Raw genomic sequence first — 72,089 nt, 5'->3', positions numbered from 1 at the left:
ATGATTTATGTTTTGGTTATGTCATCAAATAATTAATTAAAAGATTTAAGGCTGTTCTGGACAGCAAGAGAGTAATTTAACTTTTGCTTAATGATAACTTGGCTTTCTGGGAAACTTGTCTAAATCAAAGTTGTTGTCAATTTAGGAAACTGGCTGTGGTTTAAATTTGGAGTCATTTGGTCTAGTAATTTAAAAGTTATAGCTATTCCAAGTTGGGTTACAGAAATAGGTGCTCTCTGTTTTTCTGGGACAGAACCTGGAACTTTATTTAAATGACTTGTTTAATGTATGAATCTTGCTGTGATGTTTAAAGATGATTTGTAGATAATTTCATAAGCTTTCCAGAATGTCCTCACTTAAATTTGTTGGATCTTTGTGGTAATAGTTATGATCTGTTTACTGAGCTAACCCTGCTGTTTGATGCTTGCTGTTATAGGCTATCATGATAGGTTTTGGGCTAAGTTAACTTGTTAACTTGTATGAACTTATTATAACTATTGCTCCGTAAATGAGTGTCCAGTGGGTCACTTATGTTATCAAGCATTTATTCTTTTGTATGCACACCTTCTCATTCACCGAGCATGCAATAGGTGCATTGGACGTGGCAGCCTTCTTCGAACTGCAAGTGAACCCCGAAGGCCAGGAGGGCAACCCGGAGGTGGAGGTCCAGCAAGTCGGACCCGAGGAGCCCGAAGAAGAAGTCGAGTGCCCAAGTCACGAGCCAGCCTCGTTCGTGAAAGGCAAGCCCCGGAGCATTCTAAGCCTCCCTTTACTTTCGAAAGTTTATTTAATATGTTATATCTATTGATGCATTAAGTATAGGAGTTGTGATGAAACCTTTGCTGCATTTTATTCCATCCTTGTCCAGATAATTTACCACACCTTGGTTATAGAGTTAGGATCGAGTAGCAGCTTAGCCATGCTTTAAGCGGTACAAGTCGGGTGATATCCTGTCACCTGCGCGATATAGGGTTGTGTCGCATCACGATGGTCTATATGTGCTATCGTGGATGGAACCTGATTAATTTGACTTAAGCCGGGCGGAGTTTTGCAAGGTTGTAGTAACTCCGTCTGTGGCATCTAAGGACCGATCGTTGTACGTCCTCTTGTCATGTTGAACGCATGCCTAACACTTAGTTGGCCGGATAACTCGTTCCGACCGCGAAGCCGAGTAGTATGACTCAGGCCGGAAGACCGGCAAGTATAAAGTGCGCACTACCGGAGGAAGTGCGGTGTGCGGAGGACCATTGGCGTAAGCCCAAAGGCAGGTGAGTTAAAATTCCTGACCTCCCTGGCAGAGTGGTAGCCCTGGGAGTGCGGCGCTGATCGGAGCCGCGATTCCTGAGTTGTACCAAAGGTGACCCGTTGGCTCTCCGACGGGGGATGCTTGGGTGAGTGCTAGGAATAACCCTCCAGCTGGATAGGAATTCGATTCGAATCGCCATCTCTCCCGGTTAGTGAGAACTTGACAGAGCAGCGGCAAACGTAGCATTCACTAATGAACTTGGTTCATGATAATGATGATAGCAAGGAAGAACATATGATGAACTTGATATGGTTATTATTGTTTGTAATAATCAAGTGAAGTGCTTTAGTACAGGTGCTAATCTAGTGGTAGGCTGATGATGAATAAATATGATGCTCTCAAAATAATTTAGTTCTAATGTAAGCTTTTGGCAAACGATGAGTCAACCAGCTCCACTTGATATTAGCCTTGCATGATCCTTGGTGTCTTTTAGGTTTTACTAGACGGGTAAGTCTAGCTGAGTACATTCTCGTACTCAGGGTTTATTTCCCACCTGTTGCAGATGACATCTTTTATGACGGCTTCTGCAAGACCTGTCTCCATCCCGCTGGGGATGAGGACTAACCGTTGGGCACGGTTCTCTAACAACTTTGTATCTGTTGTTTTTGGAAGGATGATGTAGACTCTGGCAGTAACTCGAACTTGTGAACTGAACTTTGAAAAGTGTGTGTAACTATTTTGCTTCCGCTACTTCAAACAAGTGTTGTAATAACTTAATACTCCGATGTGGTGCCGCTTCGACGGCAATGAATGACTATGTAACATTCGCTGTGTTGTGCTGAATTATTACGATCTTGGTTTGTTGCAAGTTGGTTTGAAGTCCTTCGTGATTTCAATTGACTACCAGGATTATATGGGCTCAAGTTTGGAAACTTGATTGCTTGTCGATCGTTTCTACACTTGAACTCTTATAATTTTGTCGGTTCTGTGACAATTACTCACCACCTTTGAACAATTATCTGGGCTCAAAATAAATTTTCATAAAAGTGAAATCTTCTGTTTTGGCAAAGCCAAAGAGCATGAAGTGTTCTATTCGCAGCTATTTGGATGTGTGGTTGGTAAGTGTCCCTTCGGTTACCTTGGCTTACCCATGCATACTAGGAAACTAAACAACAAAGATTGGAAGACAATTGAGAACAGAATCGAAAAGAGGCTTAGCGGCCGGAAAGGCAAGCTTCTCTCGGTAGGGGGCCGTTTGGTTTTGATAAACTCGGTGTTGTCCAGTTTACCCATATTTATGATGTCTTTTTTTGAACTGCCGAAGGGCGTACTAGAAAAAATAGACTGCTTCAGATCACGATTCTACTGGCAAAATGACCAGCATAAGCGAAAATATAGACTAGCCAAATGGGAAATCTTATGTCAACCTAAAGATCAAGGAGGGTTAGGCATACAGAATCTAGATATACAAAACAAGTGCTTGTTAAGTAAATGGCTGTTCAAGTTACTGAATGAAGATGGCATGTGGCAAGAACTTTTAAGAAACAAATACATCAAAGATAAGACTCTAGGGAGCTGTAACAAAAAAACCAACAGATTCTTATTTTTGGAAAAGCTTAATGAACGTCAAAGACTCGTTTATGGGCTTTGGTTCATTTCAAGTGAAAGATGGGACACAAACCAGATTCTGGGAAGATAAGTGGTTGGGGAATAAAGCTCTTAAAGATAGATTTCCTGCATTGTTTAATATTGTAAGAAGAAAACAAGATTCGGTAGCACAAGTTCTTAGTTCAACTCCACTAAATATTTCTTTTCGTCGAAACTTAGTGGGTGCAAATCTAAGTAGCTGGCATAGAATTGTCGCTTCTTTACAAGATGTTAATTTAATGGAGAAAAGAGATGTTTTTATTTGGGGGCTCAATGCATCTGGAAACTTTATGGTTAAATCCATGTATGCGGTGTTAATTAGCAATGGGATTAGAGTGTCACAAGATATTTGGCAAATTAAAGTTCCTATGAAAATAAAAGTTTTTCTATGGTATCTAAAAAAAGGTGTGATTCTAACTAAGGATAACTTGGCCCGTCGTAACTGGAATGGTGACAAAAAATGTTGCTTTTGCCATTTTCCAGAGAATATTCAACGTCTTTTTATAGACTGTCTTTATGCCAAATTTTTGTGGCGCGTCCACATATACTATTCGGGATATCGCCTCCTTGAAATTTGGAGGACCTTTTCAATGGGTGGTCCAAAATAGGAAGCAAAAAGTATAATTCATTGTTATTAACAGCAGCCTCCGCGCTTTGTTGGACAGTTTGGTTAACAAGAAACGAGGTGATTTTTGACAAATGCAGACCAAAATCTTTTTTGCAGGTCCTTTTCAGGGGAACGCACTGGCTTGGGCAATGGGCAACATTACAGCGGCGTGGCGATATAAGGGACCTGCTGACCCTAGTTGGAAGTCAGCTAGAGATGGCGGCCTTGCAGTTCTTTAGTTCCAATAGCTGGTTGTCAACAAGGCGTATTGGTCCTATTTAGTCAAAATTTTATTCTCGTTTTGTTTTTCCAATTGCTCGGTTGTAAACAGTTTTTGCAGCCTGTGTGAGTGCCCTTAAGTGTGACTTGTAATAAGTGACCTGATTCTATCAGTCGATAGATGAAGCCGGATATAATCTATCCATTATCTAAAAAAAAGTCAACAATTAGCTTCAAAGATACAGATTCTTCTAGAAAATATTTGGTCAACCGGAAGACAATACGGAGTAGCTAGCAAAAACATTTAATAAGCTTAGTGAAGATAGACACTTACTGATTCTGCATAGATGATAGGGCCATAAAAAACGAAAATAGACACTTACTGATTCTGATTGTGAAGAGTGAACATTACCAAAAGAGCATAATGTGCAGAAAACTAATGGTTCTTGATGCCATCTGCGTATAGAAATTAGAGTTGGGGACAATGGCATCAATAGGTTATATATATAGTTATGTAATTTGGAAAAAATATAGACGGGCACAAGAATAAGAGGTTTACTTTCAAAGGCATAGACCTAGCATGACTTCAGGAAATATTAGGAGTTTTTTTTACTTCGACAATGAACCAAACAGCGGCGTCTTTGGAAGTCCAGTAAGCTGCCAAATTTAAAAAGCTTAGTAAGTGAAAGGGTCTGATCCGCCATCTCAAAAAACAGGCCTTGAGGTATCTCCTCTATGAAGTCAGCATTGAGATAACCGCCTGAATAGTGACAATAAAAATAAGAATATCCTGACACATAAGAACCTGTCAACTCACAATAGTACCCTTGAAAAGGGTATCTCACTTTTACATTTCAACAAAAAAAGGCAAACCATATGGTCAAAGTACAGCCAATCTCAGACAATTTCACTAGTATAGTCACTACAATTTTCAACATACTTGACACATCTCAAACAAATACAAGAGAACTGGCCCAAACTGAAAATATGAACCTCAAACAAACAGAGATATGCACCTATTAACAATTACTACCTCCGGTCCATTTTATCTGCCGCACACGTATGTAGTTCACTTCTCATACATTTTAACTAATAGTGACATGATGATTTTTTGTTTTTTTTATAAATGGCAAACGTTATTAGCAGCATAAAACTGCAATGGGAATTAAGGGGGGTTTTTGGTTTGAGGTGTTAAAATTTAACAGATAATGTAGTATTTTGTTTTATTTGACAATTAGTGTCCAATCATGGACTAATTAGACTCAAAAGATTTGTCTCGTAAATTATTCTCTAGTTGTGTTTTTACTTTCATAAATAGTCTATATTTAGTAATGCATATGTCCAAATATTCGATGTGATGGGTGATAAAAAAATAAGAAGAAACCAAACAGGCCCTAGGTTCCCATGTTACAGATTGCAGTGCCACTCTAGTGGGGCAACTGGAAGCGTGAGAACAATTGGAGCAGAGGATGTTTACATGTCTTCTTTCAGCAGGTGCTGATCTGAAAGCTTGATGAGCTAATGAGTGAGCTGTTGCATTAAGGTTTCTAGCTATTTTCGCCACCTTTGAGTTGGTACCAGCTGTTATAATTATGAACTTTTGGGTAAATGGCTTGATGTCCCATTGTGGTGGAGTCGAATGATCTGATCCAATGAAGAATCGCACCATTTGTTGGTTGTCGGTGAGGAAGAAAATTTCCTCGATCTGCAACGCCGAAGTGATTGTGCCTGTAAGAGAGAGTGTTGCAGCCTCAGTCATGAGGACTGAGGAGACAGCATTGGCAATTGCTTTGATGTGGATCATCAAGTTTATCCTGAGATCCAAGATGAAGATACCAAGACCTGCTTTCCTCATTTGCTGGTTATAAGCGCCAAAATTTGGCAGGACATGAACGGGCGCAATGCAGATGCAGACACGAACGTGCAGACCCAATGATGACGCGACCCAACAATCCAAGTAAAACAGCAGCCTACACAGGATTAAGTTAAGAAAAGCGAAAATCTCACAGACATGCTGCTTCGGGAGAAGATTGGACACAAAGCAGCGAAGGGCGGTCACCTCACCGCGATGCAAACTGGATCGAAGCAAAGTCCGTCAAGTGCGCTGCAGCTGGGTGTCCCACATTCCCCGTGCTAGCAACTGTGGTAGGCAGTGGTTGCCCATTCCCCGCGTGGCGGCGGAGGCACGTGGGGACGCCGCAGCCGGCGGCATCAGGGAGCGCGGAGAGTGTTTAAGCCGTGGTGGCAGCCAGCAGGACATGGCACGCTTGTGATGGGACGAGGATGGGCAACGTACATGGGATGCGGCGGCGAAGGGTTGGTTGGAGGGCGGGAGGATGCGCATGCCGTTGTGTTTGTTAGGGTTCCAGGGCGGCAGCGGCGGCGGCGGCGAGATGGACGGCGACGAACGACGGCCGATTTGGAATTTCGAAGGGGGAGGCCCGGGAGGGCGTAGCTTGGTCGTGGTGATGGGCTTCGTGCAGCTGTCATTTTGCGGGCCGTTGTGGGCTGTCATTGCGTTTCCTTTCATTTCCGTTCGGATTAGTTGGCCCACAGTAGCCCAAATGTGTACAAATCTGTATTCGTTGGAAATGACTTTTTTTAAAAAAAATCATGGAAGAACTTGACTGACATGGTGAGGGAATTTGGCTCCAAAGTACACAAAAGTTAGGATAGAAACCAATTGTTGAAATCTAAGTCTACATGTAATCGTAGAGTTTCTGCAAATAATGCTAGGATTCCATTCAGTGTGCAGAAAAATTAGGATAAGAATTAAGAAACCAATCATTGAAACCGTTGTACGTAAAGCATGAAAAGATCCTGCCAACAACACTGTTATATGATATATTGGCGCAAAGGCAGATGAGCTCAAAGCATGGAGAAATGGAAGCCGCGTAGCACCTCACGCAAGCTTCTGAAGAAGCCTCTCTTTCTTCCAGATGAATCAACAGCTTTCTTTCCTTTGCTCCTTTATTTTCCCTACTGGCTAGTGGCTACACTATAGGAGTATACTATATAGCATCAGTACTAATTGAGATCTTAGTATTAAGCGAGCGACTCATGAGTCGCTATCTGTCAACACGTTGAACGACTCAAAAAGGACGAACGTTGGACACGGGCGCAGGGCGTCGGCGAGCACTCAAATCTGAATGCAAAATGTGTCAAGCCGGCCGTCGGCCGTCCGGCGCCACTGTTCCAAGTACAAAAAACTGGTTCCTGAAGCTTCAGCATCGTACCAACCAACCAATTAACCAACAAATCTTCTTTTTGACATTGACTTATGGTTAGGGGAAAAGATGTGGTCAGTTTAACAACCATCACCATCTATCTCCTGATGTTACACTTTTTTTATGTTATTTGCAACCGCATATTTTTTTTTAGATAATGGATAAAATATCCGGCTTCATCTACCAAAAGGTAGAATCAGACCAATTATTACAAAGTCCAAATTTGAGCACACAACCGCTCACACGACTATGGAAACAAAAGAAACTTCTTGACTAAGCAAAACCGACAAATCTATATGACAGCTAACTATTGGAGCCAAAGAAATCTAAAGCCGACGTCTCTAGGTGTTGCGCTGCATAGATCATTTGATCTTTCAAATCATGCCGCTGCAAGTTCGCCCACTGACGCAGCCAGTGCGTGCCCCAAAACAGTACCTGCAAAAAAGATTTTGGTTTGCATTTGTCAAAAACTATTTCATTTCTTGTTATCCATATTGCCCAAAAGAGTGCTGCAGCTGCCATTAATAACAATGTATTATACTTCTTATTTCCCCGTTTTGACCAGTTAACAAATAAATCATCTATATTCAAAGGAGGTACAATCCCAAAAAGTATGTGTATAGAGCGCCACAAAAATTTAGCATAGACACAATCAAAAAAGAGGTGTTGTAACGTTTCCAAGGAATGGCAGACACAACAAGTTTTGTCTCCATGCCAATTCCTCCTTGCCAAGTTATCCTTGGTTAGAATCACTCCTCTTTTCAAATACCACATGAAAATCTTTATTTTCATTGGAAGTTTTGTTTGCCAAATATCTTGTGACACTCTCACCCCATTGTTAATTAAAGCAGCATACATAGATTCGACTGTAAAAACCCCAGATGCCTTTAGGCCCCAAAAGAACCCATCCTTTTCCTGCGATAAGCTAAGTTGTTGTAAAGAAGCCACAATTCTATTCCAGTTAGTTAAATTTGCCCCTACTAAATTTCTACGGAAAGAAATATTTAGTGTAGGGGTGTTCAACACTGTTGCAATCGAATCTTGCTTTCTCCTTACAATACTAAATAACGCAGGAAATTTATCCTTAAGGGGTTTATTACCTAGCCAAGTATCCACCCAAAATCTGGTTTGTGACCCATCCTTTACATTAAAATATCCATATCTAAGAAAAGTATCTTTAACATTCATAAGGCTTTTCCAGAAGTGTGAGTCCAGAGGTTTCTTTACACAGCTTCCTAAAGTCTTATTTTTAATATACTTGTTTCTTAGTAATTCCTGCCACAACCCATCCTCATTTAAAAGCTTGAACAACCACTTGCTAAGCAAGCATTTATTTTGAACTTCTAAGTTTTGAATCCCAAGACCACCCTGCTCCTTAGGTTGACACATAATTTCCCATTTAACCAATCTATATTTTCTTTTATGCTGATCGTTTTGCCAGTAAAACCGTGATCTAAAGCAGTCAATCTTTTCCAGAACACCTTTTGGTAGCTCAAAGAAAGACATCATAAACATAGGTAAACTAGATAGTACTGAGTTTATGAGGACCAAACGACCGCCAACTGTTAACATTTTACCTTTCCAACTACTAAGTCTCTTTTCAATTCTCTCTTCAATGTTCTTCCAATCTTTGTTAAAGAGTTTTTTGAAATGCATAGGCAACCCCAAGTAACGAAAGGGGAATTTCCCAATGACACATCCAAAAAGTTGCGAATAAAACTCTTCGTGATCTTTCGCTTTTCCAAAACAAAAGACCTCACTTTTATGAAAATTAATTTTTAGGCCAGATAGTTGCTCAAAAGTACTGAGCAATAACTTCATATTGACAGCCTTTTCAACATCATGGCTCATAAAAATCACTGTGTCATCTGCATACTGAAGGATGGAAAGTCCATCTTGAATAAGATGGGTGATAACCCCTTCTACCTGGCCATCTTCCTTTGCTCTAGCAATTAGTATGGCCAACATGTCAACTACTATGTTAAAAAGTATGGGTGACATGGGATCACCTTGCCTCAACCCCTTTTTTGTCTGAAAATATGGTCCTAATTGATCATTAACTTTAATATTTACATTACCTCCTTCTGTGAAGTGTTGTATCCATTGACACCACTTTTGTGAAAAACCTTTCATCCTTAAAGTTTGTTGTAGAAAGTTCCAGTTCACTTTATCATAAGCTTTTTCAAAGTCTATTTTAAAAATTACACCGTCTTGTTTTTTCGTGTGAAGTTCATGCAGTGTTTCGTGCAGAATCACAGCTCCCTCCATAATATTTCTACCTGGTAAGAAAGCTGTTTGAGTTGGTCTAATAAGTTTCTGGGCGATAGATGTTAATCTATTTGTTGCCACTTTTGTAAATATTTTGAAAGAGACATTCAGCAAACAAATAGGCCTGTATTGTTGAATAACTCTTGCATCATTTTTTTTGGGCAACAAAATAATGTTCCCAAAATTGAGACGATTAAGAGGTAATGTTCCTTGATAAAAATCCGAGAACAATGCCATGCAACCGCATATTAACTTATGCAAATCTCAGAATTATGCTAAATTTTGGATTCTAATGTAAGTCGCATCCTAGACTCTGTGTACATGGGTGGGTCCATTTTAAGCTGACAAAATTTCGCACGGGTAATGTTAGGTCTTATTTGGTAGTGTTCTTTGAGTTGCTTTCAGGTCCTGCTCCTTCAATGAAGTCCTACCAAATGCCACAGCGAAAAATATCTCCTCTTAACCTCATGAGAGAAGGAATCATTTTTGAACTATAGAACTAAGGCCTCCATTTCATGGGCTCCTCAGCCTCCTCTAGTAAAGCCCTAAATGGTTGCTAAATACTCCCTCCATCCCAAAATAAATAGATTTCTACCACAAAAAAACTTTTACAAATAAATCAATCTCTAAAAGGCTAAATGGTCCACCAACTCATTTATTTTTCTTAGATATTTATTACCGCTCTCAAATTCCCTAATCTAGACTTAGTTTGTGCAGTTGGATGGATATGGTAATGCTATATAATTACCGCACAAATAGAATAATCACCGATAAGGTGTAACTAGTCCATTTAATGAAGGATGGTAATGTTTTTTCCGTCACACTAATCTACACTCTAAACTTGCTAGAAATCTATTTATTCACGACAGAAGGAGCATGCCCCAACAATTGCCTTTGCAATGCCTGACCTAATATCCTAGGCTAATTCAACATTTTAGAGCTCCCTTTCTACATTGGAGGTTAAGATGTTGACTTTTCTCGAAGAGTTTCTTTTTGCTCAACCACAAATTTTCCAAGATATATAGTTGCATTTATGATTTATAGGTTTCCTAAGGGCTGGGTTGCATGTCCACAAAAACTTGGTGCAATTTCTCACGAGTGGTTACTTTACTTAAAACCATATCTGTAAGTTTTGGTCAAGTTACAAAATGATTGTACCATAATCATTCAGTAAAGCGTCGAGGTCATGGCTCATAGGAAGTAATAAATACTTAAAGACTTCATCGGGAATATAGCGAGCAACAAACCTAGCTATCTCCTTTTGTCCTTGATCAAACTTTATATAGTTAGAAGAAATATGCGCACAATGTAAAGGACCTCCATGTGGAGAGTACAAGTGCATATATATGTTATTTGCCTTTACAAATGAATGAATAATGTACACGTATTAGTGGTTGCATTGGTACTTGTCCGTTGCCTCGCAGTGATAAATTAAATTTGGCTGATTGTTAAGCAGCCCTGGCACTTTATTTGTAGGTACCTTGCTAGGTGAGTTGTTATAGAAATACTATTCTATTTTTCATTGCTAGTCTGTGCTTTTCAAACCACCGTTTTATGCCCTAACCACTTTTTTGCGTATAGTTGCTAACTAAATGTGATTTTATAGATTTTGGGGGGAGAGGGGACTTTTGTGTCTCTGGCATACTCTGATCGAAGTATATATATTTCTACTTCACGGAGCACTGCGGAATGTACTGAAGTGCACAATCACACACAATAAAAGTTAACTGCTCCTTAAAATCAGTTATTGCGTTGTGTACTTGTGATGTACTGTGTGAGCCAAATTGTATCTGAGGAGGCTCTAAAGACACTGAATGATATGATGGGTTGCATGCTTTTGTAAATTGTAATTAGGACTTGACACAGGTGTTCACTAACCTGAGGCGAGGAGCCAACCAGGCATCCAAAGTCTCCGGCCAGGGAATGAGACGCCAGGTACAACCACCGGCTAAACCCTCCAGCAGCGGCTGCTCTTCGGTTTAGGCCTGCTTGTTTAGTTCCAAAAAAAATATATAATTTTTCAAATTCTCTGTCACATCAAATCTTATGGCATGAAGCATTAAATATAGATAAAAAAATAACTAATTACACAATTTACCTATAATATGCGAGACAAATCTTTTAAACCTAGTTAGCGTATGATTGGACAAAATTTGTCAAATACAAACAAAAGTGCTACAATGTCTATTTTGCAAAAAATTTTGAATTAAACAAGGCATTAGGATATTTTTGGAGATGGTGACCTGTTTAGTTTCCTCCCAAAAAAATTTTGGGGATAATGTAGCACTTTCGTTTGTATTTGGTAATTATATTGTCGAACTATGGAATAAGTTCAAAAGATTCGTCTCGCAAATTACAAATAAACTATGTAATTAGTTATTTTTTAATCTATATTTAATGCTCCATGCATATGCCACAAAAATCAATGTGATAGGGAATCTTGAAAAGTTTTTAAATTTTGGATGTAACTAAACAAGACCACTCAATATGGGTATGCCTTTTAAAAAAACACTAGTACGTAGTAGCATTTTTTACGCCATCTAAGAGCAAGTATAGCAATGGGCTTATAGCCAAATTAGTCAGTATTTTTTACTGATGTGGAAGAGAGAAAAGTAGAGAGATAAGAGTTTAGTTTTTATTCTAGCACCAAGTTGAGCATAAAAACATAGACATCTGTTAACTCAAAAAATAGTATATGTGAGAAGAAGTAAGAAAGAGAAAAGAAAGACATAGTATCATATGATAATAAAAAACTTCTTTATAAATAAAGAAGAAACAACTATTGTATAATTTGATTTTTATAACTTGTCTTATAGAATAGCATTTAACTTTATTATTAATGTTGCTCTAAGCCGAGAGAGAGAAATAATGGGGAATTGGCAAGATACGTACTGACAAAGTCAACGGATGTCTGTTCATAGCATGCATGCGGTGCGCCGCTGCCTGATACGGCTGTGGATTAGGCTCTGCTAGCTGGCGCCTGGCAGGCAGCCAGACACAGGATCTTGCAGAGGCCAATGGGGAGGAAGGTATAATTAATATAGTACTATTTCCGTTTCTTTTTAATTATCATTTACGTTTTCAAAAAACAAATATCGACAATTATATATTAAAATATTAATATTTATAATATATAATTAGTATTATTAAAAAGATCTTTAAATTTAGTTTTTTAATAAATTTATTTAGAGATATAAATGTAGTACGTATTTTCTAAAAATCAAGTTAAATTTATAATACGCATCTCAACACTAACAATTAAAAAATGACAGATGGAGTATATAATAATAAACGATCTGCTCTTTAATTAAATCAACTAACTGACTACTAATAAATCAATTCGGGGTTTTCAGGTGGGCGGTTGCTGTTGAGTGGGCGCGCGATGTGTTTAGTTAAGTCATCCATCGACGGCGAGTCGACGACGACGCTTTTTGTTCTCCTTGAGGAGATGAGAATACGAGATGCTCCACTCACTCCCGCGATGTCCCCTTTTTCTGTTTGATGATTGATTTTTTTTTTTCGGTTTCTGTTGCCTCTTGCCTTGCAAATTCTATTCTAATTTCTCCACGCCTCCGAATCATTGCACCCCGGAATCTGCAGTAATTACTGGCAATGCCCTTGATGAAGCTTGGGTTGGGCTACCTGATCGACAACTAACCTCATCCATGAACTTGCACTGCATTTTTGTTTGTCTTGTTGAGGGAAGAAAAAAAAAGCACGGCTGCACTGTTTTTTCAGCTGATATAATTGTTGATGCAAAGACTGATCTGCAAACACAAAGGGCTAAAACCCGATTTAAACGTTAAGGCGTGCCAGCCGATTTGACCTTGCTATCGGCAAAGGTGATAACTCGAATACTTTAGTCCTGACAACAGCGATGCGCCCGGATGTCACGGCTAAGAGGTACTCACGCGGAACTCGAGAATTCGCCGAGCTTAAGTCGACGAATTCCTAAGAACTCGTAGTAAAAGAGAAAAAGTATGACGAAGTCGTCGAAAAGTAGATCCGTCCCTGAAAGCTGCTATTCGTAGCAAAATTCAGACAGATTAGTGGAGCTGCTAAAAGACTATACTACCCCTCATTAAACGCACATGAATCATTGATTTTCTGCTTGGGGCATGCGCTGTTAACCGCTTCGGGCTACGTGCTGGCAGTCATTTACTGCTCATCCAGGGGCTGAACCAGCTGAAGCGTTTGCTATCACTTGCGTGCTCATCCAGGTGCGGTCAAAGTGAGAGACAGGAGGGAGATGTGTGGTCCAGGTGAGGCACGGCGTAATAATTAGATGGGGAACACGAGAAGATATTAATCCGGGTGATGGACCAAGTACTCTACGAATTCATCTTTTAGTGGACAAATTTTGGTTCTAGGAATAGCAGCTTTCAGGGACGGAGGGAGTCTATTCTAATTTCTCCACGCCTCCGAATCATTGCACCCCGAAATCTGCAGTAATTACTGGCAATGCCCTTGATGAAGCTTGGGTTGGGCTACCTGATCGACAACTAACCTCATCCATGAACTTGCACTGCATTTTTGTTTGTCTTGTTGAGGGAAGAAAAAAAGCACGGCTGCACTGTTTTTTCAGCTGATATAATTGTTGATGCAAAGACTGATCTGCAAACACAAAGGGCTAATACCCGATTTAAACGTTAAGGCGTGCCAGCCGATTTGACCTTGCTATCGGCAAAGGTGATAACTCGAATACTTTAGTCCTGACAACAGCGATGCGCCCGGATGTCACGGCTAAGAGATACTCACGCGGAACTCGAGAATTCGCCGAGCTTAAGTCGACGAATTCCTAAGAACTCGTAGTAAAAGAGAAAAAGTATGACGAAGTCGTCGAAAAGTAGATGCTGGAATATGAGTAAAAACGTGTGTTTGATTGATTGATAGATTCATTATTACAAAGCCCTAGGGTCCATATTTATACCCTGCTTAAAGAGCTATAACTAAACACGACTAGAATTCGAATTCCAAACTACACGGAATCCGTATACAAAACGACTTAAACAAATAAGGAAATAACTCAGCTATCCCTCGTGACAAATTGAAACTCTTCCACAACCCGATCAGCAGCTTCCAGACTCCCCCTCTGTATCATCGGCAGACTCTTTTGCCATGGTCATCGGCAGACCTCCTTATCATAGTCATCGGCACAGACACATCATCACCTGTAAACTTAGTCACGTCCAACCTCTCCTTTATCGGCAACCATCCTCATCGGCAGCTCATCCTGTAAACCACATACTGTCATCTTATCCTGCCATCCTGGACACGCGCCCAAAAACGGTATCAACACATGCCCCCCAATTTCGGAGTATGAAACTATTAATGCTCTAAAATTTTCTACAGTAATGATGCCTTTTCCTGCAATTAATGCTCCTAATCTGGTAACCGACAACCTCAATCCAAACAACTCCGATTCTATTCTCCTGCAGATCCCTCGAAATCCTCAACTTCCTTAACGGGCACTTCCTTCTCATCCGCACATCGGCAATATTACCGTTACGAAGATCTACCGATGGACTAATCAGGACGTTTGTACAAATGGCTACCTTTACTTTACCCGCCCATCGGCAATATGACCGTTACAGTATGCTGCCGATGGACCGACCAGAAGATCCCGCACAGTAAAATATCTCCAGGTAACGACCGCTCCCCGTCAAATCACCTGCACAATCCCTTGATTACCGTGCGAACAGTTACCATATCTACCTGTGCATCCTCGGGTTTCTCGGATGCGGCAAAGAGATAAGTCAGATTTGCCCTTGCCCGTTTTATCCTATAAATAGTTCCTTCTCGGGTACTTCTTCTCCATCACATCATTTCACCATCCCTACTTTTACTTTTCCAGTGGCGGCGCCCGTTCTTTGTATTATTTTTTTTTATTCCCCAAAACACTAGGAGTTGTCCAACAAAATTGTCATCCCCACCGATCAACCACACCTCCAATGTCTCGGCCCTTTAGGGGATCCAGATCCAACTGACCTTATCAATGCAGAAACCAACAGGATTCCCTTTAGAGCCGAAAATTTTTCTTTAGATCTGTGGAAAGACACCTTTCGTTCTTGGCCCAGCCCTACTGTAGGGTGGAAAGATTGGTTCTTGAGAGTCAGCAATTCGAATGAAGTCCAGTGGGGTGAAAGGAAGCTAGCCCAATGCATCAGGCTATCTATTGCCGATATGCACAAGAACGAGTCGTTGTTGATAGCTGCGTCTTATTTTTGGTCAGATACCCTTAATGCTTTCGTCTTTGGCCACGACCCTGTTTCTCCCACTCTTGCCGATGTAGCTATGCTCACTGGTCCAGATGTCTCTTCTGCCGATAGCACCCACTTCTTTGATACCGCTCCTAGTGCCAAAGTGGAGACTCGCGCTATCGGCGGTTGGTCGGGGTACATTCAGAAGTACCGTGAGAAGGGGCCTGTCACCATAAAGGAACAAACCACCTTTCTAAACATGTGGCTGGACAAGTTCGTATTCTATGGTCGATCGGCAGGACCGACCTCAGTCTATCTATCGGCAGCAGAGAGACTGGCTAACGGTGGCCAATTTCCTCTCGGTCGATACTTGCTTGGCGCTGCTTACCATCTTCTCCATCAGGTAGCCCAGAAACTCCTGCTTGGTCAGTCTATCGGCAACTTGGGAGGCCCCTGGTGGTTTATTAACATGTGGCTCAATCTGCACTTGCATAAGCGCCTTGACTTCAACTTGTTCACACAGCACTTCCCAAGAGATATAGCCGAAAATCATGTGTTGGGCGAAGAGGAATCGGCAACACGTGCCCCCCTGAACTTTGGCGAAGCTGCCATAGTTCTACCTGGTTCAGGGAGTAATCCGGATCAAATCGGTCGATTCTTCCAGACTCTGTATGAGGGATTGGCCAGAGATGAACGACCATGGTTGGCTTATGATGACCCAGACAGCATGCTTCCTCTAACCTTCAATCCATTTGATGAAGCTCTTGACAGGGATAATGAGGTGATGATGGCAATTGTGACTCCCAGAGCCATACCAGTGAATTTCTTTGGTAGCACAAAAACCTCTCTCCAAACCTATGAATTTTACAATCCATCGGCCTTAGCCCGTCAGCTAGCTTTCGGCCAGTTGCCGATTGCACTTCCTTATGCCGATGTGATAAAACCCAGAGAACCCATCACCAACTTCCTTGAATGGATTCGAGTAGCCCAACTACCACCAAATGCCGATACAGATGTAGATCTGTCAGAATGGGTTCCAGCTGCCTTTATTACTCAGGCATACAAGCTATGGTGGGCAGAATGGAAAGAGCATCTATTCTGCAGATCGGCCCTCTCATACCGCGGCATGATCGACCCCGAATACGAAGTCCCCGATGACACTGTAAGTATTTTAAACCGATGTTTCATTTTTCAATACTATTTCCATCGGTAGCTTACCCTTGTATTCTTTTTGCAGGTTGACAACATCCCCCCATCGGTTAGCGGGAGTGGCAAGCCGATCGACTTGTTTCCATCAGGCCCGATCTCCTCAATCGGCCACAATGCTCCCACCCTGGCTTCCGTCGTGCATCGGGGTGTGCGCCTCAGGAAAGTCACCACCAAGAGAGCTCAGACATCACCTACGGTAGCTGCTTCCACTCTGGCGCAAGCTTTCAAGGCAATTTGTCAAATCTTTTTCTTTTACACTGACCATCTTTATATCGGCTACATCTGCGCTTATAAACTCCTTTTCGTTGTTGCAGCAAACCGGTGCATCGGCAAAAGCCAAGCGCCAAAGTGCCGATGCCCCCCAGTCTAGCCAGCCAAAGAGAAAGGGCACCAAAGGTGCTAAGGCTGGAACAAAGCACCAGAAAGTGGCAAGTCCCCCTCCTCCTCCGGTGTCTCCAATCCCGGTGGAGTCCTCTCCTTCTTCTCCAGGAGTCCAGACACAACAAGCATCATCTCCCCAACCAATGCAGGAAGCACCACAGATGGAAGAAACCCAGCAGGAAGAACTTCAAACAGAAGGTACATCAGCTGACGTGGGTGAACAAACAACTGGCCCGGCAGGTCCAATTATATCATCGGCGGTTCCCCCGATCTTGAAAAGATAATCGCCTGGATCCGGCCTTAATCTCCCAAGGCAACACTGCATCATGTCCATACACCAATTGATAGGGTGACACCTTGATTGATCCATGACAAGCCATCCGATAAGACCACAGTGCTTCATTTAACAATGTATGCCACCGCTTAGGATTTTCTTCAATCTTTCGTTTAATAAGCTTGATAATCCCTTTGTTAGACGCTTCGGCCTGCCCATTGGCTTGAGCATAATAAGGAGAAGAATTCAACACTTTAATCCCCATACCGATTGCGAATTCATCAAACTCCCCCGATGTGAACATAGTGCCCTGATCGGTAGTAATTGTCCGAGGAATCCCAAATCGGTAAATAATGTGTTCCTTCACAAAATCAATCATATTGGCCGAGGTGACCTTCTTCAAAGAAATAGCTTCAACCCATTTAGTGAAATAATCAGTGGCAACCAAAATAAACTTATGCCCCTTACTAGATGGTGGATAAATCTGGCCGATCAAATCGATAGCCCATCCCCGAAACGGCCAAGGCTTGATAATAGGATTCATAGCCGATGCGGGTGCTCTTTGAATGTTACCAAACTTTTGACAACCTTGACATCCCTTGAAATACTTAAAGCAATCCTCAAGTATAGTCGGCCAAAAATATCCATTCCTTCTAATCATCCATTTCATTTTGAAAGCCGACTGATGTGCTCCACATACCCCTTCATGGATCTCTCCCATCAAACTCCTAGCTTCGTCATCACCCAAACATCGGAGAAGAATCCCATCAATAGTTCGATAATACAATTCATCTTCAAGGAGCACATATTTGGTCGCTTGAAATCGAACTCGTCTTTCAACCTTCTTGGATGGATCCTTTAGATAATCAATAATTTCCTTCCTCCAATCATCGGCACCGATTGCCGATATTGCATTAATCATAGGCTGATATCCCGAGGCATGCTGAGCCAACCGATTGGCCTCTTCATTATGCAATCGAGGAATATGCTCTAATCAGAAATCTTTGAATTCTTTCAACAGTCGCATGCTTTTCTCGAAATGAGTTATGAGAACTTCACTTCGGCATTCATAGCTCCCGGCCAATTGATTTATAACCAACATAGAATCCCCAAAAATTTCAACAGCATCAGCACGAACTTCTCTTAACAACTCCAATCCCTTGATCAGAGCCTGATACTCAGCCTGATTATTTGTCGATGTAGCAACAATCGGCAAGGAAAATTCATACTTCCTCCCCTTAGGGGAAACTAATACAATGCCGATTCCTGCCCCCCGGTCACATGTAGATCCATCAAAGAAAAGTGTCCAGGGCACAATTTCCAAGGCCTCCACTACACCGCAATGCCGAGTCACAAAATCGGCCATAATCTGTCCTTTAACTGCCTTAGCCGATTCGTAACGCAGATCGAACTCCGACAGTGCTAAAATCCATTTACCGATTCTGCCACTCATAATCGGCATAGATAGCATGTATCGGATCACATCATCTTTGCAAACAACAGTGCATTCGGCCGATAATAAATAGTGCCTCAATTTAATACACGAAAAATATAAGCATAAGCATAACTTTTCAATGGCCGAATACCTGGTCTCAGCATCAATTAATCTCCTGCTTAAGTAACAAATTACACGCTCTTTCCCTTCAAATTCTTGAATCAAAGCCGAACCGATAACCGTCCCATCGGTAGACAAATACAATCTGAAGGGCTTTCCCTGCTGAGGTGGAACTAGAACTGGAGGATTCGCTAGATATTTCTTGATTTCATCCAAAGCCAACTGCTGCTCTTTTCCCCAAATAAATTCTTGATCGGCTTTCAACTTAAGGAGAGCACTGAAAGCACGAATCTTACCAGACAGATTGGATATAAATCTCCTGATAAAATTTACCTTGCCGATAAAGGACTGGAGCTCAGTCTTGTTGGTGGCAGCCACTATTTTATTGATGGCATCAATAGATCTTCGACTAATTTCAATCCCCCTTTGATGTACCATGAAACCAAGAAACTGCCCTACCGATACACCAAACGCACACTTATTGGGATTCATCTTCAACCCATGCTTCCTTGTGCACTCTAACACCTTTTGTAAGTCGGCAAGATGCTTTGAGAAATCCCCAGACTTAACCACCACATCATCAATATAGATCTCCACCAGCTTGCCGATGAACTCATGAAATATAAAATTCATGGCTCTTTGATAAGTAGCACCAGCATTCTTTAACCCAAAGGTCATGACTATCCATTCAAATAACCCAACATGACCAGGACACCTAAATGCGGTTTCTGGAATATCTTCCTCTGCCATGAATATTTGATTGTATCCTGCATTGCCGTCCATAAAACTGATGACCCGATGACCAGCCGCGGCGTCAACCAACAGATCGGCAACAGGCATTGGGTATCCATCCATCGGCGTAGCTTTATTGAGATTCCTGAAATCAATGCACACCCGAAGTTTCCCGTTTTTCTTGTAAACCGGAACAACATTGGAAATCCATTCGGCATACCGACACTGCCGAATAAACTTAGCTTCAATAAGCTTAGTGATTTCGGCCTTAATATCAGGTAGAATATTAGGATTACATCGGCGAGCTGGCTGCTGATGTGGCCGAAATCCAGACTTGATGGGTAACCGATGTTCAACAATTGATCGGTCTAAACCAGGCATCTCGGTATAATCCCAGGCAAAGCAATCTTTATATTCTTTTAACAAATTGGTTAATTGCTGCTTACACTCAGGATTTAACTTAGCACTAATAAAAGTAGGCCTAGGCTTATCACCACTACCTATATCTACTTCTACCAAATCATCGGCCGATGTGAATCTCTGGCCTAATTTTCCATCATCGGCGAATCTATCCATTAAAAACCGTCGTCAGAACCGACTGCTTGGATCGGTGGAATCTCGTAATCGGCAACTTTGAGAAAATCTTTCTCCCACACTTCCCCTGAAATGCACCTGGTCCTCTCATAGGTATCCGCCTCTGCCGATGCAATAACATAAGAAGAATCTCCTGGGACAATCTCAATCTTGTCGCCTACCCACTGAACCAAGCATTGGTGCATTGTAGACGGGATGCAACAATTGGCATGAATCCAATCTCTTCCCAACAATAAGTTGTAAGCACCCTTTCCACTGATCACGAAGAAAGTTGTCGGCAAGGTTTTGCTGCCAATGGTCAACTCCACACATATTGCCCCCTTGACTGGAGACACATTTCCTTCAAAATCCTTGAGCATCATATCGGTTTTGGTCAAGTCCTGATCCCCTTTTCCAAGCTTCCGATATACTGCATACGGCATAATATTAATAGCAGCTCCACCATCAACTAGGATCTTAGTCATTGGCTGCCCATCAACCCTTCCTTTGACGAATAGAGCTTTTAGATGCTGCCTTTCATCATCAGCAGGTTTCTCAAAGATAGTTGTCATAGGATCCAGAGCCAGCTGAGCTATCTGATCGGAAAACTCTAACTCATCATCACTGGATGGTGCAAGAAACTCCATCGGCAACATAAAGACCATGTTGACTCCTGCCGATGGACCTTCCCTCTTAGTGTCTGATGGCTGTTGACTTCCAGAGTTCTCGCCTTTGCTTAGCCCCTCTTGCCTTTCACGTTGCAATCTCCTTTTCTGTGTCTTGGTTAACCCTTCAGGACACCATGGAGGGAGTGGCTTTTGCCTTGCTGCCAGGCGTCGGTTCTCCCTTGACTCCATACGATGCGTGTTAGCATCCCTGCAAAATATAAACTCATCGGGAGCTCGCGCATTAGCCATCTCCTCGAGCTCTTCCTGGTTCCTGGGAAAATATTGGACACGATCACCAAGCCTATCGTGCACGCTAAGCCTGCCCCCTAGCCGCTCATGAACTGATGCTCTTCCTCTGATCGGCCCATTAAATCGTCGATTGTCGTCATGATAACGCCGATCAGTCCTGTCGTACCGATCATAACCATTGCACTCAGGGCAGTCTCTGACAGTGGGAAGCTTAATATTTTCCTCCCAACAATGGATGAAGAACGGACAGTTCCAATGATCTCTATGCCGATTCCACTCCTGTCGGCGCCTTTCTTCCTCCCGTCGATGATCTTCTTGCTGGCGCCGATACCGTTCTTCCCGTTGCTGCCAGTTCTCTCGAGGTCTTCTATGAGTTATAACGATACCAGACCGAGGGGGCCTACCCGAACTGGTTCCTTCCTGGACTAAGCCCTTACTTTTTGCATCGGCAGTAGTAACTTGATGCTGAGGATCTACCGATGCACTTTTCTCGGCTGTTTCCGATGTTAAGACCTTGGCCTTCCCCTTGGCATCCAACATGTTTGTCGGGAAAGGATGTTGGTCTATTTTCATCGGCTTCTGGGTCTTGGGACTGTCAAACTTAATCCTCCCAGACTCTATTGCCGATTGCAGCTGCTGTCTGAAAACTTTGCATTCATTAGTATCATGAGAAGTTGCATTATGCCACTTACAATATCTCATCCTCTTCAACTCCTCAGCCGATGGGATCACGTGATTAGGAGACAGCTTGATCTGACCTTCCTGGAGTAGAAAATCAAATATCTTATCGGCCTTAGCGGTGTCGAAGGCGAACTTCTCTGGTTCTTTCTGCCCAAAAGGACAAGACATCGGCTTCTTGTTTTTGACCCACTCTGCCAAGCCGATGACTGGTTCCTCATCAGAATCGGAGCTCGTTGCTTCATCAACAAATGATACTTTCTTGTTCCATGCTCTTTTAGGCTCGAAAGGCTTGACGTCTTGATCAGAAATCCTCTGCACCAAATGACTTAAGCTTTCAAACTCCTGAGAAGCATACTTATCCCTGATGTGTGGCAATAAACCCTGGAAGGCCAAATCGGCTAGCTGCTGATCATCTAGAACCAGACTGTAGCATTTATTCTTAACTTCCCGTATCCTCTGCACGAAACCTTCAACTGATTCATCATTACGCTGTCTCAACTTGACCAAGTCGGTGATCTTCTTCTCATGAACCCCGGAGAAGAAGTATTTGTGGAACTGCTTCTCCAGATCGGCCCAAGTAATCACTGAGTTGGGAGGTAATGATATGAACCAAGTAAAGGCCGATCCGGATAATGATGATGAAAATAGACGAACCCTCAATTCGTCCCTGTTACCAGCTTCTCCGCATTGAATGATGAACCTGTTGACATGCTCCATGGTTGACGTGTCGTCCTGCCCGGAAAATTTGGTAAAATCCGGTACCTTGTACCGATGTGGAAGCGGGATCAAATCATATGCAGGAGGATACGGTGTCCGATAAGAGTAAGTGTTGACTTTGGGTTTTATCCCAAATTGTTCCCTCATTACTTCAGCAATTTTATCGGCCCAATATGCATCGGCATCCTGCCGATGAGGAGGCTGCGGGTCCGACATCTGATGGCGAACCTCCACGTGTCGGTTCGGGGCATGATCTGCACGGAACACTGGGTTGATCGTCTGCCCTCCAATCTGCGGACCACCAAACTGCTGTCCACCGATTTGTTGTCCCCCGAGTTGCTGTCCGAAATTCATCGGCTGGTTGGGAATCCCCTGACCTTGAAACCCGGGATAGACCTGTCCTTGCTGGAACCCTGTAACCTGATAACTCTGCTGGGGCGATTGTGGAAAGACTTGCTGTCCAAGCCACCCATTATTAGTATTCATCGGCATAGGTGCTGCCGATGATTGGTAATTGGGTACCATCATCGAATTGACATACCCCGACTGGGCCATAGACCTCTGTTGCATCAGCATCGAATCTGCCGATGCATTAGGCATCTGGAACATTGAATCTTGAGGATTCCCAGTGTGAGGCCTTGCAGTAGTAGTTGTCGTATACCGGGGACTCTGGTTCAACGGCGCATTGGAAAGCGCCGATGTCATAGGAGTCTTGCCCCTCATGTCGGTTATCTGCGATGTACCTGGCGTCAATTCTGGAGGCATACCATAACCCCACCAGTTAGGAGGAAGAGTCAACCCTGACATTGCCGATGCTAACATATCTGTAGTCAGCTTATTCTGCCCACCTGAAGTCTGCGGGTTAGTTGTCACCGGCACAGATAGTGCACCAGTAGCTCCCGATGTACTTGGAGGGACGACAGATTCTGCATTTGCAGCCGTCAAAGCAGCTGATGGAGCCGTGACCTCTGGTGCCGTTGGCTGATGATGAGAGGGGCCCACATAATCTGGTGGGATTTGTCCTTCCTTGAAAGTTCTTGCCACGACATTGAAAACCGTATTAGACAGTACACCAGCTTGGTTGATCAAAGCTCGGTTAATAGCACTGTCAACCATATCTTGAAGCTTGCCAGGATTGGCTTCGAAGGTAACCTGCCGTGGTGCCGGCAATGCATCTTTCTGGATCATCTCGCTGCTCCTGTTTATGCTGAAAGACCTCAGGCATTGCAGCTTGAGTTCTTCCATGGCTTGGGCAATAGCTTGCTTCTGCTCATCCTTGAGATTGGCCTCCGTCACGGGGATGACGTTCTCCTGATCGAAGTCAGAGATCGACATGTTGATCCTGATCTTGAATCTTGTCCCACTGGGCGTGCCAAAAGATGTGTTGATGCAAAGACTGATCTGCAAACACAAAGGGCTAATACCCGATTTAAACGTTAAGGCGTGCCAGCCGATTTGACCTTGCTATCGGCAAAGGTGATAACTCGAATACTTTAGTCCTGACAACAGCGATGCGCCCGGATGTCACGGCTAAGAGGTACTCACGCGGAACTCGAGAATACGCCGAGCTTAAGTCGACGAATTCCTAAGAACTCGTAGTAAAAGAGAAAAAGTATGACGAAGTCGTCGAAAAGTAGATGCTGGAATATGAGTAAAAACGTGTGTTTGATTGATTGATAGATTCATTATTACAAAGCCCTAGGGTCCATATTTATACCCTGCTTAAAGAGCTATAACTAAACACGACTAGAATTCGAATTCCAAACTACACGGAATCCGTATACAAAACGACTTAAACAAATAAGGAAATAACTCAGCTATCCCTCGTGACGAAACTCTTCCACAACCCGATCAGCAGCTTCCAGACTCCCCCTCTGTATCATCGGCAGACTCTTTTGCCATGGTCATCGGCAGACCTCCTTATCATAGTCATCGGCACATACACATCATCACCTGTAAACTTAGTCACGTCCAACATCTCCTTTATCGGCAACCATCCTCATCGGCAGCTCATCCTGTAAACCACATACTGTCATCTTATCCTGCCATCCTGGACACGCGCCCAAAAACGGTGTCAACAATAATGTTCATGGTGCCCAACAACCCTCCATAGTATTGTAAAGTCGTATCATTTTTTCTTCCACATCCACCTATTGCGTTTATTTTCACGACCAAATTACAAATCTTAGTATATATGTCACGGAATTTAGTGACAGATGGCAATTAATTATCACGTGCACTTTGATCGGAGAGGCAAGCCTCACATGCAAATATAACGGCACATAATATATATTTTTCAAATATTTTAAAAATATATAGTACTGTAATATGCTCGACATATAATCCACTTTGAATAAATATTATAATTCTTTTTCTCTAATCACCCAGAACTTGCCAGGTTTTATCACAAGACGGGTAGCCTACTAAGGTACACTCAGTTTTCTACCCTCTTGCCCTGTACTTCCTCTGTTAAAAACAAGTACTTTGACTAAGGCCTTGTTTAGATACACCCAAAAACCCAAAACTTTACAAGATTTTTCGTCACATCGAATCTTGCGGCACATGCTGCATGAAGCATTAAATATAGATAAAAAGAATAACTAATTGCACAGTTTATCTGTAAATCATGAGACGAATCTTTTAAGTCTAGTTACTCCATAATTAGACAATGTTTGTCAAATAAAAACGAAAATGCTACAGTGTCAAAATCCAAAAACTTTTTGCATCTAAACAAGGCCAGTTATATAAAAAAAATACTAACATTCATAATACAAATAAGTATCATTAGATTATTTATAGAATATATTTTAGTATTAAATTTATCTGAAGACATAAATACTAATATCATTTAACTTTAAGCTAGGTTGACTGCTAATATCATTTAACTTTAAGCTAGGTTGACGGCATAGAGCCTATAGTTGCATTCGTTTGTGCACCAAGAGACTTGATTATGTTAAGACTGTGATCATGCAACCTTTTACTGTTTTTATGTCTTTTCAGACCAATAAGCATGTTGCAATAAACCTAGGAACGCTCCAGATCAAGGTTACACACATCAATGCGATGCAACTTCGGTTTTCATGTGGCCAATACACTTTAGGCCTTGTTTAGTTCACCCAAAAACCAAAATTTTTTCAAGATTCTCCGTCACATCGAATCTTACGCTACATGCATGAAGTATTAAATATAGACAAAAATAAAAACTAATTACACAGTTTACTTGTAAATCACGAGATGAATCTTTTAAGACTAGTTACTCCATGATTGGATAATGTTTGTCAAATAAAAACGAAAGTGCTACAGTTCCGAAAACTTTTCAGTTTTCGGAACTAAACAAGGCCTTAGCTTCCATCACCTTATAAATAAAGAAAGGGATAGAAATGTGTGGAGTATCTTGTGAAGAACGATTACACATCCTTGGAATACAAGCGAATCCAAAAGATGAGCAGATAGAAAAGGATATATGCATGTTTGGTTGTTGGTGGAGAGACGAGCGTGACCAAATACTTGCTAGTCAAGTATTTCGCTTCTTAGGTCGCCACCTTCCCTGCACCTAAAACGAGAGGTGGCTAGGCCACCTTTACCGTTGTGTAACTGGAACTCAAATCTGGTCCATATCAGACTGCAAAAAGCTAGCGTGCATGAGAGAGGAAAAAAAAGTTGAAATGGTCCACATCCATCGACCATCATGCATGGTGAGGAGAAGTGTATGTGGTGGTGTGTGGCCATCTCTTACCATAGTCATATAGAGTGTGTTTGGTTGCCTGCATAAGGGTCTAGCCAGGCTTATGAAGTACAACCTAAGCTTGTTTGGTTGGCTGGATGACCTGCAAGCCAGACTCCAGCAAGCCCAAATTAGGGGATTTGGGTGGCTTGCTGGAAACGGCCGATTTGGCCGTTCTCCGCAAGCCTGGCTTGGCCAGCGCTAGCCGCATCCGCTCACCTCCTTCTCCCTTGCCTCGACGCATCTTCCTCGACTGCGCTCACCTCCTTCTCCCTCACGCGCTGCTCCCTGCGCCGGAGCCCGTGCTCCTGTCGTCGCCGCCCGTGGCCGAGGGCGCCGCGGTGCTGCTGGAGGCCGGCGTGCTCCTCTTCTGCCCCTTCACCATGACTGGGGCTGCGAGGACGCGAGGACGCCGAGGAGCTGGCCGAGGAAGCAGATGGGCGGAGCCAAGTGCGGCCAGGGCTCCGCGTCTGCTTGTAGCTCGCCGAGGAAGCAGATGGGCGAGCTCACGGTCACCTCCTCCTGGTCGCTTCTTCTGCTTTTTTTGCCGAGGAAGCACAGCACAACTCGATCTGCTGGTGCCGGCGGCAGCCATGCGGGACGCGATGGCGCAGAGGTCCGCGACGGGCAGCAGGTCGGAGCTAAGGTTGCTGTTGATGGAGAGCGAGCTGAGGTCGGAGCTGAGGCCATGGCGACCTGCACGGCGCCGCGCCCCGACGCCGAGGACGACGAGCATCGGCCTCCTCCTCCTCCACCCATCGGCCATGGCGAGCTGCACGGCTGCCGACGGCCATGGCGACCGACACGACTGCCGACGGTCGTGGCCTCAGCTCTGAGCTCGAACAGCATCGGCCTCCTCCTCCACCCCTTGGCCTCAGCCCAGTCCCGCCACCGTCACCTCCAGCTTCGCCGCCTCCAGCTCCGCCCGCTCCGCACATCACCACCCGCTTCGCCACCTCCAGCTCTGCGGTCGTTCCGTCCATGGCTGGCAAGGTGGGCGAGATTTCAGTGCCCACCAAGTGTTCGACGTAATGCCTCAAAGAGGTAAAGCTACCAAAACAAGAAAGAGGTGACTGCATTCAGGTAACCAAACATGATCAAAGCAAACCAGGCTTAGCTAAGACAAGTGAACCAAACAATCGGCTCTTGCATTGGAAGAGCCAGGCTTGAGGTACCCTGGCTAGTTAGCTAGCCAGGCCAAGTCGAAAACGTGAACCAAACGCACCCATACATAAGCTCCGTTTGGCACACTTTAAACTATTTTTTTATTATTTTTTAGCTTCATGAGTAGCTCTTTTAGTGAGGCTAGACCGTTTTCGTTACCCCCTTTCACATGAGACACCAAACAAATAAATGATTGTGCAGCCCTTTTCTTTCTTTTCTTTTATTTTTTCCCTAATCTCCACACAGACCTTCTCTTTCTTCCTTGCTGCTTTCCTAATGCGATCTCCGCTCGCCCTGACGGCTGCACCGCTAAGGCCACAAGGTGGCCACCGGGACCTCAAGCACACCGATTTCATCTAGGATGCACGCCTCCCCTGCATGCCACCTGTCTCCCTCCCCAACCACAAGATCTGCTCCTCCCTTCAGCCTTTTAGCCACGCCGCTCAAGCCCTAGCAGCCCATCGTGCCTCAGACACAATAGCTCACGCGTCGACCGCAAAGGGAGCTCATGCCTAGAGCCAGCGGTGCGCCAGTGACTGTGCCCTGGCTCGGCGTGACGGCGGCCCAAAGCAACTTGTGAAATTGTTAGTGAAACTATACCAAATAGAGCCTAGTGGTAGTAACTTAACTACTTAAGCATGCATGAAGTTGAGGCTGACTAGGATAAGACTCATGTACCAATCCATTCCAAATTATAAAATGTTTGACTTTTTTGACATCAAATTTAACCACTTATCTTATTCAAAAATTTATACAAAATATCACTTTTTTTATCACGATTTAATTTATTAATAAAAGTTCTTCAAGAATAACCTAGATTTAGTATGTTTGTATAATTTTAAGAAGAAGCAGCAGCAGCCGAACAGGAGCAGAAGGGCGAGAGGCTGTTGCGAATGCGACCAAATACTTGCATGTCAAGCGTTTCGTTTTCAGGCGTATGCATCCCCTGTGCTGTGCTGCACCTAAAACCGAGTAGTTGTTAGGTGACCTTTTCGCCGTTCGTTGGATAACTGAAACTCGAAGTGGTATGCAGTCCCCTGTCCGTGAAGGCGAGCGAGAGGTGCATGGTCACATGCAGTCACTGAATTCAAGTTGAGATTCATCTTCAACTTTTTCTTTCTTTTCTTTAAATCCATTCATATTAGTTATTGTAAATAAATGAAAATAATAAGGAAACGAGGCATCCACTCAAGTCAAGTTGACAGGAGAAAAAGTACTGCAGATTTCGGTATCCAATTGCCGGTCTTGTTTAGTTCACCCTGAAAACCAAAAAGTTTTCAAGATTTTCCGTCACATCGAATCTTGTGACACATGCATGAAACATTAAATATAGACGAAAACAAAAACTAATTACACAGGTTAGCTGTAAATCACGAGACGAATCTATTGATCCTAGTTAGTCTATGATTAGATAATATTTGTCACAAACAAACGAAAGTACTATAATACCGAAAACTTTTCACTTTTCGAAACTAAACAAAGACCAGAGTTTTGCCGTTGCCTTTTGGTCTAGAGATAAGGCCGGGCCCAGGCGCCGGTGTCCTCACCGAGCTTTCATGCGAGCAGAAGGGTCCAAACTTGGCAACGGTAACTGCTCACCTACCGTACCCGTACCGGCCGGCGTAGCGGATGAGAATGCCAAGGGGATCAGCGTCAGTGCGTCACTAGCGACGCCGCCCACGGCTTCACTGCACGAGCACGACACACACGCCCTCGACCCTCGTACGCTGCTGTCCATAGCAGCATGTGGGGTGGGGGAGAAGGATGGATCGTGCTCCTGCAGCATCTTCTGGAGAGTGTTTTTTGTGTGTGTGTGTGTGATTATATTAATGTTAATATATACTCTCTCCGTTCCAAATTATAAGTCATTCCAAGAATCTTGGAGAGTCAAAGCATTTTCAAGTTTGACAAAAAATATAGAGAGAAATATAAAGGTTTATGTCATAAAATAGGTACACTATGAAAATATAACTAACAAAGAATCTAATGATACTTGGTTGGTACCAAAAATGTTATTATTTTGCTATATAAATTTGGTCAAACTTGAAAAACTTTGACTCTTCAAGATTCTTGGAATGACTTATAATTTGGGACGGAGGGAGTAATTTATTAGTCGGCTGTTGCTGGGTTGTTACTTTTAAAAAAAATTGAGGCGTTTTACTCATGCGGTTTTTTAAGGCCAATAGTGCAGGGCTCCATCTCTCTAACTTGCAACTTACGTAATGGACCTGTGATTGCGATGGATCAACTACTGTAAGATTATTTATATAGATAAACCACTTGGCTTTTCTTGTTCTTCTCTTTTCTTTTTTCTGAAACAGCTGAGCATTGGCTTTTGTGAAAAAATGTTTACAAGTGTTTATACATATACATATAATTGTTAAAATCATGAGTTTGTAGTACAAATTTTATGACTTTATCATTTTATTTTAGGGCAGTCCCAATGCTAGAAACTACATATAATTTCTATACTTATTAATTTTTATAGATACTATATATAAAAATCATGGTCTCAATGAATAGTTTCTACATAATATTTTTTTTATCCAATCATATTCATTCTCTCTCCATTCTCAATCAATCATATCACTTCATGTCTTAAATCTCGTGTAAACATGGTTTCTAACTTAGACCCGTTTCTATGATTTTTGCTCTCTCTCTTTAATACTCCCTCCATCCCAAATTGTAAGTCATTCCAAAAATCTTGGAGAGTCAAAATTTTCTAAGTTTGACCAAATTTATATTATAAAATAACAATTATTATGGTATTAACTAAGTATTATTAGATTCTTTCTTAATTATATTTTCATAGTATATTCACTTTACATTACAAATCTTAGTATTTTTCTCTATAATTTTGGTCAAACGTGAAAGTGCTTTGACTCTCTAAGATTCTTAGAATGACTTACAATTTGGGATGGAGGGAGTAACTATCTTGCCCCATCAACAAAATGCTTAGGTGGCACTACAACTAATGTCTATAGAAACTATGATGGTTTTCTGCATTCGTGAGTGCTCTTATAAGATTGTTTCAATAATTTTGATAATTATGATCATAGTAGTTATGATCCTATAATTTAGGATTCTGTCACTAGAGTTCTCATCCAACTTAGGGTCAACGATTCTAATAACCTCGCATTTATGTTAAAAAAAAATATGTTACTCCAACATTCGTTTCGTCGACGAGGGACATGGGAATCCACGATTGACATCAACTTGAGCAGGATTGCGTGTATTGCCAATTCCCAACTCTTACCATTAGCTGATTTTTTTTTATTTTTCTGAAATTATTTTGTTTTTGTCACTACATTGGTCTGAAAAGCTATAATTAAAAATACTGTTCGCTGATTTATTGTGAAAAAGCACTGTTGACTGACAGATAAAATACGACTTATAAGACAAACGAACAGACTATATACTCATTGTCCCCCCCCCCCCCACCTCCCCTCCTTCAAATGTGGATTACAAGTACAGTTATGGAAAAATGTCTGTCGGAATGCAGCTGTTGGCGTAGCATCTCTGTCGGAGAAAAAAAAAGAGGAGGGCAACCTAGGCTACGACAGCATATATTCCTGTCGCCCTTCGACAGCATGGATCAACATGTATCCCACTACACTTTGCACTGTACGGAGTACATGACAAGCGGGGCCCACGGGATTGGCTGCTGTCAGGGACGCTGCTAAATACGCAGGGAGCAGGACGAGAGCTATGGTTGGTACGGGGATACTGCGCTGGCTCTGGCCTGGTCTTAACTCTTATAATCCAACTGCCAATACCCACTACGGTTGGCGTTAGCCGTTAGGTATGGCCAATTCTATTTCTACTATCAGACTTGCATTGGAGTGCTTGTTATTTATCCTTAAAAAAATGCAAAATCATTATTAGCAATCCTTTCACTGATTCGTTTTCCAGCTTATTTCGTGCGTATAATTGTCCATTCGTTATGTGACCGGGGCAACACTTTTTTGGGGAAGTTTCAGTTGAGGTGCTGATGGTTGTTGCGCATTTGGGGCCTTTAGCTTCATGTTCATATTAGGCCTTGTTTAGTTCCAAAATTTTTTGTAAAATCGACACTGTAGTATTTTCGTTTGTATTTGACAAATATTGTCCAATTATAAACTAACTAGGTTCAAAAGATTCGTCTCATCAATTCCGACCAAACTGTGCAATTAGTTTTTATTTTCGTCTATATTTAATACTTCATGCATGCGTTTAAAGATTCGATGTGACGGAGAATCTGAAAAATTTTGCAAAATTTGTTGGGAACTAAACAAGGCCTTAGGATTGACCTTTTCTATAAGATACTCCTCCGTTGTTTCGCACTTGTTATTTTATAAGATAGAGAGAGTAATTTTTAGCTACCACGCCTAAACATGTTTCTCATTAATTAGAGAACAAGTAATTAATAACCAAGTACAGCTAATATGTCTCGCAATCATCTCATCTATAAAAAAACATGGTTTTTCACTGCACGGTCACTAGTTAACAAAACTACCTGACCTGGTATGCCATGCCATTAAAAAAAATCAACATTTCAACGACCCAAAATTGACCGTCGTCACCACCTTGTTCCAACGATATGATGTTGTTTGTTGTGGACTTTGTTTACTTATGGTAGCACTGTATGTGTAGTCTTCGTACTCTGACATTTTTCTTTCGTCAAGAAAACACTCTAGTTAGATATAGGTAATTTTTGGACATTGTGGTTAGTGGTTGCCTGCAACTTCACCATTTGAGTAATGACCTACAGTGATGTCAGGTTCATACAGTCCTATCCTGAAATCTAAATATTGTCTAACTTGTACACCTGTTTGTGTGTCTGCTAATTTTAGAAAATATAAGGCTTTGCATTACTATTTATACGCGCCTTCTTTTTTCTATAAAAGGAGACAACCAGCTGAAAACAAATAATAAAGTTTAGTTAAGGATACCCCTCCACATCGCCTCCCATGGCAATAGAAGGAGCGATGCTATCGTTGCCGAAAACCCCCTTGTAGGTCTGTGCACAACAGTGACGGTGTACGTCCGCACCACAACTCCCTTCCCCTCTCTTATCTCTTCTCCATCTTAGGTGTTCTTCAAGTGCACATTGAGGGGTGCTGCGAGTGTAGGGATGGTGGATTCGAGGCTCCAAGGCTAGGATCACGTCCTCCTTGTCTTGGGTCTGTGATCGAGCGGGACGGGTGCAGTCGCCTTGTGGCGACTGCTGCACCATGGGCACGCTAATCTACGCCTTAGGAAGCCTCATGGCTCGACTGAGGCGCGACAAGTGCATGGTCAGAGTAGGGCCTGAGCTAGAGAGCAACTCACATCCTTGGGCAGCACACATACAGGTCATGGCGGGCTTGAGCCTCTAGTCTTGGCACAATATGGTGGGCAAACGTGTGGCGCAGCCAACATGGCCTGGATGCCTGCCTCGTCGCATCTACTCGGCAGCAACCCCTTTGCCTCAGTATGCTCTCGTCGTCCTCTTTGGCTTTCTATGTTGGAGGTCTATGGACACTTGAAATTTCGGTGAAACCTTGCCCGGTTTAATATTGCATGCTGACAACACTTGTGTAGCTTGTGTCACTACCTCCTTGGAGACATTCCAAGATTGTGTTCCTACTGCTTCAACTAATGATGGTGGCATCCACTACTACACAAAATATTTACCGAGGCGGGCAAAATTGATTAACCGAGGCGGTTAGCACAACCACCTTGAACGAAAGGTCACAGTAAATAGAACCTTTTCCGAGGCGGTTGTTTGCCCGCCTCGGTTAATCGTGTAGAAAAAATAAAAAAAACGTGGATAAGCCCACTAAGCCCATCCACAGGCCCGCGGAGCCCATCCATGGACCGTCGCTGCCATTGCTAGCTGGAGGAGCGCTGCCGGCCTCACCCGTCAGATCCAGCCACCAACGGCATGGATCCGGCCACCATGTACGTAGTCAAAGGAGGAGATGGGGGAGTAGGGCGCGCGTTGCCGGTGGAGGAGCACCAGGGAAGGAAGAAGCCCGCTGGGGAGTAGGGCGCGCTGCCACCGGATCACGCTCGCGCCTGTGTTGCTCGCTGTGCCCGCCTCGCCTCGCTCGCAAATCACGCCAGCATCGCCTCACCTCGCTCGTGACGCCTCGCCTCGCCCGCGACCTGTCACACCCGGATGTAGAAGAGCATTCGGGTGCCAAATCACATGTGCGCCAGGATCTCAAATTCACACACATAGATCGACATCATCAATGGTACAAAACACAGTGTTCAAACGTATTATATAAATGAGAGTAAAAGTACCATTATTACAAGCCAATTGTATAACAAAGTGCGAATGGGAAGCATAAGCTAAATTGTTCCATAATGAAAAGGGGAAACTAGACGTCGACGTAGCAGGACCACTGAAAGCCCAAGTTTGGTTTTGGTAATTAATGACACCAAGTTGCTAATGCCTCGGCGGGATTCGGTGCTTTTGAGAAAAATAAGTGTATATTTTCTATTGCGCCGGTGGGAAATTTGGAGAAGTCGCGGGAGTGTTTTCTCACTGAGAAACACTCACCGGACGCTGAGTGCGGAGGCACCGGACGCTGGCCTCAGAGTCCGGTGTGCTTGACCCTGCTAGGGTTGAGCACCGGACGCACTCTCAGAGCGTCCGGTGGATAGCGTCCGGTGTGCGGGTGTTTTGCGACCCTCTCTGCGCATGGGTCCGGTGAGCACCGGACGCTACCGGTGCTTAGCGTCCGGTGACCCGCAGGTTTGCGGAACTCTCTGCGCATGAGTCCGGTGTGCACCGGACGCGTCCGATATGGACCTGCAGAGCGTCCGGTGTTCCGCAGGTGACCGTTAGGATCTGACACGCGAGATTCCGGACGGACACGTGGCCAACTCCAGTGCACCGGACGCAGGGAGTCGAGCATCCGGTGCTCACTTAGTAGCGTCCGGTGTCCCCGATTTCAGCCTAGTGAAAACAGCCAACGGCTAGTTTCTTTGAGGGGCTTATAAATAGAAGGTGGCCGGCTTTGGGAGGCTCTCTCTTGCACTTTTGATTACTTGAGACATACTTTGAGCTAGATAACACTCCCTCCACTCATCTCCTTGCTTGATTGCTAATCCTAGTGAGATTGAGTGAGATTCAAGTGCATTGCTTTGAGAGTTGCATTTAGTGGCACTTGATTCTTGAGTTTGCTGCGGATTTCTTGTTACTCTTGGGTGTTTCCCGACGCCCTAGACGACTTGGAGCAGCAGTGGTGTTGAGCTCGTGATTGGAGATTGTATCGAGCCTCACCAAGTGATTTGTGAGGGGTTCTTGAGCCTTCCCCGCGGGAGATCGCAATTGGCTACTCTAGTGGATTGCTCGTGGCTTGGAGGATCCCCATCTTGTGAGTGGATGTGCAGCACCCGCTGAGGGTTTGGCTTTGGATTGCCAATTAGCTCGTGATCCATCAAGTGAGTGTATCGCCACAACGAGGAGTAGCTTGCCGAGAAGCAAGTGAACCTCGGTAAAAAAAATCTTGTGTCATCTCTTGCCGAGGATTCTCTTGTGATTGTGAGTGATTGGTTGGTTATATATCTACTCTACAATGTTGGTATAACAATCACTCTCCACTCCTTTACTTACTTGTATACCTTGCTAGTTGTTTAGCTTGTTTAGTTTAGTCTTCTTGTTTAGGAGTACAATTAGCCTTCTCTTGTTGTTGTGCTTTAGTGTTTAGCCTTGTACTAGACTTGTATAGGTGGCTTGCGTAGCTTAGTTGTGCTAGTGCTAGAATAGCTTCGCCTTTTGTTTTACTAATCAACTTGTCTAGTTCAAGTTTGTAGAAAATTTAAATAGGCTATTCACCCCCCTCTAGCCATTTGGACCTTTCAACCACCTTGCCACGGGAAGGTCAACGATAGAACCACACGAGCCTAACAACCGGGCGACTCAGGGTAGTCCTTAGGGAAATCACAATTGTACTCCTAATCGTCCGAGCAACCTTTAATGATTATAGCAAGGGTGAGTTCATGTCGAACTCAACAAGCATAAACGGAAAGTAATGACATGCAAGGCTTAAAATAAGGTAAAGCTGACTTGGTTTGACTGCAGTTGCATTTTAGTTGATCACTTTTAATTATGACTATTATTATAACAACCTACTACTAATTGTGAGTAGCATAAACCCAACCCTTAATTAGTGTAAGTAGTGATTAGCATCTTTTAAAAGACTATCCTAATTATTATAGTAGTCCAGGGATTAACCCCAATTATTAACACAGGATAGCAATCCTGCCAACACGGAATAGCCATTCCGCCAAAACACGAGGTAGCAACCTCGCCAAGCTCCATATCCAAGTAACCAGTGAATCCAATTTGCTCATCATGTGAGAGTCTGGGCCGCTCGTGACCGTGAGCACGGCTGATATATCACTTTTACACTCTGCAGATGTGTGCACGTTCACTCCAAGTCATGATTCCCATTTGCCCGGGGTCATGACTCCCCAAAACACAACCAAGGTGAGCAGGCAGGGTCTCACTACGAGACCTTTCACAGGGCCCAGCTAATAGGATGCCACTCGCAAGTTTTTGCCGAGGCGCTCGACAGTCGATACCCATAGCCATGGCGTACCAAGCAGCCGACAACTTAATATTCATTACCTAAGTTACTTTCTCACGCCTACCCGGAAAGTAACACCATACTAGTGGAGGTCCTGCTAATTAGTCAAGCCAGAGCCATATGGCTTGGAGTTGTACTGTATGTCCCAGGGGCTGCTCCATGACTAAGTCCTTACGGAGAGCAGAGATGGGTACGCCTGGCAACCAGACCACCAACAGTACCCGCTCCCTCTGTCACCACCATCATCACGATGCTCGTAAGCATCCAACATCACCATCACCGCAGTGACCAAAGATTCAGCACAGATTAAGCATCAAGTTGAGTAGAGAGTATTACTTGTTTAGGCATGTGTATGAGATGAGTAGAGCAGCTAAGCATTCCTAATATAACCTAGTCTACCCATATACATAACCCTAGGTGAATAAGGAATAATAAGTAAAGCTAGCCAGGTCCTTAGTGAAAGGTCCTAATATGGCTAGAGGGGGGTGAATAGCCTATTAAAAAATTCTACAAACTCACTGGAGCAAAAGGTTAGTAAATAACAAAGCGAAGCTTTTTGCTCTAGCTCTAAAGAGGTGTTTGCAAGCCACCTACCCAACAATTCTAGTTGTTAAGATCACTATGCACACAAGACCTAAGTCTCTACAAGTTACACTAGAGAACTAAGCTACACAAGGCAAAGTAAGCAACTAAACTAATTACACTAGTTTGCGGTAAGTAAAGATAGGATGAGATATTTATACCGCCGTGTAGGGGATGAACCAATCACCAATATAAACAATCAAGCACCGGGAGAATGCCAATCAAACACAATTGAGACACCAATTTTTCTCCTGAGATTCACGTGCTTGCCGGCACACTATGTCCCCATTGTGTCGACCAACACTTGGTGGTTCGGTGGCTAAGAGGTGTAGCACGAACCTCGTCCTCACTAGGACACCACAAGAACCTACCCACAAGTGAGGTAGCTCAATGACACAAGCAATCCACTAATGTTGCCTTTGGCTCTCCGTCGAGGTAGGCACAAACCTCTCACAATCACCGGGAGATGGCCACAAACAATCACCAACTCATGCCAAAGCTCCTCCGCTGCTCCAAGCCGTCTAGGTGGTGGCAACCACCAAGAGTAACAAGAAAACCGCAGCTAGAACGATCCCCAAGTGCCACTAGATGCAATTACTCAAGCAAATGCACTTGGAATCACTCTCAATCTCACAAAGATGAATAATCTATGAAGGAGATGAGTGGGAGGTGTTTGCTTAGGCTCACAAGGATGTCTAGTAGTCAAGAATGGCAAGAGTGTGAGCTCTAAGCCGGCCAAACATGTATATATAGTCCCTCAAACAAATAGAGCCATTGGCTCTTTTACTGGGCAAACTACGGGGTCACAGGACGCTCTTAAAGGGGCACCGGACGCTCAACTCCTGCGTCCGGTGCTCCAACGTCAGCCACGTGTCAGCTTTTGAAACTCTCGCGTCAGAGTCTAACGGTCACCTGCAGTGCACCGAACGCGTCCGGTGCACACCGGTCTTAAATACAGAGAGGTCTGCAAAAGCGCGAGGTCACCGGACGCACACCACCGAACGCTCCAAGCTGCGTCTGGTGCTCACCGGACTTAAACTCAAAGAGCTCTACAAAACGCTCAGGTCACCGGACTCACACCACCGGACGCTCCAAACTGCGTCCGGTGCCTGTCGTCCGGTGCCTTACCCTAGCTGGGCCAGGCACTGTCTGCACCGGATGCTTAGACTCAGCGTCCGGTGCTCCAGAAGCCAGCGTCCGGTACACTCCCGTGACTTGTCCAACTTTCCCACCGGCGCAATAGAAGATATGCACTTCAATTTCTCAAAAAGCACCGAATCCCGCCGAGAGAGGAACCCATCCTCTCTCTACCCTTCAAACTCCACTCCCTTCTCAAAGTGTGACAACACCACAAAGTGTGTACCAACAAGTGCACGTGTGTTAGCATTTTCACAATCATTTTCTTCGAAGGAGTTAAGTTAGCTCACTAGGTTCTAAATGCATGCACATGAACAATGACACCTAGTGGCACTTGATAACCGCTTAGCCAAAGAATTCCCCTCTTTATAGTACGGCTATCTATCCTAAATGTGATCACACCCTCTATGGTGTCTTGATCACCAAAACCAAAACCCTAAGCAATACCTTTGCCTTGGTCTCCATAGGGTTTTGTTTTTCTCTTTCTTCTTTTCCAAGTTGAGCACTTGATCATCTTGTGGTCATCACCATGATCATCACTTGCTCCATCACTTGGCATGTACCAACCTCATTAAGTCTACACACACTTAGCATAGAGGTTAGTACTAGGGTTTCATCAATTATCCAAAACCAAACTAGGGCTTTCACTTAGGGTTTGCATTCATTGGACACATGCATATAAAGTAAATGACATTAATGAGTAGGTTTGAAATGATCAAACGGTGTCTGCACTTGCCTTGATCGTAGTCGGGTTGCTCGAACTCAGCGGGGTCCTGATCCTCTTCCTTCACGAGCGTCTCGTTGGCTATACGCGACAATCATCACACAAACAAAGCAATACATGCAAGCAAACAAGCTTAATCAGAAACAGTACACCAAAGCATGCGAAAACAGAAAGCAACTACACTATTGTATTCTACTCGACGAGACGAAACTATAGCGACCAGAATCACCTAAATCGGAGCTAAGACGCAAAAGTTATGGCTAAAACAAGTTGGATGGCAATACTGTAGATTAACTGAACTATTTTTCGTAATTAAACTAATTAAAACTGAATTTAAAATGAGATTTGGATTAAATCTACAAATACCGACGGCTGTAGGGGCTAAACTGTAAAAACAGGGGCATATTTTAAATAGAAATATAACTACGCTGGATCGCGGGTTGATTTTGAATAAAAGCAGGGGCCTTTTTGCAAAAGTAGCAGGGGGCGGTGCGGGTGGCCTGCCTGGCAGGCCACGTGGCGGCTAGCGAGCGGGCCGGTCCATGGCGGTGTGCTGTGGACTGGGGGGCACGGCCGGTCCACCGGTCCATGGTGGCCCGCGGCCGGGGCTAAGCACACGGGCGGCGGGGGCGGTCGGCCGGGCGGTGCGGCGAGCGGCGACGCCATGGGCGCGGATTGGGAGCTCCCGGCGGCGGCGCTACAGTGCACGGAAACGCGTTCCGAGGGCACGGGCGGACGCGGCTTGACGCGACAAGCGCGATGGCGAGCTTACCTCCGCGAGATGACGACGGCGAAGAGAAGGCCGACGGCGGCGGCGCAGACTCGAGCTAGGGTTTTGGCTAGGGTTTTCTAGGGGTGCGGGTACGGCGTCCTATTTATAGGGCGACGAACATCGGGGCGAGTGCGGCTCGGATAGGGGGCGCCACGCACGGAAACCGGGGCGGCGGTTGCGCCCCGAGCCCGACTCGGTCGGAGGTAGGAGACGGCGGTGGGTCCCACTCGTGGGGCCCACGCGTCAGCGAGCGGGCGACAGAGGCAGCGGGCGCGGCTGGGCAGCTGCCGCGGCTTGGGCCGCGCGGCCCATTCGGGGAGAAGGCGGGGGGGGGGGGGGGACGAGAGAGAGGAGGGGAAGGGGATGGGCCGGGGAGAGGGTGCCGGCCCAGAGAGAGAGAGAGCGCTGCCCTTTTTCTTTTTTTTTCTTTTTTTTTATTTCGAAAACAAATTGATTTCTCCTATTTTCTTTCTTGCTTCAAAACTTAAACAAGCACAAGCAAATAAATAAAATCAAACAAAAATTATGTAGCAACATGAATGCATTCAACCATGTTTCTATCTTATATTTCATTTTATTTATTTTTGTAAATTATTTAATAAATACCCAAAAATTCAAACCAAGCCTAAATTAGATCAAATTCAAACTAAAATTTGAAATTCAAATTTTGGAGTGTTATACGACCATGTCGGCGCCATGGCCTGCCATCGTCGGCTTGGGAGCGCCGCTCGCCGTGTGTTGAGGAAGGTGCGAGTGATTGAGGGAGAGAGAAGGGGAGTGGAGGCGGGATGAGGGGGAGAGAGTCGCGTGAGGCTGAGAGGTGCGGTGCGTCTGAATGAGAGGAAAGGAGAAGGGTGCGAGGGAATGAGAGGAGAGTTAGGGTTTCCAATATATATAGTATGTATAGTTATCGGGCCTCGTTTGGGCTGCTTGGGCCTCGAAAATATTAAGCGAGGCGGGTCTTACAAGACGCCCGTCTCGGTTAATAGGTCTATTTCTAGAGGCGGGCCCTTTAATAATAACCGCCTCCATTAATGGATTTTACGAGACGGTCTCTTGTAACCGCCTCAGTTAATAAAAAGCGACCGCCTCGGTTAATGTTAGGCATTAACCGAGGCAGTTTATATTCCTGCTCGCCTCGGAGGTGGTTTTGAAAAGGTCACGGTAAATATTTTCTGTAGTAGTGATCCGTGCATGTCACTCTCCTTGAAGGTATCGTTGAAGTACTCATGTCATCGTGTCTCCACTCGTTCTTTTTGCTTCTACTGTCGAATATGCTCTTTACTATGCCTGTATGTGTATGCCTTATTATGTACTTCTTCGGAGTGGTTTGTCATGCATCGCCGTTGTTTGGGTTCTGTGGAGGATACTTTCCTCTACTGTTCCTTCCTTAGCGAATGTTTGGCCGCCGTTGGATTAGCTCTAGCGGATGGTTTGCTATTGATGTCACTTTGGTCTCTTCTCTAGTGGATGCTTTGCTACTGAAAGTGTGTTGGCCCCTCCACCTACAAATGCTTTGCTGTCGAGGTTGCTTTGATCTTGTCTGGCAGATGCTTTGCCTTCGATATTGCTGAATGTTCGTCTCTTCTTCTCTAAATGATGTTTTGCCACCACGGTTGTCTCCTATAGGCAACTCTTTTTTCTCATAAGCAAAACCTGGCAGGTTTTAGTGCTAAGGGTCACTTTCTCGTTGTTTCTTTTTTCTTGCTACTCTGGTTTGTTTTAGGTCGCTTACTGACTTTCTCATAGTGGTGTAATTCTCTTTCTCTTAATGAAACATATGCTAAGCCATATCTTGCCACTTTCATTGTGGCTAGACCCTAAAATAGTTGCCTAGTTCAGACAACAATCCCATGTATCTAAATTTCTTGTTTGTGGTTAGATGTTATCATCAAGCGCAGATTAAATTTTCTAGGGCATCAACCAATCAAGACCTATGTACATATAACATACTCGCCTAAGCCGACTCAATAACCAAGTTTGGTTTGGCTCTTATACTCCCTGCGTCCAAAAAAAGAATATAATTATCATTTTTTGGAAAGTTAAACAGTTTAAATTTGGACTAAAGTTATTAAAAAAATACTAAATTCATGTTATAAAAATAAGTATTTTAGATTAATTATGACAATAAATTTTATTAAAGATATAAATATTACTATTTTTCATTATAAATTTGGTTAAATTTAAACTAATTTAACTGACACAACTCTTATAGGTGCATTCTTTTGTGGATAGAGGGACCATCAGCTTATTAATTTAGCGTCGCTCGGCTTGATAGCAAAATTTAAAAGAAATAAAACAAAAAACCTGCCTGACTTGTCTCGTTAAGCTACGGAGCTAGTGTAAAAGTAGGATTAATTTTTTCTTTTAGAAAAGCAATCTTATACAAAAAGAAAATCCAAAGGTATTTCTTCACATGAATTAATTAATAATACTGGCTATGCCAAATTTCCTGGCCGTCCAGCCAAACAGAAAGTGAGGGAACCCAGCCAGCCACATTGTAATTGTAAATCCCTTCTAGGGACAAAACCGTAATTTAAACGCCTGCCCGCGCCGCACTATACCATGCCACCTCACCCCTAATCCTCAACTAATCATCTTTCTCCTTTTTTATCTCCAAATAAACCAAAAAGGAAATAACGCCAACGAAAATAGAAAAAACAAAAGCCACTTCTTCCCCAGTCCACCGCCTCCCCTCTCTCTGCTCTGCTCCTCCAGCGAAGCGCACGCACGACGCGCGCAGGCAGCAAGGCAACCGAGCTCCTTTGCTTCTACCCGTGGCAACGCCCCAGGCGCGCGCGACGCGTCGAGCCCCGGAGGCCGAGGTCGAGCGCGAGTGCGGAAGCGGAGGAGAGGAGCGCGCCCGCGACACGGCTGGGAGCCCCCCCACCACGCTCGGGTCCGAAGCCGGATCTGCCTCGGGGCTCGCGCCCGCGGCTGGAGATCGGGGGGTCGCAGGGGCCGGCGCGGCTGGTGGAGCGCACTGCCGGCGGACGGAGGGTGCCGGTAATCGAAGGCGGCAGTGGAATGCGGGTGGGTGGCTTGTTTTTCATTCTAATGAGGTGGAATGCGGCTTCCCGAGCTCCTTCCTGTTTTTCGTTTTATAATGAGGTGAATGATTTTGTTGTTAATTTTGTGTGGGTGGCCTGGGACGGGAAATGTGGAGCATGGGATTTGGGTCTTCGCCAAATTAGCGCCATTTTGGATGACTTTTTGGGGGTTGGTATTCGTGTGCTGCTAGCTTCTGGGTCCAATTCGTTGCTCTCAGTTTTCGAAACAACTTTTTGGCTCAGGATTTGCTAGTTTATGGCTCTGGGAGCACGTTGCTTGCTGGTGTTCCTTGGGAAACTGGTAGAATTGAGCGCGTGTTGTCTTGCTCTGGTGTCTAGATTCGGTTTTGAACTAGAAACACAGGCGTCACGCCTTCAGCCCACTTATCTGCTGGTTGCCCTCTTTGCTGCTGCCAGCGATGACTAATCCGCTAAAATTGGTCATCTGGGCCACTGTATTTTCTTAGGCTTGGAATAATGTATTTGGTGCATTTTCTTCCTGAGTCAGGCCACTGTGAGACCATGAACCTTGACTGCATAAGCTCCCTGATGCTATGATAACCTTCCGGGCCTAAGCCCTAGCTGCCAGCCTGCCACCAAGCGCCGCAGTGTGCAGTTCCTCTTAGATCTCAGGTCACCGGCCGTAGAATTCAAGCGTGGTGAGTAGCACCAATGAGCGATATCTAGTGTTATAATGTGATACCATGTTCTCTCTCAAGTGAATAAGTTCATCTATCATGTTTGCGTTAATGGTAAAAACAATCTAGTAAGTATCTTGAAGTACCTCAGCTTCCATCTTAAATGAGGAAGCCTTAGCATTGGATGGACAGCTCGATTTCACACTGGTAAGCTTCAGATGGCCAGAGAACTATGGGCGATGTGGCCCAATCATTGCCCGGTTCTTGGTACAAGTTTTGATATGTAGAAATTGGTTGCTCAATCGCCACCAATCTCATGTGTTCTTTCTTTTACTCTTTGTTGTTGCTTCAGTTCTGCACCTCTTTTGTTGCTTTGCTACTGGGGAGCTGTATTTTGTGATGTAACTGATGCAAATTTATCTTTGGGGTGGCAAATAGAGATGTTGCAAGGTCAAGTTTGGGCTCAATTTGTGGTGTCCAATTTGCCGCTAGGTCTAATTTCGATTTGTTACCATGCTGACTTATCCGAAAAGAAGACTTACTATTTGGCTTTTTTATGCAATATTCATTTGATGCAATGCAATAAGATGTGCAGTGGATTGTAAAATAGCAAATTCAGATGCCAGGAACTCATTGCGTTAGCAAATTCAGCTAGTTGGTACGTGTTTTCATTCAGATGTGATGGATTTGGCAGTTTCCGTACTTCAAGTGGTAGAAATAATGGTAGCTTCAACTTTGTGTGCCTCGTTGATTTATTTTGTTTTATTAGTTTCTACAAATGTTTTGGTATGATTGCTCTGTGGATGCAATTGGGTGGGCTATCTGATGGTGGCACGCTGAATTTGTTATTTTTGTGTAATGCATGATGAGAGTGATGCTGTATTTCTTTTCATGTGTTTGCCATTTTCGTACCTTATCCTTTGTTTTTCACACATTTAAAAGTTATGATAAGTTGGTGCAGTTTGGACCTGTTCAGTTCTTTATTAACACTACCATATATTGTAGGCCATGATATATGTTCCATCTGTTCTGGATGGAATTTGACTGCATTCTACTGTCTCTGAAAGAAGGGTACCAGGCTTAAGAGGCCACGAAAAATGCCACCGTCACCCTCACCGAGGAGATCAAGGTCTCCTGCACGGGAGACTTATCACAAGAGGACCAACAGTTTCGGAAATGTGCTTCCTGCGAAATCAAAGGATGATGAACTCGCTTTGTTCTCTGATATGCAGAAAGTTGAGACGGAGAACTTCTTACTGGAACCTTCGGAGGATTTTGATGACTCAATCGGTAATGCTTGTAAATTTCATCTTCTCCCTCTTCATACAGTCCCATTAGTGTTATTTGTTTTTGTTACTTACCACTTTTAAGTTATTTCTTTCCTATATCAGCAAAATTGAGCTATTTCCCGGAAGTAAAACTTGGTGTTAACATTCCTGCCCATGGAGAAAGCCATGATTTGCTTAATGCGGACGGCGATAAAAACGATTATGAGTGGTATGCAAACTTGATTGTACTTTTTATATGTCTTGTTTGAAATGGTAGATAGTTGCCTGCTTACCTTATGAACCATCTACCTTGCATCGTACATTATAATGTAACGTTTGCCTTGTTGATATTTAAATATTATGGATTGAGTTCTGGTTTCCTTCATGAGTGGTGCCTGTTTTTGTTTAACTTGTTTGGCATGTTGCATGGTCAGTTCTTATAAATATGGTAATTCTGTGTAGATTTTCGTCTGAATTTCGGCCACAACTTGTAAGGTCGTTGTTTCGTTAAAAAAGAGCTCACCTGATTATTCTGTAGTCCTGTTTCAATCCTATTTTACATTGAAAGGAACAGCGGCGAATCTTCAAATATGTATAAAAATATTCACATTTAACTTGTATTTCTGTTTTGCCTGCAAAAAAAAACTTGTATTTCTATTTCTTATCACTAAGCACTCTTGATGACTGCCAGTTAAGACTGGGATTTTTAATGCTGTTCAATCTTGATATGAAGCGATTCCATATTATGATAGTATGAGTTAGCCAATAACCCTTTCGTAAGCTTCTGACCTGTATTAATTAGTTCATAACAGCTAGAATATTTTCATCGCTTAAAACATGGAATATCATTGAAAAAATGCCAAATGCACCTTTTATGTTTGAAGAATGTTAAAAATGAACGGTGACCTACTAGCTACTTTTGTTGTACGTATGGGTAAGTATGAATGTATGATGCTAACCATTAATTCACTCATGTTATTGGAGGATCATTGCTTAGAAGAATTAGTAGCATAACTCTATGTCTAAATGGCTATTTGATTTATCTTACAGAAAAAAAATGTAATTGGTGGTTCTGAACTTAATAATACTTCCTATGCTTGCACTTCTATGTAAGTGTTTTATATCTTGGTGCAGGGTAATGACTTGACCTCCCTTAAATTTCCAATTACCAGGTTATTAACTCCTCCAGAAACTCCACTTTTTCGATCTTTGGATGACGAAGAAAACCAATCCATCACTCTGGTTTCTAGGGGCAGAGCTCAGAGCAAGCCTATACAAATTTCAAGATCATCCACGGTGAGTGCTTATGTCTAAAGGGGTTTATTCCAAGAACTATATTAGGTTGCATCCATTACATATCAAATCTATTGTGTTGTATTTGTACACAGATGGATAATAGCCAAAGAGCTAGTAGAAGCAGTGCAAGCCCAAGTAGGCTTAGCCCATCGCCACGCTCTATGGGAAGGACAAGATCATCTAGTTCAGCTTCTCGCTCTAGCCCACCACTTGCTGTTCAATCACAAACGCCATCACGAAGATCGTCAACCCCTCCCATTGCTAAGACATTAACACCTCCTCGAAGGTCTCCAAGTCCTGTCTCAAGAAGGATGAGTACTGGTTCAAGTGGTCCAACTTTGAATGGAACAAGAGGAGCTTCACCAGTGAAACCTAATCATAGATCTTCTTCACCAAAGCTGCATGGATGGCAATCAAATGTTCCTGGTTTCCCTTTCGATGCACCTTCAAACCTTCGCACATCTCTAACTGATCGTCCAGTATGCCGGTCAAGGGGTGGATCGCCTTCATCTTTTAGTGGACTAGAAAAGGGTTCAAGAGGTAGAAGACAGTCAATGTCTCCCACTCCACCTAGAAGAGCCAGTTCATCTCACAGCATTGAACGGGACCGAATGAGCTCTTACAGCAAAGCTTCCGCAACATCATCTGGTGAGGATGATCTGGATTCTATGCAGTCTGTACCAATTAGCTACTCCAGTAGCCCAGCTGTGAAAAAGAGCTTGGTTGTGATGAAAACCAGAACCATTGCATCATCAAAGAATCCATCCAAAAATTTCACACCTAGTTCTGCCCCGAAGCGATCATTTGACTCTGCACTTTGGTTGATGGTAAGCATTTCTCTGCTTATGTTATAATAATAGAATATTTTTTCATGTCTTGCAAGCATCTCTTGTATTGTAATTAGCAGTTGATTTGGTAGATTCTGACACTTGCATACATTAGTTTTCTCGTGTTGATCTTGGTCAATTGGTGCATTTTTTCTACTCAAGGTACTTGGTAGTTGGCACCTTATGCAAATGATTCATTTCTTACTGCTACTACTGCTACTGAGAACTATTTTCATATAGTCCATTTTTGTATAGTTTTATTTGAACAATGTTGTGGGCGTACTTTTTCATTGAATGAAGACCATATTTCTGTTATTGTAGATTTTCTAAAGCCGAAACATGAAACTAAGATATGATAGTCTTTCTTCCCAGGATCACCGCAAAGCTCCACAAGATAGGTTCCGACCACTTCTATCAGGTGCCCCTGCCAGCACATTTGGTGCTGGGAATGGAAATGATGTGCACAAACCTACGTTCTCACACAATTCCTCTTTGACAACTAGCAGCAATGCAAGCTTTTACCATGGTGCAACTTTTGGCTCTTATATACCTGGCAGCCAAGAGCAACGTGATTTGGTTGGTGAATGGGAAGAAAATGATAGTTCTCGGGGTCATGAGGATATATTTATGTTTGATAAATTGGATGAACCAAATGAAGAAGACATTCATTACAAGAGCACGGAATCTACAAATAATTCACTGGTCATAGTAAAACATCTGGTAAGTGGCAGACAGGACTTGGAAGGAAGCAGAAGACCTAATCAGTCCTTATGCCATTCTACTGATAGTTCTCAGGTTGGCAATAGTAAAATTGCTACTTGCTCTAGATGTGGGAAGTTTTTTGATGCGATGGATGTGGATAAAGATGGTGTCTATTGTGATGTATGTGCTTCAAAGGTTGGGAATATCTTCACCGGTCCTATTGTACAAACTGTAGGAGAAGAAAACCAGCAATATGATAAAACTGCAAAATTGAAACCTTGCATCGCATCTGATCCTCCCATACCCACAGATTGTATAGCCTATAGCAAAGAAGTATCTCTTGATAATCAACTAGTGAACAGTGAATCTTACACTGATTGCCTGGATCAGGCCCCTCCAATTCACTCAATGGGGCACACACCTCAGGAAATGCTACTGGGGCAGGAGGAAAAGATAGACACAGAGCATAGAAAGAAACATGCTGGGGACTCATTAGGAAATACAAACGATATTTCCTTTCATCGATCTAGTGTGACTGAATGTGAACAAATGGAACCAACATCTGTGGGGAATGACCTTTTCATCAGAGACCAAATGGATAACCATAATTATGGATCTTCCCAATGTAATGAAACTGTCTCTGAAACTGTGACCAGTGACAATTCTCCTCAACTGGGATCAATTATATATCAAAACCCTAAACTTGAAACTGAGGGTACTGGGATATCAGTACTGTTAGTCCCTAAGTCAAACAGCAATAAATGGCCTGTTGTAGAAGGGAGGGCCCTGGCTGCTACAAGTATTCTCTGTTCAGAACCCTATTATGCAAGAGATGGTGTCAGTATGATGAAGCGTAGCTTTGGACTGGACAGCTCTTCAGCTGCTTCTTCCAGTGATCTTGGGTCTTCGAGGCAATCAACCATATGTTTTGAGCGCCTTAGGAGTGGTAAGAGGGGTGACTTTGAGAAGTCTCAGATAAGCAGTACTATGAGTCGGCAAAGCATTGCTTCTGTGTCAGATATGTCAATTTGTAGCTCTTCAGCTTCACTTTGCCCTCAGAGTGATGCGGTAGGAGGTTCCTGTTTCCCAATTGACACTTTGGAAAGCAGCACTTCAAGAACATTGATCTCTTCTGAAGAAAATGATGCTTTTTATAAGGATGCTTTGCCAAGTGCTATGGAATGTTCGTCTTCTTCACAGGTTATTGCTGATGATGCCAGTCCCTCTGACTTGAAAATCCAGAGCTATTTAAGTGAGGTAGGAGATACAACAGTTGAGACTCATAGTGCCAGCAGAATGGCTGACATGGATCATACCAGTACAAATATGTATTCTTTAGATACTGAAATGCCAAGTGATACCCGAGAGTCATCAGGCCCAGAGGAAAGTTGCATGCCTGAAACTGAAGAGGATACTTACGCCATCAGTCAGTGGAATAAAGGTAGTGCTCCAGAACATTCAAGTGATGAGAACAACTTTGATGATATTCAAATGCAGTCCGAAATAGTTCAGGGTTCAGCTGAGGAAAACAGATTTGATGATTGTTGCATGTCTGCCATCTCTGAGGAGGACGTGTTGATTTCTGGACAAGAAGCTGACACAAGGAAACTTCCCAATGATGGTACTGATTTCTGTGTTCTTTTTTTCACCTCCAAGAGTTATGAGTTGTGCCTTTCTCAAAGCTCATGTATATATGTTGCTTGAGTCATGCATTGGTCCTCTATTTGTCTTGTCTGGTACATAGTTTTTCTGGTCCGGAATTAGCTGTTATATGTATATAACAGATCTTTTGTGGACATGATTTAGTCTTTGGACCAAATAAAAGAAAATCCAGGGTAGACATGGGTCTGTTTGGTTCATGTCCTTTAGTGCCGAGCTAAATTTTGTCGTTGCCTAGGTTATCTGGGTAGCATTTGTTTTTTTTTTCTTGAACACGCAGGAGAGTTGCGTATCATTGCATTAAAAGAAGAGAGTTACAACACATCCAAGCATCCCTAAAAAAAATTGGTTTGGGGTCCAGTTTGTCCGAGCCAAGGAAATTATGGCCACGCCGTGTAGAGTAAGCAGCAACCGTAGAAGATTCCAGGGCAGCTGATTTTTGTGCCACATTTTGGCTTGGCAACACGGTTAAGCACAAACTGAAGTGTCAGCTGGCTGCTGTTTCCAAAAAAATTCGTTGATTGCTGCATTATCAATGTTCAGATCACAATATTTGCTAAACCAAGTATCTAATTGCAAATCTATTTGAAGTATTTTGTATTGTATTCCTTATAATTAATCTGATAAAATAAAACATATTTTCCCTATCTTTGATTAAAAAATACTTATGACATATAGGACTAAGCCCCACATGTCATGTCATGTTCTTGGTTTGACAGGAAAATTAGGCTACTTTGGCTTGGCCATGAACAGGGGCGGATCCAAAGGGAGGGCTGGGTGGGCTCCAGCGCCCCCCCCCCCTATAAGTCTGATTTGTCCATTAAATTAGTGTTAATTAGCCTTAAATCTTTATGAAGAAACGAACATATCATTTTTTACCAAAATTTTGCAGTGTCCAGCTTTGGCCACTGCCAATATTTGGTCAGGCCACCCGGGATATGCAACCAAACATGCCTATGATTCTATGATTAAGCAGTATTTGATACTTATTTGCAATACCCTTCCTGCTGCTCTTAAAAAAATAATATGTAAGTATTTGACACAGTATTTTTCTCTGAATTGTAGAAGAATTTTGTGCGGAAGTAGCAGGATCAAGGAAACAAATCCAGAGATGCTTCACATTGGAAGAAGCTGCTGATACAATTCTCTTCTGTAGTTCTATTGTCCACGACCTTGCATACAAGGCTGCGACTATTGCATTGGAAAACAAGAAGGAATCAGAGTTTGTCGACTCTATTCGCCCAACTGTTACAATAGTTGGAGGATCTTTTCCTAAGGAAGAGAGTTTGCCAAAGCTGCCTCACAGACGAACTCCAAATCGTAAGGTCAAAAGGAAAAGATTGGAAGGTGAAACAACTACAACGGAAACTGCAGAGAAAGATGCTGTTGCGAAAGACTCCCCCCCTGTATGTTCTGCATCAGGTATTGCAAGGAATTCCGATAATATGAAACCTCCAAAGCTGGAGTCCAAGTGCAACTGTATAATCATGTAAGTAACTCAAGTCACATCCAAGATCGAAGGAGATTTCGGATATTGTGTGGGACAAAAATCGATGCATGCTGGTTTCATGTTACATGCAACTTGAAGCACGCCTACCTGCTTGGTTAACCCGTTGTCAGCAACGATGGAGTTCAACACAGTGGATCTTCCGCTAGATTATTTTGCAAAGGTGCATTTGCTGTGTTTTAGGTGACAGAATGCACTGCGAGCTATTCTTTTGTAAAGTCTTTTCTTCCCCTTCTCTGTTGTGGAAATTTTCTGCTTGTCGTGAGGTCCATTGCGGTTTGTCCAAAGTGTGAAAGACTACAAAAGTTGTGCTGATAGCCTATTTACTTGCAACGCACGTGGCTGCTTGTGAAAATGATGGTCGTATACTCGTATGCACGCGGCCTGGATCTCAGTTTCTGCATTCCTCGATGCATCTCTTCATTCTGGCCTCTGTGGATGTTGGTTCTTTTGCCCCACACCATATATGATGGCGTTCTCAGCTCTCGAAGTTCTTTGAGTTTTTTTATCTAGACTGAAAGTAATGGCTCTATTTTTTATGCCTCCGAAGTCAAATGTCGATGATATCTTTACATGGCTTAGCCTGACGCCCTGATCTGAACATAGAAAATCTGTTGATATTCATTTACTCATTCAATTGGATCTACTTGGAGGGTAGGATTGTATTGGCGAAATTCCATTAAATTAAATTTATTCCTTTCCCCCAACCTTTAAGGATTTGTTGAAGTCCATCTCTAACAAGGTGCCCTCATATCTATGGACCTTTGGTAGACAGGTGTATTCACTCCGTTCCTAAAAGAATATATTTCTTGTTTTTTTTTTTAAAAAAAGTCAAAGAACATTAAGTTAGACTAAAATATATTAATATTTATGATAACAAGTACCATGTGAAAGGATTAAGATTCCCAAGATGGGGGGGGGGGGTGTGGTGGGGGAGGAATTGGGCTTCTCTAAAAAATTTAAGTAACCTATAAGTCTCAATTCAACCGTTGTCTAAGTGTGTTCTAGAGAGCTACCGGATAAAAGTTTTGCAACCTAGTTCCAATCTTATTCTAGCATGACAATTCTAAAAATGTAAAGTGCTCAAAGTAAATGCTAGAATGTAAAGGATGAGAGGAAGAGGAATGCGGTGATGTTTTGCCAAGGTATTGGAGAGTCGCCACTCTCCACTAGTCCTCGTTGGAGCACCCGCGCAAGGGCCTTGCTCCCCCTTGGTCCGCGCAAGGACCAAGTGCTCTCTACGGGTAGATTATTTGACACTCCGTCGCGGTGAATCGTCCACAACCGCTCACAAGCTTGACACGAGCCACCCACAAGACCTCCGGGTGATCTTCGTGCCTCCAATCACCAACGAACCGTCTAGGTGATGGCGATCACCAAGAGTAACAAGCAAAGAACTCTCACTTGACCCAAACAAGGCACTAGAGAGTGGTGGATGCATACTTGAACTCTTAGAACTCACTAGAGAAGGATTCTCTCAAGAAATCACTCAATTCTCAATCCTCTCTAGGCTCTTGCTTCTCTCTTAGACCATAAGGTGTTTCTCAACTGAATAAATGGGCAAGAGACCTCTCTTGGACGAGGTGGAGGAGTATAAATACTTCCCATCAAGTCCAAGGGCCGGCCACTCCAATTCCACAGAAAACGAGTGCACCGGACGCGCTTGATGTTGCACCGGACGCACTCCAAAGAGTGTCCCGTGCAACTGTAGCGGCTAGTTGTACTTGCAAAACTTTCTCACATTGAACGCTCCTTCGATTGTCTGGTGTCTCACTCAGGTCTCGTCCGGTGAGAAACAATTTTGCAACCGTCGCTGGGTAAGGGACCGGACACACCCCGTAGGGTCCGGTGCATGTGTCCGGTGCCTAACCCTAGGCACTCGACGCACTGTCTCAACTCCAGCATACACCAGACGTGCCAACAGTGACACTGTGGCGTTCGGTGTCAGCATCTGGTGCTCCTAAACAATCAACACTTCATCGAATCGTGAACTTTCCAAAACAAAGTTTGATTCTCTTGATCTAAGGACTTTCTTAGAGCTGCCTAGTGTTAGATTTATCAAGTGTGCACCACACCTAAACCTAAAGCCTCGTGTAGGTCAAGCTACCCGTTCAATGCCTCCCTTAATAGTACGGTTAAAGGAAAAATAAAGTCCTAAACTACTCTAAGTGCCCTTCAACTCCATATGGCACTTAGACCTTGTCTAATCTTGATGATGTCCAACAATCCTTTGAAAACCGAAACGATTCCACCATTAAGTAGGCATGAATGACTTAGTCCATCGATCACCATTACCATGTCCTAACTCAAATGATTTTGCCGCTGCAAAACACATGTTAGTCATAGTAATCAACATTGTCATTAATCACTGAAACTCATTAGGGGTCTAGATGCTTTCACCATGGATCCAAGTGTTTGACTCAGCTATTTCATCAATATAAGGGGGTGTTTGGTTGTAGGGACTAAAGTTTAATAGATGTCACATCGTATTAGAGATATACATAGATATATATTAGATATGTATAGCTAACTCATAGAGTATGTGTTGTACACGACTTGTAACCCCAAGCCGTCCAGGCTTGTAACCAGCCGTCAGGCTGGCTTGTACCCCAAGCCGTTCAGGCTATATAATGAGAGGCCACCCCCCCCTTTGGGTGTGCGGTGTATTTGCCCCACAATACCTTTCTACATGGTATCTGCGTCCGGGACAGTTTAGGGTTAGGGTTCCTGTCTTCTGCTGTCCTCTCCTCCACGGTGCCGCCGACCTAGCCCGACGCGCCCTCCCTGCCCGTTCAGGCTGCATCTGCACCTGTTCGCCACCGCACCATCCGTCGCCATGAGCACTGATTCATCCAGTGCGTCCTCCACCTCCAGTATGGCCGGCTCCCCTTCCATGCCGGCCCTGGGGGATGCTCCTGCACCAGCGATCTTCTCCTACGCCACCATCAACGTGAAGTCTCACGTCCCGCTCGTCCTCGACCTCAAGCTGCCAAACTTCACCAAGTGGTCCGCCTTCTTCACTGCCATGTGCGGCAAGTTTGGCCTGCTAGGTCACATCGACGGCTCCATCCCACCCCGGCCCACTGATCGCAATTGGTCGCAACCCGACGCCTGCGTCCGAAGCTGGATATATGGCTGCGTCGACGATAGCGTTCTTGACGTCGCCATGGAGCCAGATCAGACGGCACGCGCTCTCTACGTCGCCATTACGGCTCTGTTCCAGGCAAACGAGGCCACCCGCGCGGTTGTCCTGGGCCAGGAGTTCCACACCATGGTGCAAGGAGATCTCACCATCGACGCTTACGCCTAGAAGATGAAGCAGACTGCCGACGCCCTCCACGACGTTGGCCAAGCCGTATCCGAGCCTCAGCTTGTGCTAAATTTGCTTCGTGGTCTCAACCCACGATTCGCAAATTCTGTGGACATCATCGCCAACTCGGCGGTGCTTCCGTCCTTCACCTCAGCGCACAATACCCTCCGGCTCAAGGAAATTCGCCTCGCCTCCGACGCCAAGGTCTCCTCCGACACTGCCCTTACTGCAGTTGACACCTCCGTCCCTGTGCCCAGCCCCTGTTCATCCCCTTCCTGTCACTCCACCCCTGCCCAGCCCAACCGTGGTGGCAGTAACGGTGGTGGTGGCAAGGGTAAGGGCAAGGGCAAAGTAAAGGGTAACGGCGGTGGTGGCCGCTTCCAGCAGCAGTCCACCCCGTCTCAGACTTCGTCAGGCGGGCGTCCCGGCGTCCCTCCAGCCGGTTGTTGACGGTCCTTAAGTATCAAAATTAATTATCAAATAAACAAAGAAAAGGATCCAAATACAACCAACATCTAAACTTAGGGTTTTATCTAACAGAATTCCACGAGTTTTGGTGTTTGTCTATTTCTGCAGGTGGTTATCAGGAAATAAGGAAGAAAGGCCCACATGTAGGGATTACATAGAGATATTAACGTGCCACGCAATTATCTTACATCTAGAAGACTATAGAAGCCACGGGAAGAAAGCGGAGGCCGAACGGGGCCAGAGGGAGGGCGCCCACCCTCCTTCCCTAGGCGCCCGCCCTGACTTGGAGGCCAATCAGGACTCTGTTTCTCGGGTGATCTCCACCGACCTAAAGGATCAAGGATAACCGTTCAATCTATGTCGGTTTGATCCAACAGCCCATATTCAGGGACTATAAAACCAGACCCCCTGGCCCCTGGAGGAGAGAGCCTCTCAACCCTAATTCATTATTCTCAAGGAAGAAGAAGCCTCTGATCGAGATTAGAACCACCACATCAATTAGACATCTAGATTAGCATAGCTACATAGGATTAGAACTAGAAGGAGTCAATCTTCGATTGGTTTACGGATCTGTCAAGAGGATTCTTGGTAATTCTCTAATTGTGTTTCTAATTGCTTTCTAATTATCTTTGTTCTTCAATATTATGAATATGACATTGTTCTACTTCAATATATTGCTTATGACTTTGCTCTACTTGCTTATATTCAAGATTATATTGTTCTTAGAGTATCATAGTTATGTACTTGGCTTAGTTAGATTGGATCTATATACATGCTTAGGATCGTATAGTGTTTATCCATCGGATCCATAGGTAAATGATAGATATTGTGTAGGCGTGGTGCTTATACCGTATTTATCTGCGATTGTACCCAATATGCTAGATCGTGGGGTAGTTCGTGATAGTGACAGCTTCATTGATTCTTATATAGTCCCCCTCTCGTGTATTGGGCTGACAGAGCAATATTATTACATGGGAGTGATTGCTATATTTCTCATTTACCTTGCTAATATCACTATGCATGGGCGTAGTCTTGTCTCGCAATGATTGCTAAGTATGCTTGCACTAACTATGATAATGCTAGACTATATAGTTGAGAATAATTTAGGAAATATTCTTGTAGTTCGTTCTAATTCCATGCTAATGACTTTCTAGAATATCTAATTGAGGTGCTTATCATATTTATATGTGGCTGATCAGATTAATTATCTTTGTCACTATTCATTATTTCATATATCTTTTATGTGATACTTATCCCTGTATGAAAGAATTAGATAAATGTTCTCAATTATACATGCAATGATAGATACTCAATCTCATATTCTATTCTGTAGTCAATATTGATGATTGTTATCCCTTCCCAGTGGTAAAAATATAAATTACGATACCTGGAATACTTCCCGGTTAAAATGCTACATCGGTATTAATCTGTGCGCTTGCAGATCCCATTCATTATTTATTTAGAGAGCAATTGCATATTTCAATACCGCATCTCTCATGTCATGCTGGGGTTGACAACTTGGCTTAAGTGGTATGAGGGATAGATTTGGCATTTTTGGCACCCTTACTAGAATTAGAAAACTAAGTCTACTTTTGGTAATGATGTTAAGAATACCCAACAAGCATTTTTGGCGCCGTTGCCGGGAAAGGTTGATTACTAATCAGGAATGGAATAAAGGATTTTGAGTTATCATTCGCATCACTAATATGATTGAGCTTATCTATTCTCTCATACAGTTTTACCCCGATATTTTTCTATTTTATCTTATGCAGGGATAGAAGACATCTTCCAGGAAATTTTGTTGACAATCCCGAAGCATTATTCAAGAAGACAAGAGCCAAGCTCAAGAAGAGATCATCAACACTTCAGCAAGAAGCTTCATCCAATCAAGAAGATCACCGGAACTTGTCTTTAGAGTTCGAAGCCATGGCGAACAAATCAATCCGCGAGTTCTCAGCTCCCACTACGGACAACATCCGCACTGGACCTGCTGCAGAGATCGATGGCAACTTTGAGCTCAAGCCTGGACTTATCAACATGGTGCAATCCAACCAGTTCTGTGGGAAGGCACACGAAGATGCTAGTGCTCATCTACAACACTTCCTGGAGATATGCAACACATTTACCATATCAGGAGTCCCCAGAGATGCTATACTACTTCGCCTCTTCCCATTCTCACTGTTAGGAAGAGCGAAGCAGTGGTTCTATGCTACAAAGGAGAAGAATACTACGTGGGCACTCTGCTCAACAAACTTCCTGGCTAAGTTCTTTCCCATGGGCAAGACCAATGCTCTCCGTGGGAAGATTACAAGTTTTCAGCAACAAAATGATGAATCTGTTCCAGAAGCATGGGAGCGTTTCCAAGACTACATCCTAGAATGTCCCCATCATGGAATGGAGAGTTGGCTACTAATGCAGACGTTTTATCATGGGCTCGGCAACAGTGCCCGAGAGACCATGGATGCTGCAGCTGGAGGAGCATTCTTATCACTTACTATACCACAAGCCACAGCTCTTGTGGAGAAGATGGCGTCCAATCAAGGCTGGAATGAAGAGAGGACCCAGACACGTAAGAGAGGTGGAGGTATGCATCAGCTCAAGGAGGTAGACATGCTGTCTGCAAAGCTAGACCTACTCATGAAGAAGCTCGATGATAGAGCTGGAGATAAGAAGGAAGTTACGCACATCTACGACTCTCACATGACTTGCGAAGAGTGTGGAGACACTGGACACTCAGGCAACCACTGCCCTGAGATACTTGAGGATGTGAACTACATCATCATCAACAACAACAACAACTACTACAACCGTCCTCAACAAAATCAAGGTTGGAATCAACTGAGGCCTAACTACTCAGGTAATTATCAAGGTAACAATTCTTACAACAACAATAATAATTTTCCACCTCTGAGAGAGTTAGTGTCTAATCAAGGAAAGCTAATGGATAACCTATCTAAGAGATTGGCATCAAATGATAAAATGCTAGAAAATATAAATAATAGAATGGATAATTTCTCTACTGCCATCAAGAATCAAATTAGCTTTAATAAAATGATTGAATCTCAGTTAAATCAAATAGCTGCTGCTGTTCCTACTACTAACCCCGGTACCATCACAACCGGAAGGATTAGAATCTGCAAATCTTGTAGACATGTTTGATGCAGGTAATAACTGGAGTAACCCCTTCACCGAATTCACTACTAACCTTCTGCCGGTCAAGAAAGGCGATCCAGGACGCCCCGTCATCCCGATCTCCATCGGCATGGTGGACATCCCAGAAGCACTCTGCGACTTTGGCTCTAGTGTCAACATTATACCCAGGGTACTCTATGAAAAATTCTTTACATATCCTTTATTAGAAACAACTATGTGTTTGCAGTTTGCAGATCAGACGATAAGTTTTCCAAAAGGAATATTGAAGAACCTTTGTGTCCGAGTTGGTACCTTGTACGCCCCAGCAGACTTCGTGGTGATAGAGACCGGTAATGATGAGAGAGCACCTATCATCTTAGGGAGGCCATTCTTAAACACCTCGGGAGCTGTCATCTATGCTAGTGCTGCCAAGATCAGTTTCTACATCAAAGGGAGGAAGGAGACGTTTTTCTTCAGGAACAAGACTACACAAATTCCAGATCAATCCAGACGTGAATCAAGGAAGAGGACCAACAGGAGGAATAGGAACAAGCAAGTGTGGACCGAGTCAGCTAAGATGGTCACTGCAGTTCATGGAGGCCAAGATCATCAACTTAAGTCACCATTTTTGACTAAGAAGGACGACCCAGGAATGCCAAGCATCTATTGCTCCATAAATGGATACAGCTTCTACAAGACGTTTTGCGACACCGGATCGGGCGTCAACATAATGGCCGCAGTCACCTATCGGCTCTTGTTCGGAACCATGTCACTAAAACCAACATACATTCAGCTCCAGATGGCAGATCAGACGTTTCGAGAAGTTAAAGGAACAGTAACTGATGTCCCAGTCAAAATAGACGATCATTTTGTCTACACAGACTTTCAGGTTATTGACATGGGAGAAGATAAGTACGATCCACCCATCATCCTTGGAAGACCGTTCCTCAGCACCGTTAAAGCAATCATCTACATTGGAACCGAAGAAGTCCATATGCACTTCCCCTCAGAGAAGGTACGCCGTTATTTTATTGACCCTAACTATATCGTTGAAGAATCTAAGCAGGTAAGAAAGAGACGCAACCGCAACCAGAGGAGGCAGATCATCAAGGACGGATGGGCAGACTACGAAGGAGAAGTGGTAAGGTCAGAAGAAGTACAGTTTAAACAAAATTATCCAGAGGAGACCATAGTACCGAGTCAGGTATGGAAAGAGAAGATAACTATACATGAAGAGGAGGCGCCGCCGGAAGTACCGACTCCGCCACCCAACGAATCCCAGGACAATTGAGAAAACGGAGAGTCCTGTTAGGAGGACTTAAAAACACCGAACGCCTTGCCAAGAGGTAAACTTGGTAGTTATCCTTTCCCTTTCAAATTATTTAAAAATAGTTTGCTTAGTTAATCATGTTCATACTATCTTAAAAAAGAAAATAAAAATATGAAAAACAGTAAGCCCCATGTGAGTGTACGAGTGGCATAAAACCCATAAGTACATTCACTGTGGTGGCATAAAAATAAAATAAATATTTCTTTTCTGCTTTATAAAATGAAAATATAAAAATAGGGAGTAACAATTATTAAGGAGTCTCAACATGATAAAGGCTAGATATTTATGCTAACACTTAATCAGTTCCACAAGCTTTGTTGTCTATTTGAGCTCCACAGAAAACAAGAAGACTAGCAGATGGAGGACATTCTAATCGCTGTCAGAATGCGGCTGACTTTCAAATACACCTCTGCCACCTGCTAGCTACATCAAGAGAAATTACGTCAAAATTCAGCTTGGGGGAGAGCACCCCCATTTATCCCGATAAGTATTTCTATCTATCTATCTTTATACTTATACTATTTTAAAATATAAATATACATAAACTATGAAAAACCAAATAAAGATCTTGTGCTTATATATATATATCTTTTGCTTAGTGTGTTTAATAAATAAATAAAGTGGCTATGCTAATCTGTATCTAAATAAAACTCTAGCATGGATATGATGAATAGTTGCTCTGCCTAATTTGCACATTTTAAGTTCTCTCTCAAGTTTAGATATAACTGTTATAATTTAAAGCTTGCTCTAAGACCTAAACTTGTGGGATGAAAACTTGATCTGAAGTCTAAGTTGTTAGCGGATACGATATGGGAAGGTTGAGCTGCTGTTTATCTGTTCCTAGAGATACTAGAATTCTGGAGAATTTTATCTTTGAAAATCTTTAAAATGTTGCATGATGAGTTCCTGTATGATGAGAGTTTTAAATTCCTACCACAGCCATATATACATTCTTGCTAGACTCTGAGCCACACATTTACTATTTACTGCTTATGAGCATTGAGTGTGGTCAAGCTGTGTAGACCCTTAGGAGCTTGTCATGTGGTTAAAATCAAGATTCACTTGCACGTTCACTCATATATGCTACTTCTACTCTGGAAGTACCATCCACATATATCCACCCATTCCATCTTCAGAATCACCCAAAAATATTTCTGTTTTTCCCTTGTGAAATAAATGCTCAAGTTATCTTGTTACTACCACTTGCTATATTATCTCAAGAGATGAGTGCTCTGAAAAAAAAGATACGGGGAAATAAAAAGGGGCAAGTGCCCGAAACCTCGAAAGAAAAGAAAAAGTGAGACGAGAGGTAAAAATGGACAAGTGTCCGACAGTAGAATTAGGGGTACAAGATACCCACCTGAGAGAAAAGAAAAAGAAGAGCATCTCATTCTCCTCATAAAATTTCAAAAAGCAAGGAAGGTATATATCCCCTCAAAAGAGCAAAAGTAGAATTAGACTTTCACCATTGTTATCACCATCATCACCATACACCATTCATTCGCCACACATGCACATCTTGATTTGGCTTATTGACTTGTTTCTTTGGATCCATGGTTTGACTATGCAATACATGTCTTGTAAGTATGTATATTTTATCTCCCACCTATGAGCTCCAGATATCAAAGCCTTATTAGAGTAGGATGAGAGAGAAGGCAATGTCACTATGTCTTATACCACAAATACTACATATTTTGAGAGAAGGCATATACCATCACTGCCTTGGTAAGGATCCAGAAATACCACAAAAGAGAGATATGAGAGAATCATACAAGGAATCTCTGAGTTTTATTTGAAAATCTGCAAAAACACCAGAGCTATAGCTGATCAAGAATAAGAGACATGGCACTTGACTAGACTGTTCTATCTTTTAACCACTCAAGACAGAAGTGACGGTTACAAGTCCCATGGAGAAAGGTAAAGTAAGTAAGTTTTAAGTCTTTACAGTTTACTCTAACTCAGAGATGAGATCTTATTTAAAAGCATGTGTACCGTCAATTTTTAAAGATATTGCAACAACTTCTAATCCATTGCTGAGTCTATCCTTGCTCAGGGACGAGCAAGAGGTAAGTGTGGGGGTATAAACCCCTATACCCTTACGGCTAGACTTCAGCCAGGAAGCTTGGCCCACTACGAGACGAGTTCAAGGCTTGATCCGACAGCTCGGAGTTTCGCGCAAGGAAACAAGACGTGGAGATCAAGCAGGATTCTAGTCGGTTAGAATAGGAATTGATATCGAATTATCTATGGCAATTGTAACCGACTAGGATTAGTTTCCAGATCTGTAACCCTGCCCTCCAGACTATATAAGGAGGGGCAAGGGACCCCCCCTAGGACATCATATTCTCACAGCACAAATCAATACAACCAGACGCAGGACGTAGGTATTACGCCAACTCGGCGGCCGAACCTGGATAAAAAGCTTGTCCGTGTCTTGCGTCACCATCGAGTTCGTAGTTTGCGCACCGTCTACCGATAAACTACTACCGTGGGTATAACCCAAGGTAGACTGCCGACTAGCTTTCGTCGACAGTGGCGCGCCAGGTAGGGGGTGTGCGTGCAACTTTTCCGGCGAACAAGATGGTCACGATCCCAGCTTCCGCGACCGTGCCCGAAGGCCTCACGTTCACCGTCGGCCAGGTCACGTGGACGACGTGCAGCGGCGGCTGCGCGACCACGGTTCCGAAAGAGATCCGGATCCAATCTGAGATCACGCCGTCTCCGACCACACGCATGACGGCACCAAGCTCCCGACCACCGTTCCCACTCTACAAGGGAAAGGAGATCGACTGCTCGGACCTCCTCCAAGCGCTCGGTCGCGCTGACTCCAAGCTACTCGAAGTCTCCCAACTAGTAGATGGAGTTCTCCGCCGGCCCGACCAAGCTGCTCGAGCGGATTTTTCGAAATCCCGCCGGCCAACTCGTGTCGCCACACACGAACGGCTGGGAACGTCCCTGACGATAACCTCAACCCTCTCAGGACGATCCGTCGAGCTCAAAAGGGAAGACTATCCTTGCGGCCTGAACAACTCGGCCTCTGTTTACTCACAGCATGTCCAATCCGTTTTCAGCAAAGCGGGCTGGTCGCCGACAAGGAACAATCGTCACCATGTCAACATGGTGACAATCCGAGAGCTACGGGACGGCCAGGTTTCCAGCACCAACTCAAGCACCGGCTCCGTCCCCACCGAGGTTATAAACACCGAAGACGAGGGCTACGACCTGGATTTTCCTTCACACCCTCCGGGTTTCGACCGATTCCCGATATTCCCCCCCCGGCGAGGGGATATTGTGTTCAATGTCAGCGCCGACGAACCGGCTGTTGACGGAGAAACAGATGACCAGAGGCAACTCCGCGAACAGCGTAACGCCGATCGCACCCGACGGCGTGCGGACGAGCAACAACAGATGCAACCAAGTAACCTCAAAGATGCCTTTGACATGGTCGGGGACCAGCCGGTCTACAAAACGCCAAGCGCCAACGTGGCTGTCGCCATGGCCAACCTGGATCGGCTTCCTGACACCCCCGAATGCCAGGGAGTCCGGACCAGCATCCGAGCACACCTGATCGCCGCAATGGGACAGACAGCCACTCTGCTCAAGAGAGTCCAGGACGTTTCTTATACGGAAGCCGCCTCCGACCAGACTAATCGTAGCCGGGCCTCACCCAGCAGGCGTCACCGCAGCCGCTCCCCCGACAACCGCCGAGGGGACTCACGGCGCGACGATGGTGGTCGGGACGCCGATGGCCGCCGCCAGCAGAACCGCGCACGCGGCCAAGAAGAAAATCAACACAAGGATCTCCGCCACGACATCCCTCCCAAAGATGCCCGGGACCGCATCAACAGGCGCGCCGCAGAGAGGGCAGTCCACGAAAACCTGCGCCGCATCGAGTACGATGCAACTCACGGACCTCCGGGCCTAAGGCAGTTCTCCTCACACCTCCGCCAGGTCGTGTGGTCCCGCAATTTCAAACTCGAAAAACTTAAAAAATACGACGGCAAGGAAAATCCAGGGAACTGGATCACTCTCTATGAAATCGCCGTCCGATCAGCGGCAGGAGATGAGCACGTCATGGCTAACTACTTCCCCGTAGTCCTCGACCAGGCTGGTCATCAGTGGCTTCTCGGCTTGCCCGAGGACTCCTTCGACTCTTGGGAAGAGCTACGACAGGCTTTCATCGACAACTTCATCGCCACATGCGAGCAGCCCGGAAACAAGTATGACCTTGAAAGGATAAGAGACAGGAAGAATGAACCTCTGCGCGATTACATCCGACGATTCTCGGATATGCGCCTCAAAATCCCGAAGATTTCTCATGATGAGGCCATATCAGCCTTTATCAAGGGCTTGCGTTTCCATGAAGCGCTGAGGAACAAGCTGTTGCGTAAGCGCCCATCAACGGTAGCAGAGCTCCTCGCCACGGCTAAAAATTACGCCGATGCTGATGACGCAGAAAAACTAATCCGAGACGATGCGAGAGGCGCCGACCAGCCCTCCCGGCGAGATGACGGTCGTGGTCGCTACGACAACAGAAATCACCGCCGCTCCGACAACCGCGATCACCGAGAGGGTTGGGATCGGCGGCGCGACAGCCGCGACGACTTCAGAGGAAAGCGCCCTCGCGAATACGACCACGAAGTAAATACGGTCAAACGTCCCAATGGACGACGGGACTACCAAGACGACTACAACAAAACGTTGAAGGGACCGTGCCAGCTACACCCAAAGTCTAACCATACCATGGAAGAGTGCCGCGTCCTCAAAAGTATCTATACACGGCGGGCCGCCCAAGAGGACTCCGCCAAGAAAAATAACAAGCGCGACGGGCACGACCACGAAGATGAGGATGAGGACCAAGACAGGGACCCCCGACACCAATACGTCAGCCCCACCGACGTGGTCCACTCCATTTTCGGGGGCAAGGTCTCCACTGAGTCCAAGCGAGAAAGAAAGCTGTTAAAGAGAGCCTGCCTCAACATAGACAGCACGGACGGGCTGATCGCAGATCCGAAATTTCCCGCGTGGTCCCACAGGGAGATCTCGTTCAGCAGGAAGGACCAGTGGGCCGCTATCCCAGAGCCGGGTCGTTTCCCACTGATTCTTGATCCCTGCATCAATAGCATCAGATTCGAGCGCGTGCTCGTGGACGGGGGAAGCTCCATCGACATCCTCTTCCGCAACAGCCTGCCCGCCCTCAAGATATCACCGGCGCAACTAAAACCTTACGACGCCCAATTCTGGGGGGTTTTGCCAGGTCAAAGTTCGGTGCCCCTCGGACAGATAACATTGCCTGTCCAATTCGGCACACCCGATCACTTCCGGACGGAGTTCATCAACTTCGTAGTCGCGGACTTCGACGGGACCTACCACGCCATACTGGGCCGCCCATCGCTGACAAAGTTCATGGCAGTCCCGCACTACTCATACCTAGTCCTTAAGATGCCCACGGAGAAGGGTGTCCTAACCGTCAGAGGCAACGTCTACACTGCGTACACCTGCGAAGAAGAAAGCTTCAAGATCACCGAGGCAATTGACCTCTCAATCCGCATGGCGGAAACAACAAACCAAGCCGCACAGCTGCCTCCCGACCAGCTCCGATTACCTGAGCAGGAGACAGCCAGAAAGAATTCGAAATCCAAGGAGTACAAGGAAGTGCAGCTGGTCGAAGGCAACCCCGAGAAGACAGCCCTCATCGGGGCTAACCTGGATCCAAAATAGGAAGACGCGCTCGTCAGGTTTCTAAGGGACAACGTGAGCGTTTTCGCATGGAAACCCGCAGACATGCCCGGTGTCCCACGAAACCTGATCGAGCACTCCTTAAATGTCTCGAAGACCGCAAGACCAATCAAGCAAAAACTGCGACGGTTTGCTCGTGACAAAAAGGAGGCTATTAGGACAGAAATAACACGGCTTCTAGCAGCCGGATTCATAAAAGAAGTGTATCATCCCGATTGGCTTGCCAATCCGGTTCTTGTACGCAAAAAGAATAATGAATGGAGAATGTGCGTTGATTACACCGATCTCAACAAACACTGTCCTAAAGATCCTTTTGGTCTTCCTTGCATCGACGAGGTGGTCGACTCAACGGCCGGATGCGAACTCCTCTCCTTTCTAGATTGCTACTCTGGTTATCACCAGATCTCGTTAAAGGAAGAAGATCAGATCAAAACATCCTTCATCACACCCTTCGGCGCATACTGTTACACTACCATGTCTTTCGGACTTAAAAACGCCGGGGCCACTTATCAAAGGGCCATCCAGCAATGCCTCCACGACGAGATTCGCGATGACCTCGTTGAGGCCTATGTGGACGACGTGGTCGTAAAAACAAGGGACGCGAGCACCCTAATCGACAACTTAGACCGAACCTTCAAGGCACTCAATAGGTACAAGTGGAAGCTCAACCCCAAGAAATGCATTTTCGGCGTTCCTTCCGGTCTACTGCTCGGCAACGTCGTCAGTCGCGACGGCATACGACCAAACCCTTCAAAAGTCAAAGCCGTACTCGACATGCGACCACCGAAGAACGTCAAGGATATTCAGAAGCTAACCGGATGCATGGCCGCCCTCAGTCGTTTCATCTCAAGGCTGGGAGAAAAAGGCCTCCCTTTCTTCAAACTATTGAAAGCGTCAGAAAAATTCTCTTGGACAGAGGAAGCCGACGCTGCGTTCACTCAGCTTAAGACCTTCCTCACTTCACCGCCTGTCCTCACAGCGCCTCAGCCCAATGAAGACCTACTCCTTTACATTGCTGCAACCGACAGGGTTGTTTCCACGGCAATAGTGGTCGAGCGAGATGAACCAGGTCACGTCTTCAAGGTCCAGAGACCCGTTTACTTCATAAGCGAAGTTTTAAACGAATCCAAGGCCAGGTACCCACAAATACAGAAGCTTATATACGCCATCCTGATAACGTCAAGAAAGCTGAAGCACTACTTCGACGGCCATCGAGTCCTGGTGACAACCAGCTTTCCTCTCGGGGACATCCTGCGCAATAAAGACGCCAATGGCAGAATCGTGAAATGGGCAATGGAATTATGTCCATTTTCCCTAGAGTTCCAGAGTCGCACCACTGTCAAGTCTCAAGCCCTGATCGATTTCATTGCCGAATGGATGGATCTCAACGAGCCTTCCGTTCCAGATGTCTCAGACCACTGGTCAATGTTCTTTGATGGGTCCTTGAACATCAACGGTGCAGGCGCTGGGATATTGTTCGTCTCACCCAACAAGGACAAACTCCGTTACGTCCTTCGGATCCTTTTTCCGGCGTCAAACAACGTCGCCGAATACGAAGCATGCTTACATGGCATACGACTAGCCGTTGAACTGGGGGTCAAGCGCCTCTATGTCTACGGCGACTCCGCTTTGGTCATCAACCAGCTCAACAAGGAGTGGGACGCAACCCACGAGAAGATGGATCTCTACTGCAAAGAAATTCGCAAATGGGAAACTAACTTCTATGGCATAGAGTACATCCACGTGGTCCGGGATAAGAACCAAGCAGCAGATGCGTTGTCAAAGTTAGGCTCATCTCGGGCCCCAATCCCGTGGGGTATTTTCGTCCAGGATATCCATGAGCCAAGCGTAAGCTCCCCCCTGGTCGACAAGCAACACACCGAGGCAATGCTCATAGATGACGCCACTCCGACAACCGGTGGGCGTGACTGGCGTACCCCGTTCATCAAATACATATCAGACGGGACAGGCTTTCAGGACAAAACAGAGAACGAGCGCCTCATCCGACGATCAAAGAACTACATCCTGGTCGACGGAAAACTCATGCGGAAAAACGCAAGCTCCGAAGTACTGCTCAAGTGCATACCCCAAGATGATGGTATCAAGCTCTTGGAGGACATACACGCCGGATCCTGCGGCAATCACGCCGCATCTAGAACGCTGGTCGGAAAGGCTTTCCGAGCAGGTTTTTATTGGCCAACCGCGGTCGGCGACGCAGAAAAACTGGTTCGGCATTGCGAAGGATGTCAGTTTTTCGCTAAGAGGACCCACGTACCTGCCCATGAAATTCAAACCATCCCGTCGTCTTGGCCCTTTGCTTGCTGGGGGCTCGACATGATCGGACCATTTAAACCAGCCCCGGGCAATTTCAAGTTTGTCTTCGTGTTAATCGACAAGTTCTCCAAGTGGATTGAATACATGCCCCTGGTCAAGGCAACCTCCGAGAAGGCTGTGGAGTTCCTCAATCAAATCATACACAGATTCGGCATCCCGAACAGCATAATCACCGACCTGGGCACTCAGTTTACTGGCACCACTTTTTGGGATTTCTGCGATGACAGAGGCATAGTCATAAAATATGTGTCAGTGGCACATCCACGTGCCAACGGTCAAGTTGAACGTGCTAACGGAATGATCGTTGACGCCCTAAAGAAAAGGTTGTACACCGAAAACGACAGAGCACCCGGTCGATGGATGAAAGAATTGCCGGCAGTAGTCTGGGGCCTCCGAACTCAGACCAGTCGAAACACAGGGGTGTCTCCCTACTTCATGGTGTACGGTGCAGAGGCGGTCTTGCCGTCTGACATACACTTCGGATCTCCTAGAATCGAGCACTTCGACCAGGCGACCGCCGACAACGCCAGAGAACTCGAAATCAATTGCATGGAGGAAAAGCGTTTAGTTTCATGTCTCCGAACAGCAAAATATCTTGCGGCAGTCAGGCGATACTACAACAGGAACGTCAAGGACCGTTCCTTCGTGGTCGGCGATCTGGTGCTTCGATGGAAAACAAGCCAGGAGGGAATGCACAAGCTATCCACTCCCTGGGAAGGACCCTTCGTGGTGACCGAGGTCACACGACCTACGTCCTACAGATTGGCATACCCAGACGGAACACGAGTGCCTAACTCTTGGCACATCGACAAACTGCGACGTTTCTATCCATAAAGTTTTAATGACTTTCGTTTGTAAGTATCTTATAATTTTTGATAATGAAATTCTCTATTTTTTGCCTATACCTTGTCACACACAGCACTCGGCAAAACTCCCGCAATGGATGCTCTTAGCGACAACCAAGACAAATACGGTGACACGTCACTCAGATATTTTTACAGCGCTCAAAACAACAGTCATGACAAAAAGTAAACTTTATTACAAACTTTACATACAAAGTTTACAATAAATACCCTGACGGGCAGACACTAGTCTATTCCTACAGACTACTTTATTGGCCTAGCTGCTCGGGCTGATCACCCGCCTGGCCCTGCTGCCCGGACGAAGGGGTCGGGGCCACCGGCGCCTGGCTGGTCGAGACCGCAGGCGTCGACCGCCCATCTCCAGCAACGGACGCGCCCGACAACTCCCTGGCCGACCTATCTGAGCTCGGCTGGTCTGGAGGAGTGGCCGTTCCACACAGATTGATGTCGCCGATCACTGTCGACGACAAGTCCAGCAGACTACTCCGAAGCTCGTCCGCATCCTGCGGGCCGACTTCCTTCGGGTACCCCTTCTCCAGCCTGCTCAAGTCGACCAGGGGGTAGTGGGCGCGCACCATGCTGAGGACGTGTGCGCCGGCAAAGTCCCCGGCGTCCTTCACAAACTGCTGGAGCCAGTCCCACGCCCGTTGCGCCTTCTCGACCGGGGTCAACTGCGGCGCGCGGGGCTGGCTCTCCGGGAGCTCGGGACTGATCAGGTCTAGGACCGGGGACACTCCTTTCCAGATCCTGCAACAGTTGACCTTCCAGGAGTCCCGGTCCTTGGTCAGATCGTCCAGGTGCTTTTTGGCGTTCACCTTGAGCACTGCAAACGAAACGAAGCGTTATTTTCGGCATAAAAAAGGGGCAGGCAGTAACCAACAAGGCGGCAACCATTACCAGATAGCTCCCGGTCTTTTCGACCCAACTCCTCTCCTGCTCGCCGCCCGGACTCCAGCGCACCGGCGAGCTGTTGGCTGAGCTGCTCCTTCTCTTGTTGGAGGCTCGCCACCTCCTCCTCCAAGTCTGCGTGAATCCTAAACTGGTCAGCAAAGCAAACTATACAAATACGCGAAGCTGCTCGGAGCGTGTGACTAACCTTCTTGCAGCCGGTACTGGTCGGCCAAACGACGAGCGAGGTCGAGACGACGCTCCTTTTCGGCACTCATCTCGACCACCTTCTCCCCGACCTCCGCCCGCAACTGGTCTACCTCCGCGGCAAGGGCCTTGTTCTCGGCCATGACGCCTTCTATCTGGTCAAAGCACCGTTTCCGGTACTTCGCCGTTTTCATTGCGTCCTACAAAGCAAGCATATAACGACCATGCAAGACAAGGCAAAAGAATGTGCAGCAGTGCAAAAAGCCGCTTACCTTGACTTCGTCGACGAGGCGCTTGGCCGCGCGCTCCACCCTGGCGGCCTCTTCGGTCTCGGCGAGCTCCTCGTGCCCGATAAAGTGATCCCCGCGTTGGCGCCACACATACACGTGTTGGCGGCCATCACGGGGACGACCCTCGATCTCTTCCACCTCATCATCGGAGGCCGCCCGGGTTTCCTCCTCCTGTGTTGCGTCACCCCCGGTGGTGGTCCCAGGTATTACTGGCCCTTGGACCAGACCTGGGGAGCCCGCAGCAGAGGAGGCTCCTGCTCGGGGCGGCGTGGGGACTTCACTCCCCCCGGCAGGAGGAGCGGTCGGAGATCTTCCCTTCTCTGAGGAGTCAGTTGGGGGAGCCTCTCCAGCCCTGGTCGGGCTGCTTGCCGTGGTCGGTGCCGCGCTCGGGAGCCCCTCGGTGCTCCCAGGCGCGACTGCAGCTGTTGGCTGCTCTGTGGTCTGGGGGGCCGCATCCCCAGAACCGCGGGCAGGCTCGCCCGTCCCTTGGCTGGCAACCTGGCCGGGGTCGACATCCGACGCCGCACTACAGGAACAACAGTCAAATTTCGAAAAAAAAGAAAAATCAAAGAGGAGTCCAAAAATACGTAAGTCGAACACTTACAGGTCTGATCGACGGTGGGTGGCGGTGAACCTCCTCCTCGCCCGGCCGGTCGGCACCTGCGCCCCCGTCTCGACAACTTGCGGTGCCGGGGCGTCGCTGGCCACCCGATCAGTAGCGGCCGGCGCATTACCTAGGCGACCCCGGGGCCGTCGGACCAACGACGGCGCAGCCTCCTCCTCGTCGTCGTCGTCGTCAACGATCCGCACGAGCCGACGACGCTTCGGTGCTTGGCTGCTCTCCGCCGGAAGATCCGCCGGCAAAGGATCTGCCGGCAATGGCCTCTTCCCCGCTACCCTCTCTTTGGAGGTCGGGATGGGGCGGGCTTGGTCCTCTTCACTGCTAGTGTAATGAGTACACCGAGCAGCGTCCTCCTCTGGCGGGTCTTCTCCCGCAGGATTTTCCATCCCCGGTGCCAGTGATACATACACTGTGCACCGGTCGACACCGCCGATCTGCAAAAGCAACATAGATGGGTCAACTGCCGACGATATACGAATGCTAAAACAGAATCTGCTACATACCTTTGGTGCTGGTTGTCCTAACTTGAAGGCTTGCACCCGATCACTACCACGGATGAAGCCCCCGTCCGCGAAGTTAAACAGCTCGTTCAACAGCTGTTGTACCTCCGCTTTCTCCAATATCTCCGACCGCATCCTGGTCGGGTCTGCGCTTCCGGCATACTCGTACGCCGAGTGCACCCTCTTCTGGCAGGGCATCACCCGGCGGCAAATGAAGTTGCCGACCACGCCAAGCCCGTCCAGGCGCGACCAGTCGATCAGCTTCATGAGATCCGCCACTGGACCGTCGAACTCCGGGCGGTCGGTCCAGCTCGTCCTCTTCTCAGGAATGTATCCCACGTCGCAGAACGTGGAGCTGCCCGGTTCCTCCCTGATGTAGAACCACTTCCTGTACCATTCGGTCAAGGAAGTGTTCCATGGGCAGTGCAGGTAGCGATTCTTCATCCCATCACGAAGGTTGAGGTATACTCCACCTGCAACCTTGGAGCCTCCAACTGCTCCCTTCTTCCTCAAGCAGAAAAGATATCGGAAAAGATCGAAGTGCGGCTCTATGCCAACATAGGCCTCGCACAGGTGGATGAAGGTGGAAATAAGGAGAATTGAGTTCGGGTGCAGATTGCAAATCCCGATCTCATAGTACAAAAGAAGACCTTGAAGAAAAGGATGAACAGGAACACCAAAGCCTCTCTTAACGAAATCTTCAAAAACGACGATCTCACCGGCGCGAGGGTCGGGGTAGCTCTCCCCCTCCGGTGCCCTCCAGCCGCCGAGCTCTGCGCCGTGCAAAAGCCCCATATCGACGAGGTCACCAAGAGATTTTGTGGTGCTGCGAGACTTCTTCCACTCCTTGGCCATCAGTTCGGCCCTCTTCCTGGAGTCGCTCTTCGCCATTAGAGGTGCGAATGTGGGCTGGAGTTAGGAAGATGCAGGAGATTGGAGAAGATGAGAGCGGAAGGCTTGAAGGCAATGGCAGGCGAAGCGGTACAGGCGGACCTATTAGACCCTTATAAACCCGCGACTCCACCTCTCCCACTTCCTGTATTCTCGGGAAGTGGGCAGGCCATGCGGCGGACGCGGCGTTTCGGTTTATAATGATTATAGACAATTAATGCGGCGGAGTTTTCGTACCAATTGATGGTTTCCTTTTCTCAAACCATGCAAAGAGCAGTTGTACAGTTGCCAGGTGCAACTTTTCATGCGTCCGTCTGACATATCGTCAGGAGACCTCGTCACGTCAACTTTAACTGGAAAGATCTTTTCAAAAGTAAGAAGACACATACGCCAGTGAGTCAACAATCCGGGGACTGCACCGACCACCGAGCACTTGACGCTCGGGGACTGGTCGCCCAGTCTATCAACTCAGAACTTCAAGGACTGCACCGACCACCGAGCACTCGACGCTCGGGGACTGGTCGCCCAGTCTATCAACTCAGAACTTCAAGGACTGCACCGACCACCGAGCACTCGACGCTCGGGGACTGGTCGCTCAGTCTATCAGCTCAAAGCTTTAAAGCATGCACCGACCACTGAGCACTCGACGCTCGGGGACTGGTCGTACAGTATAGCAACATATAATTCCAAGAAGCACACTAAGTGATTGGGGACTGGTCGATTGGTCTTTTCAATTGCAGGCGAGCATGACATGCTCGGGGACTGGTAAATTCACTTTAGACCTTGCTACAAGGCTCATAATTCGCCTTCCAGCAAGCTCGGGGACTACATCGGTACGATGCATCTAGCGATGCATCTCAGTCTCAAAACTACTTTGGGGAATTTTCTTTTGACCCTGGCACCACGTGCCTACGTCACCTACTACCAGGCTCGGGGACTAAGTGGGCACACTTCACCTAGCGGTGAATTTGCTTGCTTTTTTGATGCTTTTACCTTTCAAAAAGGTAAAGTGGGCACACTTCACAAGGAAAGAAATTTTTTTTAAAAGAGCACCATGCATTCTTCGAACAACCTGCTTCTTCGATGTCAATGTTGATCAACTGTCTTTCGAGTTGGTCAAGGAACCGTTGCAACTGTTTGGGCGATCTTCCCACTTATTGAAGACGCCAAGCCTCGCTGATCGAAGAAGCTCAAGACGGCGTGTTGCATCACAATACATGGTGCTCGGGGACTAGCTGTGGGGGTATAAACCCCTATACCCTTACGGCTAGACTTCAGCCAGGAAGCTTGGCCCACTACGAGACGAGTTCAAGGCTTGATCCGACAGCTCGGAGTTTCGCGCAAGGAAACAAGACGTGGAGATCAAGCAGGATTCTAGTCGGTTAGAATAGGAATTGATATCGAATTATCTATGGCAATTGTAACCGACTAGGATTAGTTTCCAGATC

General features: G+C 45.2%; 2 protein-coding genes across 4 annotated transcripts; both read left to right on the top strand.

Annotated features, from left to right (window-relative positions):
• Positions 41,756 to 50,490, top strand: LOC8086143. 3 transcript variants are annotated; one of them, XM_021446076.1, is made up of 7 exons: positions 41,756 to 42,153; positions 43,814 to 44,098; positions 44,200 to 44,305; positions 45,249 to 45,372; positions 45,465 to 46,199; positions 46,572 to 48,522; positions 49,629 to 50,490. In XM_021446076.1, the coding sequence occupies exons 2-7, from the start codon at positions 43,906 to 43,908 to the stop codon at positions 50,051 to 50,053; spliced, it is 3,534 nt and encodes a 1,177-aa protein (XP_021301751.1). In that variant the 5' UTR covers positions 41,756 to 42,153; positions 43,814 to 43,905; the 3' UTR covers positions 50,054 to 50,490. The 3 variants fall into 3 exon arrangements, with proteins under 3 accessions (XP_021301751.1, XP_021301749.1, XP_021301750.1); XM_021446074.1 differs by having other exon boundaries at positions 49,626 to 50,490; XM_021446075.1 differs by having other exon boundaries at positions 41,756 to 42,182; positions 49,626 to 50,441.
• On the top strand, positions 53,381 to 53,827 carry LOC110437523 (homeobox even-skipped homolog protein 2-like). Its single transcript, XM_021465996.1, has one exon. It carries the CDS (start codon positions 53,381 to 53,383, stop codon positions 53,825 to 53,827), a length of 447 nt encoding a protein of 148 aa, XP_021321671.1.

The sequence above is a fragment of the Sorghum bicolor genome, chromosome 8 (assembly GCF_000003195.3).
Source record: "Sorghum bicolor cultivar BTx623 chromosome 8, Sorghum_bicolor_NCBIv3, whole genome shotgun sequence".
NCBI lineage: Eukaryota > Viridiplantae > Streptophyta > Magnoliopsida > Poales > Poaceae > Sorghum > Sorghum bicolor.
Note: the sequence above shows the minus strand (reverse complement) of the source record. Positions and strands in the feature narration are given on the sequence as shown.

Bases quoted from the DNA above. Each gene is read 5' to 3' on its own strand.
- LOC8086143 (XM_021446074.1), top strand. From the start codon at position 43,906: ATGCCACCGTCACCCTCACCGAGGAGATCAAGGTCTCCTGCACGGGAG. The intron at 46,200-46,571 runs GTAAGCATTTCT...CTTTCTTCCCAG, and splicing joins ACTCTGCACTTTGGTTGATG to GATCACCGCAAAGCTCCACA. The intron at 48,523-49,625 runs GTACTGATTTCT...TCTGAATTGTAG, and splicing joins AAGGAAACTTCCCAATGATG to AAGAATTTTGTGCGGAAGTA.
- LOC110437523 (XM_021465996.1), top strand. From the start codon at position 53,381: ATGAAGCAGACTGCCGACGCCCTCCACGACGTTGGCCAAGCCGTATCC.